Source organism: Siniperca chuatsi, linkage group LG7 (genome assembly GCF_020085105.1).
Source record: "Siniperca chuatsi isolate FFG_IHB_CAS linkage group LG7, ASM2008510v1, whole genome shotgun sequence".
Lineage (NCBI taxonomy): Eukaryota > Metazoa > Chordata > Actinopteri > Centrarchiformes > Sinipercidae > Siniperca > Siniperca chuatsi.
In genome coordinates, this window is record NC_058048.1 from 15,199,228 (window position 1) to 15,271,316 (window position 72,089).

The 72,089-nt window shown below is 39.4% G+C and overlaps 4 protein-coding genes and 1 long non-coding RNA gene across 8 annotated transcripts; 3 read left to right on the forward strand and 2 right to left on the reverse strand.

Moving 5' to 3' along the window:
• The first annotated feature begins 7,777 nt into the window (after window positions 1–7,777).
• LOC122879480 lies at window positions 7,778–23,829 on the forward strand. Its single transcript, XR_006378716.1, has 3 exons — window positions 7,778–7,991; window positions 8,546–11,032; window positions 22,453–23,829. It is a non-coding gene; the product is annotated as an uncharacterized LOC122879480 (long non-coding RNA).
• On the forward strand, window positions 18,402–22,201 carry LOC122879479. Its single transcript, XM_044203622.1, has 2 exons — window positions 18,402–18,741; window positions 18,958–22,201. Exons 1-2 carry the CDS (start codon window positions 18,532–18,534, stop codon window positions 19,618–19,620), a joined length of 873 nt encoding a protein of 290 aa, XP_044059557.1. The 5' UTR covers window positions 18,402–18,531; the 3' UTR covers window positions 19,621–22,201.
• A 10,553-nt stretch (window positions 23,830–34,382) lies between the features above and the next one.
• On the reverse strand, window positions 34,383–36,903 carry bloc1s3 (biogenesis of lysosomal organelles complex-1, subunit 3). Of its 2 annotated transcripts, none has more exons than XM_044203624.1 (5): window positions 36,813–36,903; window positions 36,511–36,626; window positions 36,145–36,331; window positions 35,505–35,605; window positions 34,383–35,012 (listed from the first exon to the last, which is right to left on the reverse strand). In XM_044203624.1, exons 2-5 carry the CDS (start codon window positions 36,622–36,624, stop codon window positions 34,827–34,829), a joined length of 588 nt encoding a protein of 195 aa, XP_044059559.1. In that variant the 5' UTR covers window positions 36,625–36,626; window positions 36,813–36,903; the 3' UTR covers window positions 34,383–34,826. The 2 variants fall into 2 exon arrangements, with proteins under 2 accessions (XP_044059559.1, XP_044059558.1); XM_044203623.1 differs by having other exon boundaries at window positions 36,718–36,871.
• A 78-nt stretch (window positions 36,904–36,981) lies between these two features.
• On the forward strand, window positions 36,982–41,608 carry trappc6bl (trafficking protein particle complex subunit 6B, like). Its single transcript, XM_044203625.1, has 7 exons — window positions 36,982–37,279; window positions 37,628–37,725; window positions 37,941–38,008; window positions 38,109–38,226; window positions 38,609–38,692; window positions 38,843–38,936; window positions 39,166–41,608. The coding sequence occupies exons 2-7, from the start codon at window positions 37,630–37,632 to the stop codon at window positions 39,195–39,197; spliced, it is 492 nt and encodes a 163-aa protein (XP_044059560.1). The 5' UTR covers window positions 36,982–37,279; window positions 37,628–37,629; the 3' UTR covers window positions 39,198–41,608.
• A 9,014-nt stretch (window positions 41,609–50,622) lies between these two features.
• On the reverse strand, window positions 50,623–67,802 carry zgc:114130 (uncharacterized protein LOC570332 homolog). Of its 3 annotated transcripts, none has more exons than XM_044203626.1 (2): window positions 67,360–67,802; window positions 50,623–52,955 (listed from the first exon to the last, which is right to left on the reverse strand). In XM_044203626.1, the coding sequence occupies exons 1-2, from the start codon at window positions 67,429–67,431 to the stop codon at window positions 51,717–51,719; spliced, it is 1,311 nt and encodes a 436-aa protein (XP_044059561.1). In that variant the 5' UTR covers window positions 67,432–67,802; the 3' UTR covers window positions 50,623–51,716. The 3 variants fall into 3 exon arrangements, with proteins under 3 accessions (XP_044059561.1, XP_044059563.1, XP_044059562.1); XM_044203628.1 differs by lacking the exon at window positions 67,360–67,802 and adding an exon at window positions 54,686–54,884; XM_044203627.1 differs by lacking the exon at window positions 67,360–67,802 and adding an exon at window positions 54,686–54,881 and having other exon boundaries at window positions 50,623–52,958.
• Between the last annotated feature and the right edge of the window lie 4,287 nt (window positions 67,803–72,089).

Genomic DNA, 72,089 nt, shown 5'->3' on the forward strand with positions numbered 1-72,089 from the left:
AGTTATACTGTAGCTCTAAAGGAATCACAGTGCAGTGAAGTGGAAGGCAGTACACAGAATTTTCTTAATAATTTCTATAAAATTTGAAATGTTAAAAAACCCCACAAAACTGTTCTACAATCATTGTGGGGGTTTTCAGTTTTGGCTAATTACTTTAGGGAAATGTTCTTCCATTCCCTTCCTGTAAACCCCCCTAATTTTTTCTCCATCTTGCATTTTTGTGTAATGTTTCCCCATGGAAATCGGTTAAATCATCATAAAAATACACAGGCCAAACGGTATTTAATCAACAAAACACATTTGTGGTAGAAAAGAATCAGTGGATGGTTTTGACAGAACAATGTACTGTAATACATGTAAGAATAGATTAGCATACAAGAAAAAAAGTTGATTTAACCCCTCATCTTGCACTGACCTCTGTTGGTGGAAAGTTTCATGTCTATTGAATGTGAGAAAACACCCGGTAGTGTTGTCATTTTGCACCATAGTGTAAAACTTCGTAATGGTTTTAATGTGAAAATTACTTCACATAATAAAGATTTGTTTTCCCAACTGTTTGTATCTACATTATTTGAAGACTGAATTTACACCATTTCTACATTGCCTTTTTGGAGAGGCAATTTTGACGACGCCCATGTAACAATGCTCACTAACTATGCTGCAAAATATCAATATCACACTGCATTAGTGTCAAATCAGACAACACACACATATTAAAGAGTTGCTCTTTTTTCAGATGTAACACAGGAAGAAGAGCAAAACATAACTGTGTAAATATGTGATGTGCTGTCATTGAGTATTGCTAATAGATCATACATTTTAAGTAAAGACAGGAAAAAAACTGTAGTTAATAAATGCATATATCAGACTAGCTGTCTGTCAAACAAATGTGTCTGTTTTGTCCCATGCACTGTAATGCTTTACAGTTCATTACACACCAATAAATCTAATGTGCAACGCAATGAGGTTGGTATGAATGAATGACAATGAAAAAAAGCGTGTGTGTGAACATCACATGTGTGTCTGTGGGTGTACAGTATGTGTCTATCCTGTCTTTTGTAGAGGGAGGCAGTCATGTGTCAAGTTTTATCACCAATGGAAGATGTTAAGACCCTTCATATGCATGGTGACTGGTGAGACAATGTTTCCATCAGTTTGCACAATTTACTCTATAATTAATATGATTGTATTTGATTTCTTTCAATAGCAACACCTTTCAATACATCCATTGTCTAATAAACTAACTCAGGCATGCATGTCAGAGCCACATTCAAGTATTAAACACCAACAAACTGAACTGTTAGCAGACCTTGGTACAGTTCAGTTCAATTCAATTCAAATCAAGAGGCTTTATTTAAACTAAATGAAGAGAGAATGAACTACAAAGTGTGAACTACAGAGAAAATCAAGGTGTGTGAGGGCAGGAGGGCCACCAACATCCAAACCCGTTTGTATGGCAGCAGGTGTGGCCATCATGGGCTCCAAAAAAGAATGTGTAAAAAGTCATAGAGGCACTCAAATGCATCTTATATTCAAGTTAAGCAATGGGAAATAAAATAATATTAAATCATGTTTATCACACTATCCTGTATGGAGACTTGAGAGTTGTCTGGTCGAATTTTACAACAGCCAGGAGTTGAAATTGATCTTTTTCTGCTTTTTCTTAATTACTAGCTTTCAATCAACAAGCTCATGCCACAAATTGATTGTACCATTTGCATGTTTTAGTCACTTACTCTATTTATCAGCCAAATTCTTACAATCAAAGTGTGATTTAGGCAAGCTGGCCACAGCTGTTCACAAAGTTCTATACTGTGTTGACTAAAGCCTCAGGGGAGACCATAGACTACAGTCTATGGGGGAGACAGAATTTATATTATTTAACCAAGCAAGTTGAGTGAAAACACGTTCCAACACCAGCTATGGCCTGGGGAAGGAGTTTTAGATGCAAAGAGAATTACATCCATACATGCACTTACACCTGAGCAGCTTCACTCGAACAGAAGATCAGGCCTCAAGGTAGCAGGCTGAGGATACAGTGACCTACACAAACATGTTTCCTTAATTGTTTGGTAAAAACACCAAATATGATTCTTTTTAAAAATCAAAATGTGGAATAGTTTGTCAGACTTTTGCAGCTTTTTCTTTGCAACAGCACAAATTTCAACAGGGATGTAAGAGGAGTAATATGATATAAAGTCCAAATTTAAGCTATTTTTGGTCAACCACACCACACCAGACTCAGTGAAATATATTGATTGCATACCATGTGCACCCACTACAACAGATCTGTGACTAAACTACCCTGCAAAAAACACTTAATCACAGAACATCCTGCAGTCCCAAACATCAACACAAGGGAGAGCCATAACCCTTTGCAGTTTATTATAGCTGCATGTTTACACATTGTAGTGTTCTGCTGATTACCCAGATTTTTGGTGAAAAAAAAACACATGTGCATCTGTTTATATACGTTAACAGTGATGCAAATGTACACGTGAATTATTTTTTTTTTGCATTATTATTTTTTTTGCTGTTGTGATGATGATCCTTCTGTGATACACACAGATCTCCTGCAAATTAGCTCCAAAGAGAGAGAGAGAGGGAGGGAGCAGTAAATGATAGTACAAGAGTGACGATTATCTTTGCCAGCAGACAGTCTAACTGCGACATTAATTATATCTAATGGATCTATCTATGTCTGATTAAGACGATGAATATCCTTGAACTGGATCAGAGTCAAAAGGAACGAATAGGATGTTGTGTTGATCTGCAGTAAAACACAGTTAGTGGAATTAGAATTATAATTGTTTTCTCTGTTTAATATTATGTATCCTTTGTATAATCTATTTACCTAATAAAAGCTGTTTTTACACCTATATTTAATTATTTCTTATATGTTATTATAATACGTTTTAGCTATTTCTATAAGTTCCTTACATCCCAAAAGATCCTAAAGCAAAACAGAATGAAAGTAAGAGGAAGGGGGGGGGGGGCTGAATTAAGTAGCCTGCGGTTTCACAAGGGTTTTGTGAAGATGCACACACAAAATGCAAGCACGCACATGCCATGCATGCACACACACATACACACACTCCCCCTGGTGTCTTGTCTTGTGTTCCTAATTTAGCTCCCTCTCTCACACTGTCTCTATATTTTTGTCTTAATCATTCTCTCCATCTTTTGTCTTCTTGTGTTACTCTGTTCTGCTGTTTAAAGTAGTACTTTTTATAAAAGTAGGTATTGGGTTTGTGAAATGAGGAAGGGGAGACAGAAGAAGGAAAATACGGAAGACAGATGAAGGAAAAGAGAGCAGCTAAGGTCTGATCAGGGTAATGACGCAGCAAGCTTTGGAATGAGCAAAAAGATGTTTGTTCCTGCTGCTCTCCTGCCTCTGTGTTTGATATGCATGTGTCAGTATTTTCCTCATGATCTGTCTGCTCTGTCTATCAGTCTGTCTTTGCCTCTCTTTCCAAGTAAAACATACAATGCACATCACATAATATAGACCCTAGAGTTGCCACATCTCTAAAGTATTTAGTAGGATTAACCACTGCGTCAATTCTGCTCTTCTGTAGCTTATCTAATATGTGCATATGTTTGTGCATGAGATTTCTTGTCACTGCCTGACATGTGGGAACATTTAAGCCAATAAACATGGCCAACATCATAAAATCTGGTCACAAACAATAACATCCTCGTGACATCACTGCATAATGTCATCTGTAGATATTAAAACCACTGCAAAAACATCTCTACTTACATAAAAGTGTATTATTTGTTGTTTTTTGTTTGTTTATTTGTGTATCGTTTAATTAGTGGGGAAAATGCACAATACATGTATTGTAAAAGCTCATCTGTAGTCCCTGGGCGAAGGCAACTATTACTTTTAAGCGTCATTAAATTACTCTTTTTGGCATTTAATCTGATGTCAAAGTCGATATTAGATGTTTCTGCACCCTCGATTATGTTCAGTAACATCATTGTTTTATTTGTTGTATGTCCAAAGCAAACATTTTTTTAAATTCTCACTTTCTGTATTGTCTGCTCATGGCAACTACAGTATGTAAATGAATGAGGTTATGGCAAATAAATTGCGGTTAAGGTTAGGCAACTAAAACACTTGGTTAGGTAAAGATTGTGGTTAAAGAGTAACTTAACACTAGACTGAAAATCAGTCTTTCACTGCACAACAGATGGGTGTGGTTGGGTGTTGCACCAGTAACACAACAGTGATGTAATGAAGTCCTGAAGTACACCTGTACAGTAAAGACAAGATTTTCAGGTGGTGTTGAGTTACTCTTAAGGTTGATGAAACAGCGAATGTTAAATGCAGGTCTGTGAAGGGACGCAAACTCCGGTCTTCTGCCTGAAAGTCAGACGTACTACACTCCCATCCACCACTCCACACTCTAACTATCTGCTTCGCTACATAAAGGGCAAACTTCTTCCTGCACTGACACTGAACGTTGGCACTGGATGTAAATCGTGAGCTGTGGAATTGGTCAATAGGAATGTAATTCCAAGGAATGGGCTGCATGTTGAGAGCTTAAAGTGGCTATAATCAGTATTTCCATAATAACAATGTATCAAATAACAATGTGAAAACAATGTGACAATGTGAAAGGGGTCGGTCGTAGTGATGAACCCACAGAGAATTATCGCCTGTATCTGAAAAGTTTTGGTTTGCTCTCCTCGTGCCATTTTTGGCTGCAGAAGGCAGCTGTTTTCAGAGAAAAAGATCTAAAACCCCACTGTACACTACCTGCTCAGCAGCAAACAGCAGACAGACACAGTTAGAGATGAGCTGTTGTGGAGCATTTATTAGCTAAAGATCCAGATATTTCAACTGTTTGCTAACAAGTTTGCCATATCATCTTCAAAGGTGATATGTCAATGTTGTGTTGACAAATTGTTTACACTGACCCCAAGTGACCAAAAACATCTGTTATTGTACATTTAACAAGTGTTGAAGAACAGTTACTCATTTAAGAGAATATGTTGGCCAGAAATTCAGATGCTCTTCCACCATTGGTTGGCTGAATTGATGTTCACTGCAAGCTTGGATACAAATAAAGACTCTTAGAAAGACAAACGCAATCTCCAGCATTCAGCCCCTAAATGGATGAATGCTGCAACAAAGACTAGAGAGACAGACATATCACTGTAAGGGATGTGAGACGGAGATTGAGTGGGCATTGCCATGACAGTGTATTTATCTGTTATGACAAATCTTCTTGACAGTCAACTTCATACAGAGTCAACAGAGGACTATAAAAAGGTGTTATCAGTGCTACAGTGCGACTGCCTCTCTCACTCAGTGAAATGGTCAACAACGCATGACGTACATGTTCCTGACAGAACTGTACAAATGTTAAAACTGTTCACTCAATATATAAGAAAGTCATAAGCCTATTCACCTGCACACATTCTCAAGTGAAAGTTCATGTTTTGCTTTGAAAATGATCTGCCCACCTATGGCTTTAAACCAGTGGTTATTAGTCCTGATTATTAGTCCAGCATTGTATGTGGCTTTTCAACGCTGTAACATGACTGATAAAATAGGATAATGTCCAACATTTGTCACCATAGACCAGAGTGGAAGTCGATACCCTTGCAAAACGGTAACAGCAGATAGCGGAAGGGGAGGAGGATTCCGACTAAAATAGTCGGCCAATGGCAAGCTTATACCCACAGCCTACTTCCTGTGAATCAGACTAGTTTAAGATTTACGGGTCAAAACAGGGGTTTAATCTTGGACTGATGGTGTCACGAGACAAACCAGTATCACGACAGTTTGTGAAATAGTCAAGAAATGTAATCTAAAGATGGACATGGACACGAATTTTCCTTTTTTTTGTGACACTCAGCATGACTTTCAGACTAATAAGGACGAACGTAGTATGAAGAGCGACAAAGTCTGTGTAGGGAGGAGACTGGGGTAGATGGATGGGTCAAACACAGGACTTTCACAGGATTTTAACACGAGAGACCGGGGCTTGTTTCCCGTGTGGAACCAATAGTCATGTTGATTGTTTTAAGGAAGTATTTATTCTAACCCAAACCATGATCTTTTCCTAAACCTAATCATGTAGTGTTGGTGCTTAAAGCTAACCAAACTGTGACCATCACCTGAAATGTTTCTCAGCAAGCTTTATTTTGAAAGTCTAACTGGACTGCAACCTTGGGTCTCTGACTGGTCTCTATTGATATGCCAGTTTTTGGTTATATGGGCTTCCAGACTGTAGACTGAAAAAAAGGAAGACAAAAAAAATAAAGAAACAAGGACTAGAAAACCAAAAAGATCTCATCACACCTTCAGTGCTGTGCTTGGCCTCCTCAATAAGGAGACAAGATTTGTCTGCATGCTCCTCTACTGTAAATCTGTGTAGCTTAATTAACATTACTGTTAGCATTAACAGGCTAATGACATGTGGGAATCAAAAGGTTAAAGAAAAATGCAAAATAAATTTTAAACAATACTTTTTTTTTCTTTTCATTACATTTAAATGTATCCAGAAGTCAGAAGCAACTGGAGTGGACTGTTAAGGTTAATCCTGTGGCCTGGATGAGTCTTTATAGGCATTAAAATGTAAGCATTGCTGAAACATAATTTCTAGCATAACCAATGATGATCTTTAATCATTTCACCCAAATAAATGTCTCCTCCCACACACTCTCACACTCATACACATTTGTGCAGACACGCACCCTTCCCATCTGGCTGGCAGCACAGATGGTGGCGCTGGGTGATGCTAGAGGCCAAACGGACAGCTCTAACCAGATACACACACACGCACACACATACACACGCGCGCACAAAGGACGATGTGATAGACATACACGTCATTGTTTACACATGTATGCACAAATGTTCAATATGTGGCAATCCGGACGTACAATACATGCACACAGACAAACACACACTCTCCCCAAACACGCACTCTCAAAGACACTCTCCATCTCTGTCAGTTCTTCTCTCTCTCTCCTTCGTTCCCTGGTTACACAAACTTAATGGAGCTGATGTTTCATTTATTTGTTCAATGACTCAGTCGCTGTTTGTCAAACTTAATTTCCATTTCAAATGAGAACATTCTTTATCCAGCATGTGCACTATGTGTGTGTTTGCGTATGTTTGTGCATGGTTGCAGTCACATGAACATGCACTACATATATTCTCTGTTCAATATTTCACGGATTTGCAGTCGCACACCGCAGAAAAAACGCTTTCATTATCGATGCCTTCAGTGTGCTGTGTTTTAGTGTGTGTGTGTGGCTGCAATGTGAACGTCAGGTACGCATGCACAACAAAATACCTCGCTGTATGCTCATTTTTCAGTAGGATGTATTTTTGTTTTTGTCAGCCAGATGGAGAGAGAGGCAGACAGAGTGTGTGTGTGTGTGTGTGTGTGTGTGTGTGTGTGTTTTCCACATGTGCATACATATGAGAAAATATGAATGTATTGTGTGTTTATTATTCATGTGGTAGGGTTATGAATGGTTTTCACATGTCCTGAGAGCTTTCCACTCCCAGAGCCTGTCCACTCTGTTCTCGAAGCTTCTCTTAGTAAGAGAAGGGCAAAAAAAAGCGAGCGAAGGACAGTGAAAGAGAGAGGGAGGTGGAGAGGTGGTGATGGAATATGGGGGGAAGCAGAGACAGAGGGTGGGGTGGGGTGGGGTGGGGTGGGTGGTGGAAGAGAAAGAAGAAGGAGGAGAGGAGATGGAGGGAGAGAGTGGGAGACAGAGGCAGAGGCAGAGAAGGACAAATATAGAGAGAACGGGAGCAGAGGGGTGGAGATGGAGGAAGGGAAATGAGGGAAACAATGTGGGAGAGAGAAAGGAGGAGGAGGAGGGAGGGAAGAGGGTTGCTGCATTTTAGTGATAGCACAGACTGAGGCTGCAGGAGCAGACAGAGGGATGGAGAGAATCGATGAGAGAGGTTGAAATTAAGAGAGAGAGGAGGAGCAGTACACAACAGGATTCCCATACAGGTAAAATATCAAATAGCTATAAACTCATTATAAAATATGCATTGGATATATTTTTAATACTAACAGTTTTGACTAATTAGAGATTGGGAGAGGCCTTTTCTTCCATGACAGCAGCATCAAAGATTTCCTGGATGTCATAGAAGAGCAGTCAGCCTGTCAAACCACTCATCGATCCACAAATCCATACATATTGTCCATCTTTCTCTCGCTATATCCCCCATCTAAACCCCCATCCATCCATGTGCCTCTATATCCGCCCATCCCTCCATCCATCCATTCTTTCATTCCTGTCCCTTATCCAGTAAGCTCCTCCTCTCACTTCACTACATATCCATCTTACAATCATCTCTCCACCCCCACCCCCCTCCCCTCTATCCCTCCATATCCCCTCTTCCACAGATCCTGAGGGCATCTCTTTTTTTTAAATTCATCTTCACATATTCTTCTTCTCCAATCCTTCTCTGTCCCTCTCAGAGAGTCTCTCTGCTGTACGTGTGTGATTTCAGGGAACATTTACCACTGCTCTAGCATTTATTTTTATTTTTTTTACCCAGGCTGTGACAAACGTGTACTTGAAGAAGCAGTAAAAGGGGATAGAGAGAGGAAAAAAGGAGCAAACTTGCATCACTGACCACAGCAAGAGAAGAGACACTTCTCCTGTCAGAAGAGGAGAGAAGAAACCACCTGTAATCAAGCTAAGAGACTATTAGCAGCTGCAAGAATACAGAGAAAAACAGGGAAACATTTAAGGTGTAGATTCCTGCCTCTGTTTGGGAAAGTGCGTCTCTCTTTCCTTTTTGTCTCTCTGCTTGATTGTCTATCCACAGGCTATTCCTCCATCTGTCTCAGCAGGATACCGAGGCGTCATTTTGGTGCCTGGGACTAAGAGGAATGCTGAACGGATGTGTTAGCTAGAGAGAGAGGAGACAAAAAAAAAAAAACAACCAGTGGAACATTTGCAAGCTTCTTGAATGAAAAGGGAGGAGAGAGCAGTATGACTCAGAGCACAGCAGCAAGAATACTGTGTATTCTGCATGCAAGAGGAGAGGTAGAGGGAGATAGAGGAACAATGAGAGAGATATAGGGGAAAAATAGAGAGGACTTGAGCAGAATTGAGCAGTCATCAGACAGAGGAAGGACAGGTTGAGGACAGAAGCAGCCACACTGGCAGGCGGTGAGTGAGATATAGGCCAAGTGAATCAGCTTGCTAGAGGGAGAGGAAGGCGAGAAAATTGAGTTTAGAAAGTGGAGGGTTTGGTATGACTGAAGAGGATTGAGGGAAGGTTGAATGAAGGTTTGCTGCAGGGTGGACAGTGGACAGAAAACAGCGAAAGACAGAAGGACGGTTTTAATGAAAAACTACCTTAGCAGCTAAGGGGAGAAAGTCCTGAGTGACTGTGTCTTGCCACAGGGTGGGAATATGACAGAGGTTTGCATATGGTAGAATAAGCTTAAGAAGGTTGACCATAGAAAAGACAGAAAATGGTACAAAGGTTAAAAAGGAGCAGAACAGACCAAAAAAACAAACAAACATAGAGGTAAGGTAAATAAATCAGGCCAGATCAGAGCAAAACGTAACATCTAAGCAGAGAGCAAGAGCTAAAAAGGACAGTAAGCAAGCTGAACAGACAACACTGCAGACCAGAGAACATGTCATCCAACGCACAACGACAGGGACATGGAAACTTTAACTGTGACAGCAACACAGCAAGAGGTTCTTGTTAAATATTGATGCTGACAGGCCACTCTGGAAAGAGCTCGCTCCTTGCACCACAGAGGGGGAAACAGAAGGAAGCAACACAGCTGATTTTTCATTCTAAGGGATTTTTACACAGAAATAGATAAGCTGTTTAGTGAGTAAGATGACAGCCGAGTGCGGTTAAGTTAAAATGTTGCTACAAATTAAGACAAGACATACAAATTAGCCGAGACCCTGCTTTTGGCCAGCGTGTGCAATTTCTTGGGGAGAGTGGAATGACGACAGAGTGAAGAACGGGACCTTTATCTTGAAATGGAACAGCAAGGAAGAAGGGACTTAACATTTGAGAGATCACTAAGACCACATCAGGACTAGAACAATTTCTTCTTTTCTACGAGAACAAGAACCAGCTATGGCTGATGAATACAGATTTGTATTTTGGATTGACATGCTGCTTTATATTTTGGATTGACATGCTGCTTTGACAGGCACTCTGGGGTATATCACTGCCAGATGAGAAAAGCCAAACACTGCTGAAGCATTTATAAATACCTCCTATTTTTATTTTGTCCTGGACTGATTGGAACTGTTCCAACTATCTCTGAAAATATCCTCCTTACAGAGATTTGGCCAGTGGAGAATTGCTGTTACAGCTTGAGTAAATAGAAGTGTAGAAATGCTTTGATGTGCATCATCATGAAAGGATACTTTGAGTGGAAGCAGGATGTATACTTCGTTTTTGTCTCCATGACTAAATAAGCCACGATGGGTGATTCTCCAATTTGATGTCATCAAGAAATTAAAATAGAGACTTCCTTCAGTCTGACCTGAATCACAGATTCCTCCAAACATCACGACAATAACGCTGGTCGACACAACGCCACAGTCTCCGTTCAGCTGTGGATAGACCAGCTGCACGTTTATGTGTGTATGTGGCTGCGTGGGGGTGTAAGGACTGTCGAGGAGCTCGGCTGTGTTTGTGCGTTTGCTTGTGTGAGTATGGGTGTAGAGGGGTGTGTGTGAAGTGCGCGTCGAGCTTTGAACCCAGCTGTGTCTGAGTGTATTTTCAAAGCATCGCCCGAAGCTGTGTGTGTGTGAGAGCGTGTGTTTCTGTGTGTGTGTGTGTGTGTGTGTGTGTGTGTGTGTCGCCTGGATTCTCCCCACCAGCGACAGAGCTGGACCTGAACAGCAGTGGTGAGAGGGGGGACAGGGAGGGGGAGGAGGAGCAGAAGAGGGAGGTGAAAGAAACCAGCAGGACGGAGGAGAAGAACAAATTGGCAAGATGCTCAGATAAAGAGAGGAAAGAAAGGAGCTTTTGGCTGCCCCCCTGGTGCAATGTGTGGTGAGTACACATTTCTACATTACGGTACACTTTCATGGTTTGTGTCTGTGCATGTACACTGTACAGTATATCCACCAAGGAGCATCATTTTCCCTCAGGAGGTTGGCCAAGGTCAAAGGTGAAAAGTCAATTAGAGGACTCAGAGTTCACTAGTATTAACATCATGTTATTGGATGCAGGTCATGTGATCTGAGTCCACATGATATGTAGGTCCAGTGGGTCACATTATGTTTTCATCCACTGATTCACACAATTTAATATAGGTCACATGACACGGTGCCCAGTGGGTCACATGACACCCTGCCTGGCACCTGAATGTACCAACCTCATAAACCAAGGCACATTTATCCATACAGGCTGCCTACAATCAGATGTTTCAGCAAAATATACACTCATTTGTCATATTAATATGTTACAGCCCTGCATGCAGCAATCAATATATATATATATATATATATATATATATATATAAAAAGTCTCTCTCAGTACACTTGTTTCCATATTCAGGCACAAAATTCTTTGTAGTCATGTACCAACATCAACTGGTGGTCATTAAATCATAATATGCATACTAACAGCTAAATCAAAAGATTTAATGACGAGAGAACACACCTCTACTGATAATGTAACCGTTGTACATAATTAAGATTCCATGAGATGTGAAGTCTGAAGCTGAAATCAGAGAACCCCGTCCTGTTAATGCACTCATTATTGCCTCTGGATGATAGGGAGGAAAGCTTTTACTTCTTGGGAATTTGTTGTCAGGCAAAATGTGCTTGTGGTTGTGTGAGAAATGTATTTGATATTATAGCAGTGAGTGCATGCTGCAGGGCAGTGTCGTTATTTTCTTGTTGCTTTGCAAGAATTTTACAGCTGAGAACCTCTCAAAGCATCAAAGACAGATCTAGTTTATTGAGCACATACCTAAAAAATAAACATTATTCTGATTATCTCATTGAAAGTGTGTATTTCTAGAATTAGCAAGCTATGGCTAAGCAAACAGAACCAAACACACAGACTTTGGTCTTTCTCCCACACTTTCTCCTTCACACTGACGCACTCCCTCTCTGCTCTTGCTGTCATGAATACTGTACATACTGTATATGGAGTTACTCTGTTTTACATTCACTCTCATTCCCTCCTCACACACAAACACACATACACTATACACACTATAAAAACGCACGTGCACAAATGTGGAGGAAGCGGGGTTGCGGCTGAGGAGAAGTGACAGTCACTTCATGGCCGCTAGCCTCGTGTTCTAGCAGCGCCAGCTGAGCTCGTAACGAGGCAGTGGAAGTGTCATACGGGTCTGGTTCCCACCCCATCACTCTGTGCATCAGCTGAGAGAGAGTGTGTGTGTGTGAGAGACAAAGACAGCTTGAGACAGAAACTTTGTGAATGCATGTAAAGCGTGTATGTTTTTACATGTAGGCTTTATAACATGACAGTAAACCGCTGCTTTATTGCTAACCATGTGAAGATCTTTTGGCAACAAACAGCTGGTCTTTACAGCCAACCCAATCGCCAGAGTGAAATGTTGCCAATTTACATTTCTGCAAACCAGGGGTACGTTGCATCTGTACGTTTCAAACACTGTGGTTAAGGTCTGATTAGGTTTAGGCAGACCGTGATTTGGGTTAATACTACAAATGTCCCAACGACTCGCTAAAAATAGTCGGTTTTGTTGGTTGAAACGGGAAGCAAACTGTGGTCTCTGCTATGTCACTTTCCAGAAACCTTGATATGATACGTTTTATACAAACGTTGATATGATATTATATATATTAAAATGTAGAGATTCAACATATCCGTGGTTTGCAGAAATGTACAATGCCTACATTTTATTCTGGCGACTGGGCTGTTACAGCTTAGTCCCACACAAGCTCTCCTTATGAGCTTATGTATGTGTGTGTGTCATTGCTCTGCAAAGATTGAACAGTGTCTGTATTGTAGCAAACACCAAAGCTAGATCACTGATTGAGACTTTCTGTGGAGTTGATGACACTACCAATCAATGACTCCAATCAATACCTGCTGTTCCTCCTTTCCCTGATCTCTACTGGAGGTACAGATGATAGACACAGTAGGTTACAATGCACCAATATAAACTCAATTTGTTTATATTGTATTTGACATTATTAGTATTTTGTCTTGCTTGCCAATAATCAAATACATGATTGGGATTTAAAAGGGCAGATTGCCTCATCATAAGATTGTCAAGAGTATACAATGAGATAAAGTAAAAATCTGACCAGATGTTACACACAGTGCTTTTGACATTAGGCTCTCAAATCATTAGAATCAGAGATCCTGTACAATCCTTTCAATGAAAACAACAAGACAAAGAGGCCAAAACAGGGTTGATGTTCTGATAGTCACGGAGGCTGTCCACATGGCGAACTATCCTTGGTCAAGACACTGAACCCCAGATTGCTCCCGATGGTCAAACCAGCACGTTGCATGTGTGAGATATGTGAATGAGAAGCAAATTGTAAAGGGCTTTGGATAACTGTGCTATAAATGCAGCCATTTATCAAGAGTGTTTTTTTTTCCTCTTTGCATCTCAAATCAAACAATACATGGGTGAAGGATGGGTAGCATAGCACTGCAAAGGAAACAGTGAAATGTATACTTTTGTATTAAATATCAAAGCTATTTATTTATAACAACAAAAATTCCAAAACATATTCAGTTTTGTTGTTTCCAACTAAGATTCATCTAGCTGGTGATCAGGGAAGAAGTGGGAAAGCTGGATAGTTTACGTGTTAATAACACAACCTGACAACATCGTATAGTTGTAAATGGCATTTATGCTTGTGACCGGCTACAGACCAGATGTTTTTGCAATGATACAGCAACGATAAAGATAAGTACTTTTTGAAATATCCATTTACATCATTTTAAGGCCACCTTGTAGATTGTTTTTTTTAAGTTTTTTATACCCTATAACTGTATCAACATGGATACACAAGTGACAGTGAGTCAATTTAGTGGACATGAGAAACATTGCAGTTTATCACGTTACTACAAGGACATGTTGGGAAGAGGATGAGCAATAAAACATTCATTCAAACGTTCTATTTTTGCTGGCTCGATGATGGCTAACAGCTGCCAGCCGAGTGGCACAGGTGATGTGCTGGTGGCTGTGGAAAACGAAATGAAATGCACAGACTATGATTGCAGGGTAGATAAAGCTTGATCCAAGAGTTGATCCAATGTGACTCAATCATCCAGATGTAACAATGAAATTTAAATTTAACACCGTGTTTGAGGGGGCTGATTCTATATTAAATCATTCCACAATAATGCAGAGATAACAGTCATTGGGACATGTTGCTGAGCTAAAAGCATTAACATCCAGTGATAATGTATAGCCACCTAAGATGATGAAGAAGACAAAACTCTTTATGCATTATCAGTTGCTCATTAACAGCAGTGGAGTCAGCGCCAGTCAGTAAAAACTTTGAGGACATTCAGTACTGGATCTACTCTACCCACACTGCAGCAGTCGGTGAATTATGTTCACACAAGTGTATATGTAGAGTTTATACTGTATATTCACTCTTGTTCAAAAATAAAAGGAACTCTGAGAGAGCGCAAAAGTGTGAGGATGTAGCAAAACACGTGAGATGAGAGCATGTGTGTGATAAATGTAAATATGGTATAATTATCTATTGCAAAATGAATGAAGGTATGCAGATTAGAAGTACAAATTAGAGTACACATGAGATGAAATACGTCTATGTGTGAATGTGTGTTTGTGTGTGTGTGTGTTATTACAGAATAGTCTACCTCTTGCTAATGTTTCAAACAAAGGGCAGAATGAGACCATTTGAGCATCTCGCAGGGAAAGGTTGCTGCTATTTGAGACTTCACGAAATACCCAAACGCACACACACATACTGAAGGTTGCTGTCATCTCAAATAACCTTTCCACTCATAACTAAAAGATGCTACTAATACTGCTTACCACTCTATCTATCTATCTATCTATCTATCTATCTATCTATCTATCTATCTATCTATCTATCTATCTATCTATCTATCTATCTATCTATCTATCTATCTATCTATCTATACTTAGCCAGCCAGATAGCTATGTCTTTCTGTTCCGTCTTTCTGTCTCTTTTCTCTCCATTCCTCTCCTCCCCCCATCTTTGTGTCTTCTTCCCTCACACTCACTACGGTCATTTTAAGCATTTTTAAGGAGAATTTAAAAGAAAGAGTGTTTTAGACAAACACACAGTTGGCTATTAGGACCATACGCAAAAATATGGAGGCTTGTGGAAACACCTATCCATCTGAACCAGTACATAAAATGTCTAATGATGGCTACAGGCAAAAATATTTTTATCAGTCCTTCCACAAATTTGCATTCCTGCCATTTAACCAATCCCCACATCATCTGTAAAAGATTGTAATTTTGTCCAATCTTTGCAATACTGCTAGGAAACAAATCAGTTCCCTCATGTAAGAGTGCAATTTAAATTCCTAGTGATGAGCCCATGTCAGATACAATAAAACCTCATCGTCAACAGACTTTCTTCCCCCTGAGGTAGGCTTATCAGGCAGTGCTTACTCCCAGGGGTTGCACTGCATGCCTAAAAATTAAACATTTTGTTTATGAAGCTTGTTGAGAGCATTACACAGGCAGTGCTTTCTCTGAGGCTGTGTAATGCTCTCAACAAGCTTCATAAACAAAATGTTTAATTTTTAGGCATGCAGTGCAACCCCTGGGAGTACAATAAATATCATTAAACCTCCTGGTCATGTCTGCACAGATTAGTGGTTACAAACACAACTGCTCACATATACCTACACCAAAATGAAACTTTCTAAAACAAAACCTTTAAAGATGTTAATTTACTTAATTAGTGACTTCTTCTTTAAAATATGCATCTCAAACATCTCACTAATTTCCATTATAGATATTTCCTTGGTTCTCATTGTTAATCACGATGTAACCTCTCAGACAGACTCCCACAGTAATGCACCATTGCACCATGGACCATCCGTAGGGAATTTATATCACACCCTACATAAATTAATTTGACAGTGAAATAAGCAGAGCAGCTATCTGCACCAGTTATGATGAATATTATGCATGAGTTTCATGGGGCAGACTTGCATTGCTCATTCAGCGGGGGAAGTCGTTGGTGAATTCCCCAGTGCTACTCTGCACTTGTACTGCACAGCACAGTCCTCACTGTTTGGTTCAAAACAAGTTTAGAATAATGTTTGGCATGTGCAGCTTTTCCAACGGACAGCCTCCAATTTTGATCGTTTTACAATGACTTTAATTATACGTTTTCCTACAACAATGCCTTCTTTGCATGAAAAAAGATGAACATATTAGGGAGGTCAGAATTAGGAGCACAGAGCTTTATTTTTTCAGGTAGTTATTGATAGTCAGAGTCTGATTTCTGAATAAAAGCTTCCTGATACTGCAGGGAGAACTTTAACTAATCCCTCAGATTGAAATAGGCAAACATGAGATTTACTTTAAAAGCAAATGCCACTAAAATGCTTGCACCTGCGACAATAGCCAATTCATGGTGTAGCAATTCTGTTACTGGATGGAGTGACCAACTTGGGAAATTAAGGACTAATACAAATCAATCATGTTTCAACAAAAATATTCCTTTAATTTTGAAAACTAGGGAAAAGGGAAATGGAACAAAACATAAATCCTTCCCAGTCCGGAGTAATTTAGTCTCTGTGCCCTAGGTTTCTGCCTTCCTCAGATCAGCTACATCTGGTTCTCCCCATGACTGAAGCATGTGGCAGGAGAGGTACTGATGATCTATTATGATCCCCAGCTGGCATCTGTTCCTACAGAGCTTGCTCTGGCTCTATCTCCTGGTGTTTGTGGACAGACGGTGTGGTAAAACACCACAATGGGAAAAACCTTCATAGTGACAAATAATAAACGATATTTTAGTATTTTACGTTAGATGATAGAAATTATCACAAGACAATCACATCTGATTCCTCCTCCTCTTTTGTTACAGTAATGTGGTGGAATGGTAGAGGGTTGAATGGCTGAAATAGAATGGATGTATTCAAATATGAATTTGAATGACTAAATGCTTGAGCTGCTGCGGTTCATTAAGATTGTGTGTTCTTGAATGGAGGGAAGGAGGAAGGGAAAGAAAGAGTAGAAGAGAAAGAAAGTATGTTTGTGGATTATCTTGGAAATACTCTATATTGGGAGTAACATAGTCTAATGTCAATTAGGAGTAGAAATTCTCTGACCGTTAATTGCACACGTTGTATAATGCATAGTTTTATAGTAATGGTACTCCAATGCTACAAAATATCAAAGTACTAAACCATAATACAACATTTGCAAATCAAATGTAAGAAAATATAGCATATTATTGTGTATCAAAACTGTTAGTGCTATAAGCATCACACACATTAATGGTACATTTGGGGCAGCTGCCCAAACTTGTAGTAAAAGACAACACATGGCACACTGAATTTAGGCTGAAATTTGTGGTTTTGAGTGAAATGTCTTGATAATTATTGGATGGATTGTCATGAAATTTGGTTCAGACATTCATGGCACACTGCTTACAGTTTTTCTCAGTCGCTTTGGTACATATCTCAGATCAGAATTGAAATTCTCAAAACTACCTGTTCAATTCTCACATCATTGTGTCACTTGTGCACATCAAAAAAGCAGTTTCTCATTTCTTTGAACAAGTTGCAAACGCTTCGATACATCCATGCAAATGATTATGTACAATTCTCTGTTGTTTCCTACATTATCAGTTGCTTATGTCATGTTGATCAAAATGTATTATATTGGGTCTCTGTTGAATAGTCTCACCCCCCACAACATTTAGGCACAAGCTCATAGCATAAGTCTTTACATGCAAAATGGTTGAACAAGTTATCATAATATGTCAAGCATATTTCTATACTTTCTATATTTCCATTAGACTTTTTTCTAAATCTGTCCTGAATTGGTAAATTGCTTCCAGGTGAATCTTGACTTTCTCTAACGAAGGTGCTTCTCATGAAGCATCAACTAGCAGGTATATATATAGCCGGAGCAACAGAATGTTACAATGTTGGACAATGGAAGGACAAGGAATTGGACGGGGTCAACAGCCAGAGAGAAGACGAAGAAGAGGAGTGAGGCTGCGTGGTGGAGGAGTTGGAAGGCAAAACCGAGGAAGAGGCAGAAGAGGCAGAGGACATATGCGCGCGTTCTGATGAGATTAGAGCCACACTCGTAGACCACGTTCTCAATCATGGGCTTACAATGGCCGAGGCTGGTCGAAGGGTGCAGCCAAATGTTGGAAGAAAAACTGTGTCCTCGATTATTCAGACTTTTCGTCGACAGAATAGGTATGTAATCTAAAAATAGGCATTGTACACTGTACTTTCATTACTAATTTTTTTTCCCACATAGGACTGCAAGACAAATTCACAGGGGTGGCAGAGGGCCCCTTTTCACACGTGAACAGGAGGAGGCCATTTGCACCATGGTAATAGAAAACAATGCAATAAGACTAAGGGAGATACAAAGTGCCATTATAGAGGACAACAACCTCTTTCAAAACATCCAAACAGTCAGCATCTCAACCATTGATAGGGTGCTGAAAAGACACCAAATGAATATGAAGCAGCTCTACACTGTTCCGTTTGAAAGAAATGGTGAAAGAGTGAAGGAGCTGCGTTACCAACATGTACAGGTAAAACATGTATGAGCATGCAGCAACTGTACTTCAGAGTAAACAGTACAACATTGTATAGTGATATACAGTACAGTAAGTGTGAACTTGACACATTGCATCTTGTTTTCTACAGCCATAGCAAATATATGCTGTATACATTTGATGTAACTGTATCTTGACCAAAATGAAAATGCATGTAATTCATAAAACTCATTTTGTGTCTTCTGGATATAGCGTATAATGGAACTGGAAGCAAGTGAACCACCGCACAGCTTCCTCTACATGGATGAAGCTGGCTTCAACCTAACAAAACGTAGAAGGCGTGGTCGAAATATCATTGGCCACAGAGCTACAGTTGATGTGCCAGGCCAACGGGGCGGAAACATAACCATGGGTTGTGCAATCTCTGAGAATGATGTGCTAACGCATATTCCCATTATTGGGCCCTACAATACAGAGCGTCTTGTCACCTTTTTAGACACTCTCTACAGGGATCTCATCCCTGAACAAGAGAGGGGTCAGATTGGAGATGACCTGCCAAAGTATGTGATCGTTTGGGACAATGTCAGTTTCCATCGTTCCAACATCATCAGGCAATGGTTTGCTGCCCATGACAGGATGCTGATGGAGTTCCTCCCACCCTACTCTCCATTCCTTAACCCCATTGAGGAATTTTTCTCAGCATGGAGATGGAAAGTATACGATCGTCAGCCACATACACAAATGACCCTTCTGGCTGCCATGGATGCAGCATGTGACGACATCACAGCAGATGCCTGCAGAGGCTGGATAAGACACTCAAAAAGATTCTTTCCACGCTGCATTGCAAGAGAAGATGTTCGTTGTGATGTGGATGAGAATTTGTGGCCCAACAGACAGGATCGTCAAGAGGTGTAGGAAGATTGTAATTCCTTAATGTAATTTCTACAGCACCGCATGTACAGTTTTTCCTATGTTCACATTTCTTCTTTAGGTTTTTTTTTTGTGTGCTATTCAGTGCTGTCTTTTCATTTCTGTATCTCAATGACATGTTCTGTCAATAAAATACAGTACAAACAGTAAGAGTGTAAATTTGAATCTTTTCCATTCTCTTGCAATTACACTCACACATACACTAAGATGTAATTTACAATTGACAATAATTGTCATCAAAACTTTAGCCATAGTTTCCATCAGAACATCCCTCCAGAGTAAACTGTTATATTGACAACATGACTAAACAATTTGACTGTCTTATCTGTACACAATGACACAAGGACTTGTCATTCTGATGGCACTGACATGTTCATTGACACAGATATTTACTTTTGAGAGATGAACTAAGGATTTTGAGTAAGAGAGTGGCTTTTGCAGGTTATCCATGGTGTTTTGCTATTTGTACAAATTGTTTTGAGAAATACACTTACTGTTTTGCAAATTTTGAGTTTGATTCGAGAAATGTACCAAAGCGACTGAGAAAAACTGTAAAAAGCCCATAGTCTGACATCTGACATAACCTTGGGAAAGTGTTTCTATGTGACATCCTGCTGCATTGCACATACAGTATTTGGTGGCAGCTTATTTTCTGGACTGCATTGTGTTTTTGCTCTACTTACAGTACATGTATGTCACAGAGCTCAGCCTGTGTAAACACAGCTTGTATAGACTGATCTACAGTTTTGTCTTTAAAGGACTGTAGCTTTAGCTACTGGGGGGTTCAGTTTCATGTGATGGTTTAAGTGGATAAAATTGGAGATACTCTAACAAGTGGCCAGCTGTTTTCTCCCACAGCTCCAGGGAGTGGAAGTATACCCACAGATTAATTTGCTGTGACCAATCTCTAATGCTGTATTAAATCATACTGATTTGAAATCATAGTACTCCTTCATAACAACAACACCACCTGTTATAGTCACCACTTGGACAGGTAAATAAAGGCGAAAACGTCTGGATGTTCTCAAATCAGATCTGTGTTAGTGTAACAGCAAATGATCTCTAATGTGTATTCTCTTTTATCTACTGTACATTCATTTACTCTTTGCTACACTTTGTTTTCCCCATTTTGTGTTATTTGTCTCTATTTGTTGTTTTTTCTCTCTTCTCTCTGTGTGTTTTACGGCCCTGAGTTTTGAGGTGTGTCATGCATTCCCTCTAAATGGGTTGGAAATAATCATGTTACACTGTTGAATGGCTAAGATGCATCAAAAGACAGTTCTATGTCCCTGTCCTTACTCTACATACACAAGCACACGCTCACACACACACACACCCGGGCTGCCAGAACAGCTGCTGGATGTTGAAATGTTTACCCAGCGCACCAACAAAAGGAAAATATGAAACAACAAGTGGAAAGTAGAGTAAAGCAAAAATAAAAAAAGAAGAGGCAGGAGAAGAGAAACTTTTCAGAATTCATCTTTTTTGTGTTTACGTCTACAGTATGTGCACAGCAGAGTTATCCAAAGTCTTTGATTTCAGTAAGTTGTGATCAGGGAGAGGTTGAGATTGTCCATAACAACATTATAAAACTATGTATTTTCAATGATCTATCTGTGCTTTTATTGTAGGGATGGGAATTATTGACACAATTAGCTGAGGTAACTGACCAGTGGACCTAATTGTGGAAAGTTCAGTGTAGTGGAAATCTCATATCCTTAAGCCCAGGATCCATTCTCATTTTAGCACACACACACACAGATATACATACACACACTTGCACTGTCCTCATCCTAATCTCCCTTTCTCTCTGTGCTCCCAAACTGTCTCAGAGGACTGCAGATAATTACCTCATCAGCATCCGACCTCATTCATTTTTAACAGACACCACTGATCCCACATCAGCACTAATGCTTAGTGACAGAGGAGAGGAAACAAAAAGATGAACAGAAAGAAGGGGAACTAAGGACTATAAGGAATTTTAACACCAGCTTTCATTTTGTGAAATATTGTGCCAAATTACTTCATTAAGTGTACTGATGTTCATATGATATCAATTGATCAAAAAAAAGATTTTATCAGAGTTATAATTAGAAGAAAAGGAAGGAGAAAAGAAGGGGAAATTGAGGAGGAGAATAACAAAGTATTACATAAGAGGATGGTGGGAGAAATATTAGAGGAGGAGAAGAGGTGACTGAAGAAGGAAGGTGAATGTGAAGAAAGTCTGCACACGGTACATGAGCAATTCCTTGATAACACAGGGTGTTGGCATTGTGTTGAATGTTGTCTTGTTGAGTTGGACTTGTCTTGCAGTCAATGGGATGCGAAAGAGGTGAGAAAAGATGAAGGATGAGAAGGAACAGGTAGTGAAAAGAGGTGAGCGGTAGGAGAAGTAGGTTGGAGGAAAAGAGTGAAGAAAACAAGATGTATGCAAAGAAGGGGGGAAAAGAGGACAAAAAGTTTTACAAGAATGAGGAAAACAGAAAAAGAAATGTTTTGGAATAAGTCAAAATCATATTTCTTTCTCCACTGACTTTTTACAGTTCTTACATACATAATACATGCAGGAAAACGTTTGTAACTAAAAAGATGTGTGTGTGTGTGTGTGTGTGTGTGTGTGTGTGTGTGTGTGTGTGTGTGTGTGTGTGTGTGTGTGTGTGTGCATGTTTTGGGAAAGAAAGGGACAATTTTCAGCTACTCTGTCAGAAATAATTAACCTGTTTTTTTCTCTTCTCCCTTCTATTTCCGTTTGACTCTCTCCTCTCTTTAATTTCAACTCCCCTTCACCTCTGCCCCCACCACTGTCTCCATATACAGGCGTCGCGCCCTGTGGGGGTGGGGTTCTGTGATGGTAACCATGGTCCCCGGCAGCCGCTATGTCTGCAGCGCTCACGCAAGAGAGGAAGACTCCACGAATGACCGCGAGGAGCGAATTTTAGCCGTGCTCGGCATCATCGGGACCATCCTCAATCTTTTAGTGGTCATATTTGTCTACATCTACACCTCTGTCACCTAAGGTTTCCTGCAAGACTTGAACAAGGGACGTTGGCGCTGTCCCCAACTTTTCTCCACACTGCCGCCCTCCTCTTTAAGTATTCATACACTTAGAGGTTTGATTATTCAGAGTGAGCAGTATGATGTGAGGATCATTGGCAGTGTGTCCGGCTGGATAGTTGCCATATTTATCTGCACCTGCATCACTGCTTATCCCTCAAGACAGCTTTGCTTTGTTAACTAAAAACTGCTGCCAATCATTGAGAAGGAGCTACAGGTGGACTTCCCTATACTTTTAAACTGTATCTTCCCATTTTTCAAGACATTTTCACATAATCACATTTCAAGTGACTGCTGACAGCGTGATTCATATTGATCCTTGACTGGGGCATAGCATTTCTGTGACTGCTTAGACAGCAGGAGTTGAGCTCTTAAGTGTCTTTGATCTGATGGTGGTCATATTAGACTGCGCTGCATCTTCCACTTTGTCACATGACATGTAAAAGTGTGTGGTTTCTGTCTTTCAACAATCAAGCTCCTTTGTGAGGTTTAAGGTATTATCACTGGCACACTAGTGGTACACTACTAAAACTATTAACAAGGACTAAAATTGCCAAGTGAATTGTCAATGAAGGAACCATTAGGCCTATCTACTCCTGAACACCCTTTAATCTACTTGAATAGAACATTGATACAGATATACAGAAAATCACTCACACACATTACTAAATATCAGCTTCTGTAGTTAGTAGACTCACAGAAAAAGGTTTACATGGACCTAACGTGTCCGTACCTGAGCACACCAGAGGAGAGATTCCTGGCTGTGCTAGGAGTCATCGGCATCATGCTCAACCTCCTGCTGCTTGTCTTTGTCTACATATACACCTCCACCTGATATATGTACCTGAACACAGTATCAGTTATGAGATCATTTGCCACACCTTAACAGCACCTATACCTAAAACAACCAGGTGTGCCAGTGATCGTATTGTGTTCTTCAACCACACCTGTATATATTGTACCAAGGCACTGGTTCATAGCTAATTTGTGGATTATATGATATTCTAGGCAGGTTTCTGTGCCTAATAATAGAGTGATACTCTAATAATAGTGGGAACATGGTGAACAGAAGGTGATGAGAGAATTTAGAGGCAGTTATATGTGTTCACTGACTAATTTATAATAAAAATACAAAATGTACCTTTTTTTTAAATAAATCTGTGTCCTACAGTTAGTGTTTTTGTAGATACAGTGCTCTTTCACATATGTGCATGGTGAGATGTTTACTTAAGCTTATATTAGTATAATCTTTATTAAGCTTTGACCAAAAGACCTGATGTAAAGATTGCTATTTTTACAGTAATTATGTTTGTTCTACATGCTTACTGATGTTGAAAACACCCAGGCATGGAAGGATTAGATGGTGTTGATGTTTCAGTCTGTGCAGCAGCTCTGCACACCATCAAAGACCCCTCTGTGGAAGGTCAGTACAACAGAACAATGGTCTATTTTCTGGTGTCATGTTTCTGTGACTGGATCTGTAAGCCAGGCACGGAGCAGCATCAGAGCAGACCAAGCGTGGAACTGAGACAATGTCACACAAATCAAGACAGCGTTCTTCCGCAGCGCAACACAAAGGAATGCAACAGTAATAAAAGAATCAGGTTGAACCAGTGTGGATTGCATGAAAAAAGAGGACATAAAACCTCTGTACAAGGCCTCACCATCTGTCTCGAAACTCATGAAGGCACGAAAAACTCCCTGGGATTGGGTTACAACATTTCCACTGGAGCTGCATGTCACTATGGACATGATTTTAGGTTTAAGCACTGTGCCTCTAATGGAGGAGCAAACCTAAATGCAGTTGACAAGCGAGCAGAGCGGACTGGCCTGAATCTACACTTCATCCTCATCATTCTCTTCTCCACCAACAAGCTAACGCCAGAGAAGACATAGTACTGAGAGGACCCACATGAGTCTCTGCTGTCATTTCACATAGCACAATACTTTTATATATATATATATATATATATATATATATATATATATATATATATATATATATATATATATATATATATATATATATATATATATATATATATGCGCACACACGCATACACCTGTGAGCCGAAACAGACTTCCTTTCATGTACCATCAGTCAGATGTTCAGGGGGGAAGACACAACGCAGGGGACCCCAGAAACTCTGACTGCTCACTTAACCTACCACAATTTTACATGTTGGCTTGTGAGAATACGTATTGAGATTTTGCATATAAGATTCCTTGTTACATTGTGTATGTATGCTCTTAGTTTTAGTATCATTGAGTGTTTTGTTTGGATAAGTTTGCAAGCAAATCCGAAAGTCACAATCACTACATTGGAAAATGTCTGGGATGAAACTCAACAAATATCTATAGTTCTGGTGGTCATAGTCTATTTTTATAAAGTGTAGAAGGTTCAGATAAGTATTTCCATGGCCATTTCTACAGAACGCTGGGTAAACAAGTGACCGCAATTTGCCTGCAGGAATGATTTTACTAAGAATTATTAGCTGCTTTGTTGAGTTCAAAAACAGCAAAGCGGACGAATCAAAAGGGTACATATATGTAAATTACCTGTAATGCGTACTTAACACGCTTTAGGACTCTTTCTCACCTTCTGACTGGCGCAACACACTCACAAAGATTTGTACTTCCTTACTTGAGGACCCTTATTGACAAATTGCATTAGCCCATATCCCTAACCTTAAACACAGTGTGCTTAATATCAAAACTTTATGTAACCTTAACTTGGACATCTTAAAGGAAAACTAAGGCTTATCACAACTTAGGTTTTATTTTTGTAGCTTAGGCCATCAATTCTATCCATTATGTGAACATTGTACTCAACAAAGTAAATGCTGAGATCTGGGGACACGGCAGTATTAATAAAAATATATCCAACAAAGCGAAATACACTGGGTTAATTAAAAATAAAAAGTAAAGGCAAACTGTCAACATTAATACCCAAACTGTTTGTTGTAAATATCCATCACCTGCCATATTTGCTGTAGTTATGCATACTCAAGGTTTTCCTGTGCAATGAGGGACTATTAGCAACATTAGCGGTGCACACACTATTTTACCTTCAAATAGTGGTAACTAATCTGGCAAACACAATGGCTTGTTAACGACCTGTATGATCATCTGACTGCTACTGCTTCCTCCTCCTACTTTTAGCGTTGCATTGCGATCTCAGCAATTAGTTCAGAGTAGTTCAGCTACGAAAATAAAATCCAGATCATAATAAACCATTATTTTTCTTTAATCCTAAAACCAACACCTCAAACAGCCACAGAAGTGAGAACCAGCCAAAATATCCCCAAAACATTCTCATTATCTAAAACTCAATTTGGTCCTCACAAAGATATACAAGTCCACACACACACTACCTACTAGCATCTCCTTTCATGAGAATTTTACACAATCTTTCAGCACACATCAGGAGATTTGACTGTCAGCATGCTGAGACCGATGTGACTAGCACATTTACTTCTTGTCACATCTTATAACAGTACAGTGGAGTTTGTCGAGCTCAATCCGTTTTTAAGTGTGCACCAAAGCCACAGCTGTGCAGAAACACATTTGAATATACTTTGAAATGCCTGAAAGTACTGGAGATATTATTGGTTCACGTTGTGCTGCCTGCACAAAGGTCACTTGATGTTGGCAAACAATCTAAATGAACAAGCATTCAGTGTTTAGCTCAGGTTCACTTAGATACTAAAGGATTTAAGGTACCACTTTTTAATAAAGCCCCCTTTATAAAGTGTTTATAAGCTGTAACTAATGGCTATATTTATGATTTACAAATACTTTACTAATGCTTTATAGATCAGTTAGACACCATTAAAAAGAACAACTTTTGGCTGGTGTTTATCCACTTTTATAAAGGATATTTAAGTTGTAACTAATGTCTTTATTAATGGTTAATAAACCATTTACCATCATTTACTAATGCTATATGGCTTATTAGAAAAGTAGAAACCCATGAGCATTTATATGTGTATTATCACCAAATAGAAAGAATAAGCAGAAGATAAAGTTCATAAATAAGGTTTCTAATTGATATATATATATATATATATATATATATATATATATATATATATATATATATATATATATATATATATATATTGATATACTCCTATAAAGCATTAGTAAATTATTTATTAACCATTGCTAAAGCAACTGGTTACTACTTATAAACCCTTTTTAAAGGGTGCCTTACTTGAAAGTGGTACCAATTTTACTATTGTGGCTTTTCAAAGGCCAGTGGTAAAACTAATATTTTTAGACTGAAACAACTGAAAGTCATTTCTTTTATACCAATATTTAATCTTTTTAACTTGACAATTTTCATGCCAAAAAAATTGTTAATATATATTAAAAACTCTGTAACAATGGTTAGGTAGTATATTAAGCCTAACTCCATGGCTACAGACCTTGGTATACATGTTATTGTGTATTCTGCATGCAGTTCAAGTTTTCGGTTGAGACCAGTTTTAACATGACAGACTCACTGCCAAGCAGGCCAATGTGAGGAGAGAGCCTAGAGGGCGAGTTCTGTCCATCTGCTGTCCCAACAGACATTCAGCCACCTCCTCAATGTACACACACACACACACACACACAGAGAGCATGGCATTTTTAAGAATGCAACTCAATTGTCTCAAAATACAGAGTTTTAGACTGTTTAAGATTTATTTGATGCCTTTTTATGGTATTTTTTAAAAATCATTTTACAAGGTAGATATGGTGTGCACACACATTATGTCATGGAAATAGTCTTCAATGCCAGAGGAAAAACAGGTGCATCAGAGTATACCTGGGACTCCTAACCACTGCCCCAGGCATGGATTGTTAACACAAAACACTGAAAACAAGAAAACAATGTTCCAAGACAGGCAAATGTTCAGTCTGAGTCTGAGCCAGCCAGCGACTGTTATGTTTAGCCAAAGACGGAGTCTCTTCATGATGCGTCAGATGAATTGATTTTTAGCCTGAGAGGGCACACTGGACACAGACTATCTGAGACTAGACAAGAGAAAATAATGTGGACAAGATCCCTGAGATATTTACATTTTTTATTTCAGAGCAACAAAGCTGAAGAATATTGAGTTAGAAAAACACTGATGTGCATGGGAAGGCTGAGTTGTTACTGCCCAGTTCTGTACAAATTTAGGCATAAAAGATTCCAGTTTTACAGTATTTTCTGCATTAGCTGCAGCATGGAGGGAAAGGTTGAGAAAAGGTCCTTCTTTGTTTGTTTCACATTCCACTTTACTTTTTACTGCAAATGATTTCCTGAGCAGGCAAGACCAATGATTCAGGCAACTGCCAGATGTAAGAAGGCCTGAGAAAGGATCCTTTATCCTTTTGCGTGACATGCTGATTTACAGACTAACATTCCAGGACAGTAGCTGCCACAGTACCAATCAAACAAACTGTAGATTTGAAATGGGAGATGTTCTGAATGACTACCCCACCGATAATGTTTGCTTCCATCAGCAAGTGATGAAGTTATTTTGTCAAAGGAAATAAACTGCATCCTCTGGAATTGTGCAAGAACATTATGTCAGTTTCTGATGAAGCTGAAAAAGAAACGGTTTGTTACAATCCTTGAGAGTTACCATTGAACAAGTGCTGTGAGATCTGGTGTACTTTCACGTAATGTTTATATATATAATGTATAGTTATTGTAATGCCAATAAAAAATGAAAAACACCACTTTCAAAGAATTTCACTGTTTTTTATGTAGATGGCAAAATCTTACTCCTATATATACAGCCCACTACAGAATAAAACTACAGAATAAATGTTTTGCAAATGGAAGGTGGGTCTCTGACACTGGGAATTTTCAAGAAAATTGAGCTAAAAGATCGGAAAAAACTGCAACACTTTTCAAATGCTCGGGGATAGAAATCAACAAAGTATGACATTTACATCTCTCATGCCTGTTTTGAGTCCTACTTCCTCCCAGATCTGTTGTAGTTAGTTGTAATCCTGACCACCCAGGGATGTGTTCTGGACAACAGGATTACAATTCAAACAAAATCTGACTTGGAAAAGCATCTGAAGCTTCTCTTATGTCCACATGTCAAAATAAGTGTAAATGTAAAACATGAGTCTGATTTGTCCACTAGCTGGTTTGTTTTGCATATTGTTTTTGTCCACTTAATTTTAAATTACCAGCAAATATGGGGTTTGCATCATAATTTAGATGCACATACCTTTATCTGCACGTTAGTATCTACTCTTACACGTTTATCATGGATTACATATAATGTGTAGATTTATAGATGACAAGATGATCAAGCTGAGTGGCCATTCTAAGCTTCGGTTTTCATATTTAGGGAGGATCTCTGAAATGAGTTGGAATAACTAAGTTAAGGCTATAATCGAGTCTAGTTGTGTATTCGCACTTTCACTTTTTATCAGCCAGATTCCTCTTGTTTATCCTTCTGGCTTGTCAGTGGGATGCGTCCTAATTCTGTGTTGTCTTGAACGCACTAGCAGTATGAAAACAAGGTTATCACCCACAGAGCAGAGCAGGACTCTTTTTAAGTAGTATAGTTGCTTTGGCAGACCTGTGCTGATGTGTGCAGCCTTGTTCAGCCAGCCAGATAAACTAACAGTGTGTCCTCAGGCGCCCCATGAGAGAGCCACTGACCTGGCTAATGTGGCTGCCCTCTGCACACACACATACATACACACAAACAGAGTAATACACACCAGCCTATAGTCTCCTGCATAGAGCTGACTACAGCTCAAATGTATAATCTAGAATGATTTAATAATCTAGTGTGTCTTTCCTCTCATCCTGTTCTCCCTTACTCTCTGCACTCTCTGTACCACAAACATTTATGATCTTTCCTCAGTGCCTTGGTCCATTGTTTGCTGCATTCCTATTTTAGTCGTTAGTTAGTTTGCCAGCTCAAGCATGAACCCCATCCCTAGCTGGCTCTGAGCCTCAAGCCACTGTCATTGGAACAAGGAAAGATGTTTTATGTAAACAGTAATATAATGTCCTACTTGCCTGTTGAGTGTGACAATTCCCTCAGAAGTTCATCCAGCCTTGAAGGAAAATACCCACTGAGTCACATAGTTTTATGCTCATGTTTATCGTTCCTAAGCTACTTCAGATGCAGCCAGGTCTCTGTTTAATGCACAAGCTACAGTGTGTCCAGAAAGATCTAAGTCATTTACATTACATTTCACTTTCCAACTGAATCACATTCCCACTGAGAGACATCAGAAAACTAGTCTCAACAACATGTCAGTTTAGTTTACCAGCATTACCTCAACCACTAACATTATAAGGACACAGTAAACAGGAAACAAAGTAACATTATTGTTGACTGATTTGTTGATCTTTAATATCATACTTTTCAAGGAAGACATAAAGACTCATAAAGACAATATCTTGTTGTTGATATTTAGCTATATTTTCAGCAGTAATGTGCCTATACACATGTATAGACTGTAGAACTGTAGAATAATGTATCATATATTATATAATATGTGTGTGTAAATGTAAGTTTCTGAGTATTTGACAGTAAAAACAGTAATTGATAGTTAAAATGCAATTTTTGCATTGCAAGATTTGCAATTAGATTTGTAAAATTCAGCTCTAAAACTACTATTAAAAAACAGAGATCCAGTCACAAACATGAACATTATATTGCTTATATGTTTGTCTTTGCAAGAAAAAAATGATGGGTTGGCTACTTTGCATTGACATGAAATCAATACAAATACAGTATGTTCATATTGCTATTTATCGATCAGTATGTTTTCCCTCAGCCATTGACAAATACACAAGAACCATTATTTTCCGTGAGGAAATAGAAAACCATATTATACGCCTGCATGTTTCCATTTTCTAATGTTATTTTTGCATAATTTCTTTATAATAAGCAGTGATAGGAAAGATGTGACAATCATCATCATCAGAATGGTGTTGTGTTTCTTCGTCATTAATAACATGTGATGATGTTTCAGTCCTAATGGTGTTTTCAGTCTTTGCCCTCATTCCAAATTACTTATCAATCATGCAGCCCTCAAAGCCTGAAGCTCAGTCAGCACAGCTGGGACTGAAAAGCTGGTTCCTCAAATGAAGGTTGCAGATTCTCACGTCTCTGGGGTCTCATTAAACTCATCTCTACTTTTCTTATGTCGATCAGTAAGAGAAGAAGGGCAAAGACCAGGGTGATCCCTGAACACACACATACAGTTATTATTCCAATGATTTTGAACATTTTAGTCAAGGTTTGAAAACATTACAGAAAGAGGGAGGATAAGCTTTGATGACGATGAAGATTTGTGGTGCTGTTGAACTGTATTGTGTTATATTGGCAGGTGTTTCTATTATTTTGTCCACTCCATTTATATCAATGAGGGTAGGCTAAATAACACCTCTCTGCATAATAAAAATTGCATTCTCCAAAATGATCATACAGTTGAATCAACACCTCTCTAAAACACTTTCAAGAAAAACTGAACACTAAAACCTTCATGACGGGAGGATTTATTGCAGGACTGTTGTATTAGACTGCATTAGTTTCGGCTAGGTGTACCTAATAAACTGGCAACTCAACGTACTTTTCTTATTTGGGGTCTTAGCTACTGTGTGACCAGGACCACCCTCACAGATTTGTCATCATTATCATTTGGTAGATGCCCTTTACAACACGTGGAAAGGAGATGAATCTAACTTGTGCACTCGCAAATGTTGACCAAGAGTATGAACTTATACTTTAACCTTAATTAACAATTGCAATTGTGATTGAACATTTTTTTCTTAAACCTAAAGCTGATGTTTTCTAAATGTTTTACAGGCTAATTAAGTCAAATGATCATTTACATGGACTACACTAGCAGTATGGCCTGACACCTCACCCCTCAGCTTCGCCTGTAATGACGCCTCAATGGATTTTCTACTAATCAAGGTTCTCCTATGGCAAACACTCTTCTGCTCTTCTGTCTGCTTTAAGTATGAAGGACATGAATCTGCACTGCACTGTGTGTGTGTGTATGTCTGTTCTTTTTTAGCTTATTCCCTAAAGGAAACTGGCTAATGGTTTTAAGTACAATCAAATGTATCTACTGGAAGTTTCTTTATCTCCATAAAGGTCTTTCAAACTGTCTCCACACACACGCACACCTTCAGATACAAATCGTATCCATCACAGGTAAAGACACAGCAATAATCAGAATAAACTCACACACACACACAAGTAAGAGGGCACTAGTGATGTCACCACACAGTATTTGAGGCCTCTTCAGTCCCTCTGTAACATTACCCACTGGACACACACATACAAATACACACACACAAAGGCAGCTGCAAACCAGCTATATATGACCTGACACAGAAACAGTGTCTTGGCAGCTGAGCAGCTTCTTGGCCTTGTGTGACAGTCTTCGCCATTAGTGCCATATGGAAACAAAACAGCATCCCTCTATTCTCTCATTTATTACAGACCTCTGGAGCCCCGGGAAAAGAGGATAAAGAAGACGTTAACTCCAAGTGCTACCAGTGGTGCACAAAGCCCTGCCCGTCATCATCCCTTTTAATATTTAGAGATATTTGTTTTGGGACTGGACAGGATTTTGGTTGAAGCAGTTTTTACTGCGCTCCGAGTGAATTTGAGGGGTGAGAAATGGAGCCCCCCACACCGACGGAACCGAGGAATGACCGAGGAAAGAGAAACAGCAGAGAGGTAAATTTCAGACAAAAAAACTTCTTAAGCTCATCAGACGAAACATCACTCTTTTCTTTAATTTCCTACCAAAATAGATGGTGGTTGGTATACTTTTCATCACTATATTGTCACTATACCGCTATATTAGACAGAAAGGAATAGAATACAATATCATGTGTCTATAAATGAACTTATTCTGTTTAGAATAAGACTAGAATTATTAGACTAGTGGAGGAAAGTAACTAAGTACATTTACTCAAATACTGCACCTAAGTACAATTTTAAGGCACTTGTACTTTACTTGAGTATTTTCATTTTCTACTACTTTATACTTCACTACAATTCAGATGCAAATATTGTACTTTTTACTCCACAACATTTAAATGATAGCTGTAGTTACTATGCAGATTCAGATTATTAATATAAAATATAATCAACAAATAAATTATGATGCATTATTACAGGTTAAGATAATGACCCCTCGGGGTTGAAATTCACAAGCCAGTATATAATGTAATCAAAATTAGCCCCACCTTTACCAGCTGCAACATCAATGCATCAATAATTATAATTCAATATTTATTTTTCTGAAATGGGCCATTTTGCATAATGAGTACTTTTACTTTTGGTAATTAGTATATTTAGTACATATTATATATATATATTTAGTATATTTTGATGCTAATACTTTTGTACTTTTACTTAAATATAAGTTTGAATGCATGACTTTGCAGAATATTTCTACACTGTGGTATTGCTACTTTTACTTAAGTAAAAGATCTGAGTACTTCTTCCACCGCTACATATATTACACATAATTATCTGGGACATAAAAAAAATGTGCAGATATGTACTTGACTGCAAATGACGGGATATAATAACGCACCAGAAGAGAACAGAAAAGTTTTGTGTTGTCTTTTATGAGTGTTGTCATGTCTGCATCAATGGCACCATCAGGTGGCTGAAACATGTCAGGACACTAAAAGATAATCTAATAATTCCTGAGTGTTGAGTGCATGTAAATTATGCACACTGGCCACACACTGTGCATCTCTCTCTGTCTCTTTCAGGTGGCCGATACTGTCAGCGAGCTACGTGAATCGGCCAGCTGCAAGGTGGACCCCGACTACATGTTGGGCATTGTGGGTATTGTGGGCACAATTCTCAACCTGCTGGTAGTGGTGTTAGTGTATATCTACACACCTATCTGACATGCCTACACATACATACATACATACATACACACACGCATACAGACTGTATGGATAGATTTATAGAGAAGCTGTTGACTGTTGGATGGGATGAACAGATGTCTAATTGATAGATGGGTGGAAGGACAACCAGAAGGAAGGGACACGGCGCTTTGAACATAATATTACATAATCACATAACAACAAAACAAACAAGACAGGCGTATCGTATCAGTAGCAATCTCTGATATCATTAGTGTTGAGGATAAGTTACTGGTATTCAGTCTGATACGACTGACTTTTGGAGTTGTGTGACTGTGATTAGGTCACCTCAAAGCTAAAGTCCCTTTCTATGAGTCTGTATGTTTTGTTGATTTTCTGTGAGTTAACAACTTTGAACATGATGTATTTTTGCAAATTGTGTCTGCAATATTACTGTTTGTTTTATTTACAGATTCTGTAAGTTTACACTGCAAAATCATTTATTGGAAGTTGTGAAATCTATACAATCACAGACAATTTTTTTTCCATACTGTATGCATTTTTTTTCCATACTGTATGCAGTTGTTTTTTTTTATTACTGTTTTTTAAAATAAATCTATATTTATAACCAATACATTTCAAGTTTATAACCAATACATTTCAAAATTGTTTAATTATCTCCACCTTTACTTTAATTGAAAGCCATGTCAATTAACCATTAGGGCAGCAGCCATGGTCACTTGCTTCTAAGACTTACATCTTTGGAGACACAGTGTTTTCTGACACCAGCGGAAACATGTTACAACATTCAGGCTGCCAACAAAAGCAATTTATATTGTTGAGTTACATTTATTTTACAATTTTAACAGACAGGAAAAAAGAAACAAAAGTTTGAATTATAGCATGAGAAACAAGTCTGCCTGCTTGACCTATCACAGAGGACCAGAAAACAGCAAAGAGAGACAAGGATATGCCTTATAAAAATCAGTGTACAGTGGTTTAAGGGATTATGTTGAATTACATTAATATTTACAAAGAACTGCAGGAAAAAATGGATATTGTCAATATATTGCTATATAAAGTGTATCTCAAAAAATGAGATGTATTTGTTCATAAGCAAAGGCATTGTTTGTAAACACTGAAGTAAGGCCAACATGCTATTTTTTCCAGGGTGAATCCCACTCTCTTTCATATTCATTGAAAATATACCCATAAAGATGTTAAAACATCATTATGATTTGAATATAATAAAACTATATATTGGTTTGTTTCTTTAAGGTACAGGAGCAGTATAATTATTTGGATTATTGATGTTAATATCAGGCAGTATTTGACAGCTGGTGATGATGTCAATCTTCTCGGACACAGCCTTCAGGTCCTCCAGGATTAATCTGATGCTGTGGGAGGCATTGATGATGGCGCTCTGCGAATTATTCAGCTGAGCTGTTGCACTGTGCACCTTCACACAAAAACAACCAGAGTCAAAACAACTGCAGCCACAAAGCTACTGAAATGAAAGATGCTTATCACAGGATTGTTGTTAATGTCAAGGAAATGACTTTCAATTCACAACACTCAGAAACCTGCTGATTTACAAGTGACAAAGGTATTGCCACATTACATGTAACGCTTCATGACTGGCATGTGATTTCTATCCATTCTAACTTCCTCTGACATTGTATCATATGTTTACTTTGTCATAGCCATCCTAGAAGCTAAAAGTTTGCATTACAGTATCTTTTTCTGTACTATGCAGCATTATTCTGATTACTTCTCTTGTATAGAGCAATATGTTTGGTGCTCACACATTCGTATTCAGTTCAGCAACACTGGAGAAAAGGTGCAGTGGCCGCTGTAGTAATGGTGTGGTATAAAGGGCATTTTGGGAGACCTTTGTATGTCTAATTTATATATTTGATAATAGTGTCCTGAGTCAAACACATCTGCATACCTCTCTGCTGGCACTGCCATAAACCTGCCGTACTGTCTGTACCACGTCAGAATATAGCCGGCTGTTAGACTCCTGCAGCTTCTGTTGTAAAAGGGTGTCACCTGGAAACAGAATTACATACTGAAATAACTGGGAACTGGTTTTACTCCATTTCATTGTTCACTTATCAGTTGGATCGAAGCCGTACATAATTAAATATTGATGAAATGTAAAAAAACAAATGCCTGAGAATAAACCAAAAATGATCATTCATCAATGCAACTACAACTACCACACCACAATATATGATCTTAAGTAGGGCTACCTATATTTTTGATCACTTGCTATATTTTAAGATGATAAGTACAGTTTGACCATGAAGGCTCATTTTTGACCTTTGTGACAAGATACTCTAAACTCAAAGTTCCACTTACTAGCTTTTGCAGACCGTTCAACCACATCTCAAATGCATCAGTTTCCATTCGTACATGCTTTAATTAATACAGCCAGATGATTCACTCGCTGATGAAGATCATGAGATGCAATTGAAAGCTAATTTTAAAAAGCTAGTAAATGGACCTTAGAGATGCGAGTACTCTGTCACTCAATAAGCATGATCAGTGAACTATTTATTATTCTAATTATGAGCAGCATTCCTCACCATGTGGCCTGTGTGGGGGGCTTGGCTTGTCTTCCACTATCGACTGTATATCAGGATGGTCTTTAACTACAATAAGAGGAGGCAGGTCTCTCCTGAGTATCTGGGCGCTCTCCAGGCTCAGTGAAGAGGCTTGGTCCGCCTGCTCCTCCTCACCCTCACTGTCTGTTTCAGACGCCTCCCCAGGAACCTGACAGCATCCAAGATCACAGACAAAGCACATTGTAGAGTCATGACAGGAGGGGTGGAGACATTGGTTGATGCTTATGAACACACACTTTTCTCTCTCTATCACTCTCAAACACACACACACACACACACACATACATGCACATACATGCACATACACATACACACATGCAAGACAACCTTGGCTCCGACTGTGGCAGTTTGGGGAGCAGGCATGGAGGTGATGTAGACCTCATCGTCAGAGTCAGTCTCAGAGGCCTCGCCCTGCACCACTATCCGGTACCTGCTGGACATGACTACACACACACACAAGCACACACAACGAAACCTCGTTAGCTACATTAAAACAAAGTAGAGATTGTTAATGTAGCTACTGATTTGCCTTACTTTGCTCTCAGTAGTTAACTCCGCAAGAATCTATAATATAATGTTAAAAGCTCAACGTTAAAATATACAGTCTAAAAATTCCCAAACTGTCAAACCTTCTCTTTGACGGCAAAAACACAGATCACATGAGCAGTAAGGAAGTGGCTTGTTTTGCAAGACCCAATCCGATCTGAGCTATGATATCACGTGGCAAGTGACGTTTCATAACGCGATTGGAAGACATGCCAGCTCCATATAATTTTGATTCCATTTGTTTGTAGTTAGAACCGACGTGCGCCGACATTTAACGTACGTTTTTAATGGGTTTCAGGCAGGCTCTATGGTTTGAGGTTTATCGGCGCCCATCTCTTGAGAACAATATGTTTTATTACTGGATGTATGATTTCTTTGCATGCTTATGGTTGTTGTGGAGCATGTAATCCGCCGCTACCAGGTGATTTTCACGTTATTTTTCGGCTAACTCCGCCTACTTGAACCAGAGGAGTACCCTGGCATTAATATCGAGTGCAACCCCAGGAAGCAGGCTTGTGTTTACTCCGTGTAGCCTACAGTTATTTGACAGGTACAGTAGATTTAACTATTCAGTCTGATGAACTTATTTAGATTAACTGTAAGCGATGTGATTCATACATACATGCATTGCTTTGTCCTTATTTTCTCTCATATGCCGAGAAAAAACGCTATCATGGCCTGGTCAATGTTGCTAGCAAACATCAGTAGCTAGCTATCTGGTGCTAACTATTAAGCTAACGCTAAGTTGATGTAGTTAAAGGGTTTTCACTATACAGTCTATAGTTTTCACATTTAATGTTACTGTTGATGTTTTCTTTTGAAGCACAGTTAACTAGGTAACAGTTGAAACAGTTTAGCGTTATGTTGGGCTGTGTAATGACTTTTGTGTGTTTGTCAGGAATGGCAGACGAGGCTCTGTTTGACTTTCTCCATATGGAGATCGTGTCACATGTTTACAAGGAGCAGCAATCCAGTAAAGGGGAGATGGACAATAAGGTGTGTTCAATACAGGATCAATCAACTGACACATAATGTACAGAAGAACCTTATGCATGAGTTACACTGCGGTCTTGATGCACCTCGCAAAACACTATCACCATCTAGTGTTAATCATGATAGCACTATGCTAACACACATACAGTACAACATACCTATACAAAGCTAGTTCTTGTCCAACCAGCAAATCAACCGCTTGAACTTCTTCTCTTCAGGACAGAGCTGCCTGTGTTTCTGTCCTCGAAAGCATGGGCTTCAGGGTGGGACAAGGACTCATTGAGAGGTAGACGAGCACTCACATACTGTATGTGCAACAGTAAATGCTGTGTGACATGCATCCTTCGCTTATGTTAAGTGTCCATGTCGATGTTTTCTCTGTCTAGGTTGACCCGGGACTCTCCCAGCTTCAAGGATGAGCTGGATGTAATGAAGTTCATCTGTAAAGACTTCTGGACAAAGGTGTTCAGGAGGCAGGTTGACAACCTCAGAACAAACCATCAGGTAAAATAAAAGTGTAGCGTAACAATATGTGGAATGCAATGAAAAATCGAAGGCACACCACGCTTTTGGTTGTGTGTGAATTTTGGCCTCACAAGATCAGTTTCAGATCTTTCTACCAACAGGAATTTGGGTCTCTTTTGTGAAAATGTGACTTTGTTTGTGATAGATTCCTGTTTATCACAGATCATTATGGCAAGGAAGAGCTTGGAGTATCTTGAGCTTCAATAAAACTCAGTTAAGGTCATAGATGAATTAAATCCACTTTAAATTATAGGACACCTTGGTGGTAAATGAAGAAATGATGAAGTATGCAAAATCATATTCAGTGTTAAAATTTGTTATTTTTGGTTGTTACTGTACATGCTTTTATTCTCTGCCATAGGGTACTTATGTTCTGCAGGACAACAAGTTTTCTCTGTTGACTCAGCTCTCCAGTGGAAAACAGTACCTGGATCAGGCTCCTAAGGTTAGTATACACAAAGAGATACTCGTACTGCTGTCACCTGGCTAGCAACTCAAAGTGGGACCTTAAGGCTTTGTTTTTTGGTATACAGCCAAAGAAAATCAATCTCACTGTAGCTAAGGCTAATTTGTATGTGTGCGTGTTTTCCTTCAGTACCTCGCTTTTTCGTGTGGCGTGGTGAGAGGAGCTCTGTCTAACCTAGGTCTGGACAGCGTGGTGACAGCTGAGGTCTCTGTGATGCCATCCTGTAAGTACTATGAGAATACCAATGATTCTCTATATTGTGGGAAAGAGTGAGGTGACATAACATGTAGTAGCCAAACTGTTGTTACTCATGTGAGGTGTCAGAGTGGTTGTGTGGTTAGTTAGACCAGGACATGTTGGTCAGATTCATGAGGTATAGTAACCTCAGTACTATTAACCTAATGTTAAGGTCCAAACAAATGGTTTACCTCTCCTTCATTTTGTCTTGCCAGGTAAGTTCCAGGTGGTGATCCAGAAGTTGTGACCTGATCCTCTCTGCTACCCTGGTGCTGATGAACAGGGCCCTGTGGGGTTCTATTAATCCTAAAGATAGGATAGTAGTTCCTGTCCTCCCACTGAGCAGTCCAACCACAAAGGGAATCAAAAACCACCCTGATTTCCACAACTGGGTCAAACAGGTCTAGCCAGGTTCTGCTGACAGCAAGGTACCCCTGACAGGACAAAAGTGGTTAGCCAGGGCTTACCTTTTACCTGTGGTACTCTGATACAGAACAAAATCTGTTTTATTCCTTTTGCATCTTAATTTTGATAGAGATTATTTCTCATTTGAGTGAAATCATGTATGATGTTCTCATCTTTAGTTTTCACAAAATAAGTGGAGCCTGGACTTGCCTGACCCCACTTGGCAGAGCTTTGAAAAGAAATATTGAGTGTCAGTGGCTGTGAATAATGTGAATGTATAGTAAATCCCAAGGTAATCTAATATTCTTTGTAATGTGTTGCAATGTTGAGTCCCCAAATAGAGAGGACTGAGTGCTTATTAAGAAATAATTGAAAAAGACACAAATTGGCAGAATCTAGGCTAAGACATCATTTTGGATGATATTTCAGGACTATCAACTGCCGTACCATCTCTTTTAGCATCCATCCAAATAATAGCAAGTGAGCCTTTGAAAATCATTACACCTGGCACGTCAAATTAATTATTCAGAAGTTGTTTCTCTGTACAGAGAAGCTGTAACCAGCTCCTGGTGCTTTGCTCTGCCTTGAAGCAGATTGCCTTTAGGAGCTGGGAGTTTCATGTATGGTGATGGTCATTTAAATATAAGTTCATTTTAAGGCAAAATGCAAATCTAGAATACAGAAGTTCATGTTTAATTATGTTATGTTATTAGGTGTGATAAGAGTTTCTAGGCCTAGCTTTTCTACAAAATTGAAATTTGAATGACATCTAATTTGTGATCACTCTGTTCCTTTGTAGTAATATCACATTTCAGAGTTGACTACTCAAACTGGGTTTACAGGTTATTATTTTTTGTACCAAAATGTACTTTTTTTTTTTTTTTTTAGATTTTCCTAGCATACGTTAAGCTGCGAAGTGATAGAATCATGTTGTAAAGCTTTGAAATAATTTCACAGGGATTTCTGGGTTACATTTGTTAATGGCACCTTGCTTTGTATAAAAATATCCTCAAAAATGAGTCCTAAAACAACTGTGAGGCCATAAGTATGTGCTGTTTATTTTATTTATTTTATTTTCTCAACTTAATATTTTCTCTAAATGTAATAATAATGTTGTGATAGGCACACCACAAAAACAAGGCCTGTTGAACAATAAAATACTTTACAGTGATACCGAGATAAAGAAATTCACCTCTCTGGTAGATGCTGTTGCTTCTTTGTGACACTAGAGGGACACATTAAGCTGTCAATACTTTACCAATTTACCATTTTGGCAAGTTATGTCCAGTGTTGCCTTGTCTATTCTACCTTGTTCTCTCAAATCTCTAGTCTAAACCTTTTTGATGAACTCCCAGTGTTTATCTGGGAGAAGGAGAACCCATAGTTGAACAAACTTGCCTGTGCAATGCCATGAAAAACACCCCTTGTGTATTTATTCTCACGATGTTTTGTGCGAACATTTTACACATTTTAAATATGTTGTCAGTCATCACAATTTCTTCCATTAATTCTTCAAATATTTGTTATTGATACAATTCATCTATATTAACACAAGATGTGTACACCCTTTGCACATTCTATTTTATTCTAAAAATAATCAAATATTTTTTCATATTGACTTCAAAAAAGAATTAAGATCATGTTGTAACACGACAAATTATGCCAAGAATTCAAGACTTGTCCACACCTTTTCATGGCACATTGAAGAGAACTGTTTAGTTATAATGTTCTCATATAAATGGATGTGTTACTTTACCTTTTCTCTTTTTTATTATTCATCTGCATTTCACTGTGCACTAGCAACAGCAGGTCCATTTCCCATCATCCCTGCTTAAGTTATTAATATTTTTTCATGTTGTTGATCCATATCAATATCACCATGTGAGCTTGCTATTAAGAATTTTTAGAATGTGAGTATACTGCACATCTGAGATATTCAGTATCAAAATTGTGTCCCAGCAGGCTAAAGTGTAACTTCAGTTTTCAAGAAAACCATTGTCAATCTGAGTTCTAAATTAGTGTTTGCAACAAGCTTACCCAGGTTCAGTCAAATCCATCATCAGATTTGGTACAATATTTTACACTTTAGATATCAACCCTCTGAATTTTCATTATAGTTACATTTTGGTATGGCACCACAGTGACTTTTATTTTTTGTCTCTGCTGTAATAAAGTACCCCTGACGGTGTTCCAGTATTCCACTGCCATCAGTGTAATAGTTTTACACAATAAAGGTCATTACATGTAACGGTATCTATTTAATGTGCTCCTAATGTGTCTCTCGCTCAGTCTTGGGCCTGAATAACTGCTGTGTGGACGCTGCCTTCCATATTTGTTCTTACTGTCATTACTGCATATATTAGACATAACATGAAAGTTGTATTTTACCGTACAAGGAGAAACCCTAGCCTCAGTATTTAATTGAATATTTGACATAATGACATAATGGCTACTATCATGAATGACAACATCAGAGTGAAATTTGTAACAGAGCAGTCAATAGTGTAGGGCAAAATCATGCTCACTGGCCCAATGATGTGGACAACCTCTCATGCACATATATGGACAATGAAGTTTAGGCAATTGTGCAGTAAATCTAGACAAAACACTGCAGATATATACAGGCAGATACCCTGTATCATTTTATAATTTGATTTTCAAGTTTTTCACTCCTGCAAAAATATTTTGGTAGAGCATCAGTTAATAAAGTATGCACTGACTGGGTTATTTCAAATTCAAAGGAGCATTATTGGCATGGGAAACAGACATTTAATTTGCCAAAGCAAGTGTGAAATAAAAACAACAAAAAATGTACATAAATAGAAGAATTGTGACTTTGCAGTTAGAAATATACAGTGTATATATACTGATAATTACAAAATAACTTAAAATAAAATAGCGGAAAAAATGTAGACTGTACAGTTAAAAAAATGCAAATACAAGTAAGTGAGAACTATATAAATACTGCAATTTTTTTCTTTTAAATGAATGTAAGTGTGTGTGTGTGTACTTGTACTTGCTACATAGTGAGGACTGAAACATTTTTTACCTACAGAGTGAGGACATTTTTGGAAAGTGGGGACATTTTGGCCAGTCCTCACAACTTCAAAGGGCTGTTTGAAGGTTAAGACTTGGCTCTAAGGGTTAGGTTAGAATTAGGGTATCGTTAGGGTTAAGGTTAGGCATTTAGTTGTGATGGTTAAGGTTAGGGTACAGTGCATCCAGAAAGTATTCACAGCGCTTCACTTTTTCCACATTTTGGACTTTAATCCAAAATGGATTAAAGTCCAAAATGGATTAAAGTCATTATTTTCCTCAAAATTCTACAAACAATACCCCATAATGACAACGTGAAAGAAGTTCGTTTGAAATCTTTGCAAATTTATTAAAAATAAAAAACGAAAAAAATCACATGTACATTCCACTGATCATACTTGAGATGTTTCTACAACTTGATTGGAGTCCACCTGTGGTAAATTCAGTTGATTGGACATGATTTGGAAAGGCACACACCTGTTTATATAAGGTCCCACAGTTAACAGTGCATGTCAGAGCACAAACCAAGCCATGAAGTCCAAGGAATTGTCTGTAGACCTCCGAGACAGGATTGTATCGAGGCACAGATCAGGGGAAGGTTACAATTTCTGCAGTATTGAAGGTCCCAATGAGCACAGTGGCCTCCATCATCCGTAAATAGAAGAAGTTTGGAATCACCAGGACTCTTCCTAGAGCTGGCTGCCCGGCCAAACTGAGCGATCGGGGGAGAAAGGCCTTAGTCAGGGAGGTGACCAAGAACCCGATGGTCACTCTGACGAAGCTCCAGCATTTCTCTGTGGAGAGAGAACCTTCAAGAAGAACAACCATCTCTGCAGCACCAATCAGGCCTGTATGGTAGAGGGGCCAGACGAAAGCCACTCCTCAGTAAAAGGCACATGACAGCCCGCCTGGAGTTTGCCAAAAGGCAACTGAAGGACTCTCAGACCATGAGAAACAAAATTCTGGTCTGATGAAACAAAGATTGAACTCTTTGGCCTGAATGGGAAGCATCTTGTCTGGAGGAAACCAGGCACCGCTCATCACCTGGCCAATACCATCTCTACAGTGAAGCATGGTGGTGGCAGCATCATGCTGTGGGGATGTTTTTCAGGAACAGGGAGGCTAGTCAGGATCGAGGGAAAGATGAATGCAGCAATGTACAGAGACATCCTTGATGAAAACCTGCTCCAGAGCGCTCTGGACTTCAGACAGGGGTGAAGGTTCATCTTCCAACAGGACAATGACCCTAAGCACACAGCCAAGATAACAAAGGAGTGGCTACTGGACAACTCTGTGAATGTCCTTAAGTGGCCCAGCCAGAGCCCAGACTTCAACCTGATTGAACATCTCTGGAGAGATCTGAAAATGGCTGTGCACAGACACTCCCCATCCAACCTGATGGAGCTTGAGAGGTCATGCAAAGAGGAATGTGAGAAACTACCCTAAAATAGGTGTGCCAAGCTTGTAGCATCATACTCAAAAAGACTTTAGGCTGTAATTGGTGCCGAAGGTGCTTCAACAAAGTATTGAGCAAAGGCTGTGAATACTTATGTAAATGTGATTTTTTTTTTTTCCCGTTTTTTATTTTTAATACATTTGCAAAGATTTCAAACGAACTTCTTTCACCTTGTCATTATGGGATATTGTTTGTAGAATTTTGAGGAAAATAATGACTTTAATCCATTTTGGAATAAGGCTGTAACATAACAATGTGGGAAAAGTGAAGCGCTGTGAATACTTTCTGGATGCACTGTAAGGGGCCAGGGAATGCATTATGTTAATGACGGTCCTCACAAAGTTGTGTGTGTGTGTGTGTGTGTGTGAGAATGCATGCTTGAGCTGAAATCAGAGATTACAGAGCTGACACGACATCTGTTTAGAAGCTCTTTCTTTTCCACTAACATTGAAACAGTAGCCACTGAACTATATTTGTTCACAAACCCCTCCATGAAGCATAAATGGTTGCCATAAAATAGTGGGAGGAGAGAGCGAGAATGTATTGGATTGCATCTTAAAGAGGCACTCCACCAATTTTACACATGATGAATGTACTCATCAGTTTCAATCGGCCTACAAAAACCGTTGTAAAATGACTTCTGTGGCTCTCGAGGGAGCATTTTAAAGGTGATGTCATAAGGGTTATTTTGGCCTGGGTTTAGAGAGGAAAAACCCAGCATTACGAACTGGCGCCATGGAGTTAGGAGGGTGGAAGGGTCTAATATAAAAGTTGCCGTAGGTTGCATAAAGGGAAGTGTAGGATTCAGTGTTTTTGGAGCTTCCATATAGGGACTAAAAGTCAGGATACCTCGGCTTCTGTTGCATCATTTTTGATCATTCTTTTTAAAAATCTGTCTATTGCAAGTCCCCCAACTTCATGGAAGTGCAATACTAAATTGCTGGAATACCTTAATATATTCTATTTTGGGTTAGCACTCAAACTGGGTTATGTCTTTACTTCAGTATGAAGGCCCTCAAGACAAGAGTACTTGGATGAGCTTAAGAGTTCAAGAAAAGTTAAATAAGATGCCTGGTTATAAGTAGACTGCCACTCTACCCCTGCTGATCTGCATAGTGCATCATAGATAACAGCAAGATAATGTGGTTTTTGGAACTTCTATACAACTGTAAGAATGTTGTGAAAAAAGAAAACAGTCAAGAAAATTGAGTGAGGCATCTGCATAAATGTGCAGCACCTGACTATAGTCCACTCTTGCCCATTTGTTGCAATCCATTAAACACTTTGCCCAAATCCTCCTTGGAAAGAAGAGGAAAAAAATCAGAAGGATGGATTAGAGAGAAAGAGTAGGAGGGGGCAGAATTGTAGAAAGTCACTGGAGGAGGAGAGGGAGAGATTGAGAGTGGGCAAGAGGAAAATGAGGAGGGAGGGTAATGAAAAGTAGAAAAGAAAAGTTTATTAGAGGCACGGGAGAGTCGGGGGCAGAGAGGAAGCAGTGTAGGAAAAGATGAAGAAGGTGTGATAGTGAGGAGAGGAACGGGTGAGGATGTGAGAAGTTTCTTGTACCTTTTACCTAAATGTCTCAGAAACAGTATGAAGTGAAGGAATCTGGAGACTGAGGGAAATTGAGGGATGATGGTGAGAGTTCAGCAACAGCTGTTTAGTGCTGTTCTACACGGCTTCGCTCCACTCCCTCCTGCTCCACCCTGCATCACAATGTAACCAATACACTCACAAAGAGGAACGTTGAATGGAGGCGGGGGGGGATCTTCAGGGACAAGAAGAAAGAAATGAGGTGTTGGGGGTGTGCAAGTAAAACCTGCACTCAGTCTCTCAAATTGATGACTTGTTAAAATTCAGTAACACTGTCCACATAGACTGGCTGAAGTCTGAGAAGTTGACAGAGACTATTGATCTGGCTTAGGTTTCCTAAAAGCAGCTCACTTCACTTTAGTTTGTAAGCAGAAACAAACTGAAATCATCAAATAATATTTAAAATAATTGTTGAATCCTGACAATTTGGTAGTAGCCGATAAAATTAAAATCAAATACTGAATTGGGGTCAAAAACAATGCATGTTAAGAAGTAAACTGATCAATCTGTACAGCTGTATAACATCCACATGTCCAAATAAAGCAGATATGACTGCTAGTATGTGTTAGGACGCTATCATTGAAGTGCACTGTAGCCAAATAATTATTTCATTTTTAACATGTTTATTCTAATAGTTAACTATCAGTAGCATTGTAATCATTAAGCTAATTCAGCTAGCAATAACATTTGTAGTTAGCTGATTTGTAAACAGTGGAGCTAAGTCAACCACTAACTTGCTTCTGATGTGCTAGCTAGCGCTACTACTAAAAAAAAATGGTCGTGTTATGTTTACTTAGTCAACAAGAGGTAATGATTAATTTCAAAAGTTTTGACCAAGTTTTGACATTTGACCAATACTGATGACTTTTTCATATTTTTCTTCTTAATTTTATCTACTTGGATGTTTTATTCCAAAATGAATTGTAGTATACAATATAAAACGAAGATCAAACTAAAGAGTTAAGTCTCACTGCCTCAAAAGGTCGGTCTTATTTTCCACAGAGCATCCTAACAAATCTAGAGATGACCAAGTTGCTGTATTTAACAACATGTATGATCTCACAGGATCGCCCACTTTCATCCTGTCAGATTGTCCTATTACTTCTTTATCTCACAACTTCTTTTTCACAGCTTCTATTCTGCCCCCACTATTACCTTTTTTCCTCCCTGCCTACTCCTTCAACTTCCTCCACTCATGCATAGTACGAGTGCGATTCTGTGTCTCACACACACAAACATTGTCTCTCTGGGCCATATGTTGACCTGTGGTGGACCTGAATACAGCCATCTGCCTGCCTTTCCTATGTCCCACAGGGCAAGAGTGTGGGAGAATGTCTATCAGACACAATACAGCACACACACACAGAAACCATACGCGCACACACATGCCTTTAGCCCCTTCGCGGCCACTAATCACTCCCAGACAACCAGCCCATCTCATGTTAACAGTGACAAGATAATAGCTCTTGTGTGTGCGTGTGCATGAAAGAGATTCCTGGAGGGTCAAACATGAGTATGCATTTTTAGCCCCCTTGTTTTTTGTTGGATATTGTGAGAAATGGAAAAAAATATATAAATTCTTACCATCATCATTACTTTTTTTTTAAAGTAAAGCCCACAGTTTGGTTTTAAATACCAGGCTGTTTTTCCTGTTTTCATTTTTACATCTATGACGAGTATATTACCCTGAATGTGGCACCTGATATCTGGAGAAATAAATATAGTTTGATTTAATAATTGTGTGTTTTAACCTGCTAATGAAGATCCTGCCTCTACAAACTCATGTTGCTCACCATGGTTACAGTAGTTTAAACTAATACTCCGCTGCTACGCTGAGTGTACAAAGTGGAGAGGTGAGGGGATGTAATTGAAGGCACTGGAGGCAGTGAGAGTGAAGGGAAATGGGTGGTAGCCCAGGATTGGTCAGATTAAACCGCAAACAAAAGACTTCTTATCTCCACATGAAATCTCAATGGCATGACTACACATTCACTCACACAGACCAGTGTCTTGCTGTCCTACCAGCAGACTGATTGCGGCAGGAATGACTGAACAATACTTGCTTACATCAGTTTTTTGCAAACATAAAATGCGTATGAAGACATGAAACATTCTCTTATCTTTTTGCTATAGTGTCTTTTTTTAGACCTCATTTTAGTCACTAAAGGCAATTTCAGAACACACAGTTTGCATTTTCTTAATAATTTATACGCTCCTTTAATTCAGTGGAATCAGAAAAAAAAAAAACTGCTGAGTGCCTTCAAATTTTACTCACTTATGAATCAATCAGCCACATTGGTCTGTAAGCGCATTCTTCCAGCTGAGGCTGCAACAGAGTAACTATGATTCATTTCCTGCTCCCTAGTGCAATTTCACCTAGAAATTAGGTGAAGAGAAGTTTCTAGTCTCTGAATATCCATACTTGCCATTTTGAATAACCTGAATGATATACTCTAATCAAAAAGTCACACTAAATGAGTTCTTGAAAGCTTTGTATACTGTATTTTCCACTGGATAAAACATAATTTTTTGTGATTTCTTCCCAGTGTAGCTGTCCAGTGAAAACCAACATGTGGTGATTTTTGTTTTTTGGTGAAGTTTTCAAATAAACCGTTCCTTTATGGATTGGATAGGGATAATTATTCTATGTCTTAGCTTAATAAAAAATAAAAACCCACTATAAAAATCTATTGAATTATATACAGTGGTGTAAAAAAAGTGTTTGCCCCCTTCCTGATTTGTTATTTTTTTGCATGTTTGTCACACTTAAATGTTTCAGATCATCAAACAAATTTAAACATTAGTCAAAGATAACACAAAAAGCAGCTTTTAAATGAAGGTTGTTATTATTATGGGAAAACAAAATCCAAACCTACATGGCCCTGTGTGAAAAAGTGATTGCCCCCTAAACCTAATAACTGGTTGGGCCACCCTTAGCAGCAACAACTGCAATCAAGCATTTGCAATAACTGCCAATGACTCTTTTACAGCTCTTTGGAGGAATTTTGGCCCACTCATCTTTGCAGAATTGTTGTAATTCAGCCACACTGGAGGGTTTTTGAGCATGAACTGCCTTTTTAAGGTCATGCCACAGCATCTCAATAGGATTCAGGTCAGGACTTTGACTAGGCCACTCCAAAGTCTTCATTTTGTTGTTCTTCAGCCATTCAGAGACCCCACAACATCCAAAGAACTGCAGGCCTCACTTGCCTCAGTTAAGGTCAGTGTTCACGACTCCACCATAAGAAAGAGACTGGGTAAAAATGGCCTGCATGGCAGAGTTCCAAGACAAAAACCACTGCTGAGCAAAAAGAACATTAAGGCTAGTCTCATTTTTGCCAGAAAACATCTTGATGATCCCCAAGACTTTTGAGAAAATACTCTGTGGACTGACAAGACAAAAGTTGAACTTTTTGGAAGGTGTGTGTCCCATTACATCTGGCGTAAAAGTAACACCGCATTTCAGAAAAAGAACATCATACCAGCAGTAAAATATGGTGGTAGTAGTGTGATGGTCTGGGGTTGTTGCTGCTTCAGGACCTGGAAGACTTGCTGTGATAAAGGGAACCATGAATTCTGCTGTCTACCAAAAACTCCTGAAGGAGAATGTCCGGCCATCTGTTGGTGACCTCAAGCTGAAGCGAACTTGGGTTCTGCAGCAGGACAATGATCCAAAACACACCAGCAAATCCACCTCTGAATGGCTGAAGAACAAAATGAAGACTTTGGAGTGGCCTAGTCAAAGTCCTGACCTGAATCCTATTGAGATGCTGTGGCATGACCTTAAAAAGGCAGTACATGCTCGAAAACCCTCCAATGTGGCTGAATTACAACAATTCAGCAAAGATGAGTGGGCCAAAATTCCTCCACAGTGCTGTAAAAGACTCATTGCAAATTATCGCTTGATTGCAGTTGTTGCTGCTAAGGGTGGCCCAACCAGTTATTAGGTTTAGGGGGCAATCACTATTTCACACAGGGTCATGTAGGTTTGGATTTTGTTTTCCCTCAATAACAACCTTCATTTAAAAACTGCATTTTGTGTTTACTTGTGTTATCTTTGACTAATGTTTTAATTTGTTTGCCCCCTTCCAGTTTCAGATCATCAAACACTTGTTCACACCACTGTATATAAAAAAAGGATGGCTTAAAACAAGGCTGTTTTTTCTTATTTTATGAAAAGCTGACATTTTGGAGGCATGGTTTACATTGGACAGCAATTATTGTCGTCACCCAGTTTCGGTGTTGCTGTCCAGAAAAACCACCCCTGTCTTATCACTCAGTCTACACCCCTAGTCTGAGATATCAACCTCAGAGTGAAGTGAATTCATAGTTATCTTCACTTATGACATTGTGCGTTAATACAGTTAACCTCAACATTAAGAAGGACCACTGGGGGAATGTGATCTACAATGAAAACCATAAATGACAGTTCACTGGTTTCCTGCTTGCTTCCTTCCTTCCTTCCTGCACCTTGCATCTAAAACGTCACAAATGTGTGAACATTGTTGCAAATATGCTACAGCCAGCATGATACATACAACTAGGCAGAAAGTTCAAGGAAACATACGAGCGTGGTAACCTTTTCATTGTTGCATCAGCACCTCAATACAAGGTTTCCGAGCAGATGTGTCAAACACGCCTGTATAAATTTTACCTGTAGAGGATTAAGTGAAACCCCTGAGGTGTTTAAAGCAAAACAAACTCAGTTTTTTTTTAAAAAAAAAAAAAAAAAATACTTTATTTCCAGTACAAAAAAGCAAAAAAAAAAAAAGCCCAAATATATTAAACTTGATACAAGCATTAACAACTCAAAGTCTTCTATAAATACGTTAAAATAAATTAAAGAAATTAATTTACTAAAGATGATCACCTTTAACACTAAACAGGCCTCAAACATGTTGATGAAAAGGCAATTTTAAATAGACCAGTGACAGCACAGTGTCTGTTCTTCTAACCAACTACATCATAAAACACACAAAACAGCCAAGTAAAATTTCTATAACACTAAGCATACATATCCTAACCCTACAAAATGCTATGTCTAGCTCAGTAAGGCAACAGACCTGGCTGCACAGTTCACATACGTGAGACCAGGACGCTACACATTCACAACAGTACAAAGCTGTAACAGGAAGAATTAATACTGAATGAGAAGGAGATATGAAATGTGGTGGGGTGAGAGTAACACAAACATGAATATTCATCAAAAATGTAACACTGGTGCTGCCTGTGGACAAGGGAGGAAATAAATCCCACTCCTGGGAATGTTTGTGTTTAGTTTAAGATAATCTAAAATACAGATTAGCACACAAAGTTTTTGGTGCCAGAGGTAAAACAGGACTTTCATGAAACATTCACATGACTTGATTTTAAGTAGTAATCTTACCAACAGAGAGACCTGAACTCACACTAGCTTATTTGACTAATATATAAAAAAAAAAAAAAGACTCACACCCCTCCACACATCTCTCCTAACAAACCAGCAAATATTGTTTCAAACACTGTAACATCACCTGTTAAATAATACCACAGGCACTTAAGTTGTTTAAAAACTTAACATTCAGGTACGAGGCCAGTGATCTCAACATGACCTTAGACTGTACAGAGGAAAAAAACAGTTTCACCAGCTTATAAACACAATACTGTGTACAGTTAATGGAAAAACAACCATTCCTAAACATAGGTCACAGTGTATGTTTGTACCACCATAATCAAAATGTCTTTGGCTTTGTCACATTCTAAGATCACTCAGAAGATGTTGGTAAACTGTAATATAAATGGTGTGGTTGGACTCAACAACAGGTGGCACTGAGGCCAATCACACTGATCACAAATTCCTTTGCTGCAATTTGCCATCTCTGCATACTATTTTGATAAAGCATCAAACGCTTCCAACACTATTTAACTTCTACCTTGATATGTACTGTTTTGGTGGAAACACACATTTTACTTTCAGCATCACTGTGGCTTCTCTTACGCATAAATGACATTTTAACCACGCAAATCTATCAAATCTCTGTGAGCAATCTGTCTCAGTCACAAAGTCTCTGTTTCCTTTGACGCCACACAGGTGCAAAGAATGTTTGAGGTGTAAGTCCAGTGGCTGTGTGTGTGTGTGTTTGTGTGTGTGAGGGGGTGTGTGCATTTATAGGGGTCAGGTGTGTGAGCATTTGTGTGTACTGCATATATTGTGTCTCGACCATCCATATCCAGGGGTTGCATGTCTGTGTCTGAATGTATGCAAATGTGTATGTTTGTGTTCCAGCACACTGCAGCCTAAAGGCAGAACCCAGTGGCATCCTCAGGAACAGATAGCTGACTGAATACCGCCAGACGTCTGCCGTTGGCTTCGTTAATGCCACCGCAGGACTCAGAGCCACTGAGCGAGCTTGCAGAGCTGCTTCCATCCTGGTCCTGGTCTGACAGAGAGGTGTAGGACAGGGATCGGGCACCCAGTGGCCCTGAAAAGACCCCAGAAGCACTGGGACTCTGCCTCAGGGAAAGGGAGGCAGTCGGAGACAGCCCACATGGAGAACAGCCTGAGTCTGGGGAGGGCAGGAATGGAGAACGGGGATCTGCCGCAGTGGCCTGGCCCATGGGGGTCTGGTACTGGTGGGCAGGGGAGGCCTCGAACGCAGAGTCCATCTCCAGGAAGGCATGAGAAAGGAGGTCAGTAATGTCAGCGCAGGAAGGAGGAGAGGCCGATGGAGCACGTGTGAAAGAAGCAGCGGCAGGTGGAGGGTGAGCAGTAAGGGCTGGCTGGGGAGCAGAGGGAAACCCAGCAAAGCTGAAGCTCTGTCTGACAAGAGGAGGTCTTTGCGAGCGGGAGGAAGAAGGTGGCTGCTGGGGAATGCTTGAGGACGAAGAAGACGAGGAGGAGGAACGAGAGAAGGAGTGATTCTTTTCTTCCTCGTTGTTGTGGACAAAGTGGCAGCGGATACCGTACGGGCAGAAGCCGATGGTGTGAAATGTACGACACGGCTCAGTTTTGTATTTTGGATGTCTGCTAAGATCCCGCAGCTCATCTGGCCCATGGGCAAACTGGCACTTCCCGCCATACTTGCACAAGCCGCTCTCAGTAAAAGATCGACACAGTTCAGTCTTATACCGTGAAGAGGAGGTGGAAACAGATGAGGTGGAGGAGGAGGAGCTAGTGTTCAGTGCAGTGGGGCTGATGTCACTTTGGAAATGCTTTATGTCAGTCCCGGGCCAGCCTAGACTTGCTGCTGTGGTGCTGCTGGTCTCTACCATGCTGATGGAGCGCTGGGCAAGGAAGCCTGACTTTCCCCATTGGGTGGAATTGGCAAGCTGGGAGGGCAGAGGGCTTTCTGACTGCTGCCCCCATTGGCTGGAGGTCAGAAATACGCTGTCTGAAGGATCAGTGGGGAGGCAGGAGAGAGACGATAGGGAAAACAATGTGTTGCTACGTGGCTGATCGATGTAACCTGGTGTTCTCATTGCCAGACTGAGGGATGATAGCGGCCTGCTCTGCTCCCTCAAGTCGAGATTCAGTAACTGCTGTAAAAAGAACAGACATTAGCAGATACATTTCTATATATTGACATCTTTTGACATTTTACTTGGAAACTACTGAAAAATTAAAGAACAGTTGTGCTATTTATTAACAGTTACAAGGATGCAATTGTTTTCAGTTTCCACACTGAACACTACGGAAATTACATGCAAACGCAAAATACTGTTTTTTTTCCCAGGCAGCCATAGCAGGCAAGATTTTCTTATCCAACATGTTTACATGTTATTTTTAATTAACCTTTATAGATCTTTTTTATATTAAGTTTCTTGATTTTCCAACCTTCAGAGTTATTGGAAAAATGCATTTTTTGTCTGGCAGACTGAATAAATCCATGTATGAACCGTGTTGATGGGTGATGGGTACTAAATACTAGCATACAAGTATACATCAAAACAAACTTTAGTCAGATATTTTACTTTTTTTGTGAACTTCCGTCAACCCTTACAGATTTGTGTTTCTTGTCATGTAATATGGACACTACAAAGTTAGCTATATGGTACTTCAGTCAACAATATTTCTAATGTGACCCATCCTCTTTTATATTTTGATCAGTCCATCTTAACTTTGTCTAATACAAATTCCATCTCAGGGCCTAACACGCACATTTTGTCTTATGTAAACAGCTACAAGACAGAAAATGGACATGAAAATTCAGACAAATGTAGGAATGCAGTCTAATGCAATATTCAAGGCAGAGTAGTATCCTTTAAGACTTGTTTCAGTATAGTAAACCGTTATTGTACAGTATTTGTAGCTTAGTTAAAACCCACACGTGCCTACCTAAATGGCCGATTATAGGGCTGTTATTCATAGATTGGCCACAACAATATGCTAAATTGAAAATAATTACACTGCTGCTATTTGAGAATGTGCAATTTGAGCTGCGAGACACAGTAGCGGTTCTTTTCAAACGCGCTAGATGGTAACAGTTGACTCCGTATTTCTCACATAAACAATATCAAAATCCAGCAACAATCTGTCCTACCTTTTTAAATCCACACTAACAAGAACTTAACGTTTTAACCTGGCATCCTACACATACTTGCATCTTCTTTTGTGATGAAAATGAGCAAGGACAAGCTACAGTATGTTGCTATGCAGCACGTAGTACAGTTTAAAAAAAAATAAATTAATTAGTACTACACAACGTGCATTTACTTACTAGTATACAGCGAATTAAACACCTCTCCATGCGATCAACGCAGCTCGACAAGTATAACAGACGACTTTTAAGTTAGTTGTTCCAAGCGTAAAAGTTAAATATGGTTATTTACGGGGATGTTTTTATTCGACTTGTAGGCGTTGTCTACCGTTAATAAAACTACCGAGATTACTTGTTGTAACCTTTCTGTGACAAGTGGTGGCGAAAATCTAGCTAAACCACCTTAACTAGCTAACTTTAGACAAACTAAATGACCAAGTTAGTGGACAGTTTAATGGGCCCGCGTTGCGATGAATCGTAACACCAAATTCAACACCGCCCCCACTTTGTAAAAAGTTAGCTTCAGGTCCAGGCTAACTTTGAGATCAAATAAAACAGATAAAGCCACTAGATAACAATAAACTGTTAAAACATCACAGCGACGGTATCCGCTAAACAAGACTTGAAAAGGTGATGAGAGCAAACAGCGCAAAGTTAGCAGCGTAGCTAGCTAGCTAACGTAACGACCTAGCCAACTTTCGCTCAACTTTATTTGCGCGTTTCATTTACCTTGCACATCATCTCTTCCAGGTCAGAAAACTGACTGAGGGGGTAAGACGGCATTTCGCTGAGTTACCAAAAGCTTCGTCCGATCCCGTCTGCCCCCGCAGTCATAGACGTGGGCAACTCACTAGCGTGAGTTGGTCAGAAGTTTCTAGGTGTGTATGTGGTGCTAAACAAGCCCAAGACCCAGACCACGTGTGGATTTAAAACCTAACACTGCTGTTAGCCACTCCCACGCCTCTGTGAGTCAGCCGAAAGGTGTTTTCAGACCCAGCACTCCCAAAACTGGATGAGGGTACCCAGCTCAAAGACAATTAGTTTTATCTAACCATTTTTTTAATTCCTTAAACATACAGAAGACCATGTTTTCATCGTAGGAGTCATGTCTTTTGGACAGTGTAGCTATAAAGTTAGCTTAAGTGACATCTAACATGCATTTTTTGCTTTTGGTGGATATCCATCCATCCATCCATTTTCTACCGCTTGGTCCCGTTAGGGGTCGCGGGTGACTGGCGCCTATCCCAGTGACTTTGGGCCTTAGGCAGGGTACACCCTGGACAGTGGCCAACTCGTCGCAGGGCCTTTTGGTGGATATATAACTTTAAAATAGCTGTTCGCATACACAGGCCAACAATGGTCTATGTCATACATATCGGTATGCAGGTATATAATATTAGTTTTTTTTTGTTTGCTGAAAAATAATAACCATAAAACCTATTTATATGAAGTTATTCTGTACTTTTTGTCACACAGTAGTCTCAGCTAATGTCTGTACTTTGCTGAGAAGTGCAGGCCTTGTCACTGATATCACCAGAAGTCTTGTCTATAGCTGCAATTATATCATCATTGCAATCAGAATAATTAGACCTAATGCAATTTGCACGTAATCTTGATACCTGATTATATGTCATAAAACTCCTTGGGTTAAAGCATAAATATGCTTGTTTTTATTTTAAGCTAGATATTGACTATGTAAAGTCCGATGGCTTTTATCAGAAGGGGCGGAGGAGGTGCCACCGGTAGTAGCTAAAACAAACTAAAGAAAGCTTATAAAACAATAGGGAGCCACAAGAAATAGACAGAAAGCAGACAAGCAACCACAAGAAAGGGCCACCACAAGGACAAAAAAAGGGAACACAGGCAGAACACAGGAGGACTGAACACATGGGTAGAAAAGACAGTATGAAGACAGCCTAGCCATATGAGACAGACATGGAGGAGTGAAGTCTTTGATTTCAAAGCTAAATGTGTGAAAAGGTAGGTGTGTGTGTGTGTGTGTGGGAAGCAATGAGAATGTCTGACAGCCCCACTCACACATACACACAAACACAGCTTTGTTCCTCTGTTTGCAAGGACTGAAAATGTCAAAGCAAAGTAAGGTTTTATTTCCCTAAACTCAAACCTTAGACTAATCACAATCCAACCTATAACCCTAAACCCTAGCCCGGAAAAAAAACTGTCAAAGTGGGCACTGACAATAAATGCCTCATTCTCCTACCATCACTGGTAAGACATTTGGTCCTCGCAAAGATAGGATTTCAAGAGTACACACACACACACACCCACATACACACACACACACACACACACACACACACACACATACACACAGGTCTGCCAGGAGTGAAGTTGTCACACCTCTGGGATTGTAAAGGGGATTGACGGCATGCCCAGTAGCCTGACGAGTTGGCAAACAGTTGGCTGCAACTACAGGGAAAGAAACAGCTTTCAGTTTGTTCTGTACAGTTCATTGCTTCTAGTGGCCGGATTTTTGTAGCTTTGAAGAGCAACTGCAGATGTAATCATTGCACGTTTCTTGAATTAGTTTGACGGATGGGTAAAACATTTTAATGACCTCCCAACCTATTGAAATGCATTAAAGTTCATTAAGAAAGTTAGCTGTTTTCTTCCTCTCTCTTGTTCCTATTCATTAAATATAACTGATAAGTAAGTTAGTTGTCTGAAAAAGTGTACAACTCTCACAAGAGAAGAACGAAATGTCAGAAACTGGTCAAAAAGGTGTACATAAATAAACATAAGTTTTTGAAACGCTGAGCCCCCACTCCGAGAAAAAGTCTGAAAGTTCTTAAAACCAACTCATAGCTCTGAGTTGCTTTAGAAAGATGAGTTTCAGCTGAGAACAAAGCCTGCCCAAAAGCTTTGTCCAACCAAGTGGTCACCATTAAGTGTGTGTGTTTGTGTGTGTATACATGCTTGTGTGTGTTAGACAGAGGGTCTCAACTCCCCCATCCCCCCAGTATTGAGATGATGTAATGGTTTAGGTCCACTCTATACAGCATGAAGGTTGTCTCAGCCAGCTGTGTTTTGACTTGTGATGCGTATATGAAGCTGAATTGGTGTCTTCCCTCACATATCTGCGGTTAAAGGGGACTGAGAGGAATCTTAGTGTTCAGCGGTCTAGGACTTGTGCCATGTAAACATGACATCCCAGGTTCAAATCTTGCAGCGGAGCTTCATTGCATGCCATCCCTCTTTTACTGCCCCTGTTACTGCTGTTACAATCAAAATTGCCACAAATATCTTCCCTAAAGAAAATAGGCATTCATTTCTTGTGTCTGCCTCTGAAACCAGCTCCTCAATTTTCTAATGTAAAGTTCAGATGCAGTATCATCCACATATATCACACTGTCTCGAGATCCAATTAAGAAGGACTGCAGTTCTCATCTGGCATCAGAATGCATCCTATATGCATTTCGACTGACCTTTTGTTATTCGTCACTCACATTCCATTTCATCATTAGGAAGCTGACTGCATCTGATCAGAAAAAATGACACAGTAGAGCATTGCAGTGGCTACTTCTTTGTATTACAAATGTTAAAAAAACAAAACAGTTAAATTTTATTCGGCAGGTAAATTAACAGTTTTGGGGGGTTTTGTTGTAGATTATGCACACTAAAATGTTGGCCTTGTGCTTTTTCAATGCATTTGCTCTCCAACTGCACTATGTGGATGAATTTCTTCAGTATTTTTGAGGCATTTTTGCCTTCAAAGGTGGATGTTAGAGAGATGGCAAGAAACGAGGGCAGAGAGGGATGGAATGACATGCAACAAAGGTCCCTAGGCCGGAAATTGAGCTGTGAATGCTATCTTCATTACCAGGACATCATGACGCCCCACATATGTAAACAAATTTCCAGTTGCCCGGTTCTGTTCATATGACCCAAGGTGCATTTAATGCCAAGTGTGAACAAGGCCTAATTGTATTGCAACTGGCCTTTGGGTGCTAACCCAGACATTAGACACTGCCCTAATTAGTTCATCGTCTTAAGAGGTTGGCTTTGCGTGTTTGTTTTTGACCCTGAGATGAAGACCACCACTGTGAACAACAAGCCATTAGCAAGATGTCAACAACACGAGTGCCTCGAGGTAAGCAGGGCCTTCTGTTAATTTGGTTAAGTAAACAAGTGTTATCTATAAACAAGCTATTTGGTTTGTGAGTAGAGTTTACTTCTATGAACAAATCCCTTTTGGGTGAGTTGGGGATTACGGGGGTTCTGAAGGAAAGGGGGAGGGAAGAAGGGAGGAGAAAGGAGGAGAGAGATTTGAAAGAGAGTTCTTGCTACTTGTTGAGTCCAGCTGGGCTAGAGGGCCTTTGGAGCACAATGAGCTCAATGAGCTGCAGAACCAACTAACAAACTAATGGCCCGCCCTCTGAGACTCTACCCCCGTGCACAAACACACACACACACACACACACACACACACACACACACACACACGTTGGAAATAACAGAGGGTGATGAATGGGTGGGATAGAAGGGCTTGTTGGAGGAAGGAGATGGGGGTGAGGAGAGGGACGAAGGGGCAGGATTGGGGGCTATTTAGAAGAAACGGGAAATGAGGGAGAGGAAGGCATTGAAAGATTGGAGGGAGGAATCATTCATTAAGACTGGTTCTGCAACAAGATTCATCTGCAGATTTGGGATTAATCAACCAGATGTATACAGATGTGTCACAGGATGCCTTTCCTTGCTTTGTCCCATAATCTTGCTCAACGTCGTGCTGCATTGAAATAATTAGCCAAGTCATTAGGAAAGCATTTGCTGATTGAACATCTGTTTGATATTAGGAGAGATTCACAGAGGTGACCTTGAGACTGGCTGTAGGGTGTCACTGATATTTTTCAAGAAATGGGATGAAACATGAAGGAATACATGTTTTATTTTTGAAATATTTGACAGAACTCTTGATGAAGAAACACTGCACTGTGTTTCCATTAACAGGAAGAATGGGAAGGATGCCTGAGAGCTAGTTTGGGGATATAAGAAAAGAATAGAGGGGTGAGTAGGCAGGATTGGAGAGCTAGCTAATCCATAATTACAACATTGTCAACGTGTGTGTAAATAAAGTCAATTTACAGAGTGAAACAATTGTATCGTATCACCATTTGTTGTGTGTGTGTTACAGAGAGCAGGACACACACACACACACACACACACACACACACTTGCACACTCAGCCTATTGAAACTCTCATGATTAAGTGAAGTCATTCCTCTACAGCCCCACACAGGCTTCTTCAGATAAGAGGCTACTATTACCAGTGACATATTAAAGAGAGGGAAGGAGGGGTCTAACATCTGCTCCTCTTTTCCTCCCCTTTCTTCACCCCCCCTCACCACCACCACCACCACCTTCCTTCTTGCACAATGTATCCCCTGCCCCATTCACTTGTGTGTGTGTGTGTGTGTGTTTGTGTGTTTGTTTGTGCTTAAAGAGAGCCTTTGGGATTCACAGAGAGAGTCTGGGATTTAGCAAGAGAGTTTGCCTGACAGTGACCTTTTCATCCAATCTTAGCATCTACTATGTTCCAAAAACGTATATTAACTGTTTGTCATTGATAGGAACAAATACAGCAGCTTCCTGAAATTATTTTTGTTTTTTTGTTTGTTTTTTATAGCTGATATTTTCTTTACAAGAATACTTGCCAGTGCTTACCGACACAGAAAAGATAACATAGACTATTAGGTAAAAGTGTGAAGTGAAGTAAAAAAAAAAAAAAAAAAAATATATATATATATATATATATAACCACAGTGACTGCACTGGAATGTTCATTTCTGCATAAATACATAACAACTATGACTCTCTTGTTGCACACACACACGCCCACACATCCAGAAACGGCGCACAGTAGGGTTCTAAGCACAGGGCAAAGGTCATAACCTAACCTTTGACATCACCCCTCCCTCTCCTCCTCTCCTGCGCCACTGGAATTCACTCCTGTGGATTCAATTAGAAAGCCAGAGTGAAGGAGGACGTAGAAGGTTTAAAAACAAGATAACAGTGACAAATGTCTGCGGAAGGTCTAGCATGGAAAAGGAGACAATGATTCAGGGTGGAGAGAGTGTAAGATAGAGATGGGGGAGAGTTAAGACATTAGTTTTTTTAACTCATTGGTTTTGGGGGGAAAGTGGCAAAAAAAGGAGTCAGCTGTGTCTGTGTGTACATCAGACATCTGGGGTCCCACAACAGACATACTGGGGTACACTATAGGGCCAAAAATATGTGGACCTCATATTATTTTGTACTTTTACTCTGGGGCAGTTTTTCATGGTTTGGTCCAGTCAACATACAGTGATATTTCATATCATACAGTATTTCACTGATATTCACATCTTGCACTGCACTGTAGCTGCACTGTAATTCTACAGCTTAATTAATTCTATTTTGGCTTATTCTTATCTTCTATTTCATTTTACTGTTTTAAAATCCTGTGGATGTGTGTCTTTTTTAAATTGCCTTTTAAATTGTTTCTTTTATAGCTTATGTAAAACACTTTGTATTGCATTGTTGTTGAAAGGTGCTATACAAAGATTTGCCTTGTCTAGCCTTACCTTGATATTTTAGACAATAGTGTGCTTTCAACTTTGTGGCAAGAGTTTGGGAAAGGCCCTTTTCTTTTTCAACATGACAATGTCCCCGAGCACAAAGCAAGGTGCATAAAGAAATGGTTTTCTGAGATTGGTGCAGAAGAATTTTACTGTTCTACAGAGTCCTGACCTCATACCCATTCAACATATTTGGGATGAATTGGAACATCGACCGCGTACCAGACTGTATCGCCCAACATTAGAGCCTTTCCAGTGTCCAGTTTCAGGTGAACGCTGTTATAGTAGCATATTAATGCCCATAGTTTGGTAATGAGATGCTCAACAATTAGATATGGGTGTAAAATGTTCAGATGTTCACAAACTTTGTGTGGGTGGCAACATTGTAGCGTAATTTAATAATCAAGCCAAAGAAAAGAGCATGGCCTACTGTACAGTTGGCCACATTCACCACAAATCAATACTCTTTTATATCTACAACCTCAGTAAAGTTCAATTGTGGGTCTAGTGACATGACATAAATTGTTACAGAATGCAGTTTCTTTAAAAGTGTGTGTTGAGCTCACACTGTTTGGGAGCAACATAGAGGCAGAGGTAGAAGAGGAACTGAACATTTCCATCCTGTATGATTACAATGGGATCTTGCTGGTATTTTCTGCATTCTACTGCCCTCTGCTGAATTAATGTGTGTTTACAAATCAGCACTGTAACCAGTGATTGTCCTCCACCCTGACACTGTGAGCTCAGATCGTAAAAAAGGGATTATAAGGGTTAGAACGCGAATTTATCACAGGACTGCTTTTGATGCATTAAAATCATAAGATGGCTACTGTGTTGTGATTTATTTTAGCTAAGAAAGAGTAATGAAAGAAATCAAGGAGAGAAGGAAGGAATAAAGGAAATAAGTAGATTTGTAATTTAAACACACTTGTGACAGATTGTTAAAAGGTATTAACAGTAACACTGACAACAACTTATCAAAGATCATGCATGATTTAACTGCAGCATTGAAAAGTTGCTGTTAAACATTTCACATTAGAATTGTGATTGTTGAGTCATGTATATGTAAAGGGATTATGTCATCATTGTGTATTAAAATGAATGTAACGAAAAAGACGTATGTAAAACACCTTACTACATTTTACAATTCTTCTGTATGTCAAATCCACCAGCGAGGGGCGCTGTTGTACCATTTCCATAGTTTAGTTAGTTTTGGTGGCCTTCACTGAGTGGATTAGATTCATTTGGCTAACTCAGTTTCTGTATAAAGAAATGACCAACACCACCTGCATCTGTTACCTTAGGCTGTATACGTGTATTTTTTTGTGTTTGTGCATACTATTATACACATGAAACAAGTGCATTTTTTGAGAGGATGAGGCCAAGGCAGGGGCCAGAGCTGCCGAGTGAACACAGAGACTGGTAGACAGGGGAACGTACACAACCCTATTCCCTGGAAGTGAGCCAAACAACAGTGTGTGTGTTAAGCAACAGTTCCTGGAGATCCTCGTGAACCCAAAATAAAACAAACAGCCAAATAGTTGTTCTAATAACACAGACATGGTTTATCACTTTGTGTTTCTGTCAGCCTCGTGTGACCAGAAGGAACAGCAAAGCCTTAAATATATTTCATTCAGGAAACAGGAAAAAAATGATATACACAGGAAATGTGATCTGAGATTTCCACTGGAAGATTATTTATCTCAAGCTCCAGTTTTGCTGTGTGTGATCAGATCTATGTAAAAGCTGGAATTCATGAGAAATTAATTTTGATGACAGGGAAAATGGAGTCTTGATGTTTTAAATCAATAGCAGAAACATGCTGAGCTAGACAGAGAGAGGGAAAGAGATAGGGGGAGGAAGAGAGGTGAGAGAAAAGCAAGAAAAACAGGGAAAGACGGTGTTATGATAGATAATTTAATTGTTCTGAGTATGTTTTAAAATTCAAGAAAACCAAACAAACAACAGAAGCGCATGTGTGAGTGTGTGTGTGTACTCACATGTGAAAGAGACAGAGGGAGAGAGAGAGAGAGAGAGAGAGAGAGAGAGAGAGAGAGAGAGAGAGAGAGGAGTGAGAGAGAGAGAGAGACTGAGTGAGTGGGCTGTGTGCATTTCAAATACTGTCCCTTGAAATAAATGTGAAAGAGAATAAAATGGAATTTAAAGAGTTGTTCTCATGACAGATTTTTGTAGAAAAACCCTGCCCAAAAAAGACTTTACTTAACTGACATGTCAAAAATAGTAGTAGTAGCAAAATCTTAGAGAGGGTTTTTTTTTTTCATACCTCATGCTTAGAGAGGAACAAGATCACTAACAGAAAAAGACAGAGTGATGTCAGGTGTTTGGATACAGAAGTCCAGCCAAATGTGGAGCGAGCGTCATAAGGAGCTGCCTTGCGTATTTATTTATTGAGGCTGTTTAAAGGGGAACACAGACAAAATGCCATTTGTCTGCTAATCTGCAGTGTCAGACATTTTAAAATTCCCCAAGACATCTTGCTCTTGGTTTATTGGTTTTGCGTCAGGGCTGCTAAAGACGAGAAAAACACAAACTTGACACTTGAAATTGACATCATCCAGTCTGTAATTTTTGTGACGACTGAAAGAGAACAGGAATGTTGAATGTTTGAGATTCAAAGTTCAAAGTATCTTTATTGTAGGGGGCGCTGCTCCGACCGACAGCAGGTTTCTCGTGTCAGAAAGCGTTTTTATATTTTATATGTTGTCTCGCCCTAAGTGGGTTAGATCCTGTGGGTTTTTGAATCCTAAATGTTCATGAGTCGTTTAGAGATAGAGATTTCATATTACTTGCTTTTGGTGATATTCTCGAACTTTGTCTGGTGTCACCAACATTCCCAAACAATCAAGTGGGCTTACACGCGTAACTTTCTCTTAAATCTACAATGGAATCGCCAGACCCTGGATCCTACACATTTCTCATGGATCTCTAACATAAATCAGGAGATAGTTAGTGATCATGTGATCGCAAGAAATGACTTTGGCTCATATCAGGAAAAGAGAGAAGAAAGGTGGCAAAACAATCAGATTCCCCTTCCTTCTATAATCCTGGCCAATGTAATTGTTATTTACATCCTAATGTGTAAGAAAGTGCATTGGCAGGGTCATAATGTGTGTATTTTGTGTTCATAGCTGCCATCTAACACATTATATGCTTCAAAACTGTTAGATTTAAGTATTTATATGGTGTTATGCCTGTGTGAAGCTTATGCCGTATGGTCGTCATGAGGCAAGGTGAATTAGCTTGTGTGGATGTTATCAGTGTGCTTATGTATGCTTAGTTGTATACACGTTTTTTTTTTTACTCCCAAAACATTACATCCTCTTTTAATGTCAGCTGTGAGAGGTTTAGCGTTCTTTTCATTTTACACTGGGAGAGCTTTTTGTGTACACTCTCTGTGACAAGATATCCTTTATACATAATGGTAATGGAGTGTGTGTGTATGTTTGTATGTATGAAAAATCCTCTAAAGACAAAACAGTTTATCCGTTGACCCAAGTGGAATAGGAGTAATGCTACAAAAGTAGCTGATGTGAGGATATGAGCGTCAGTGTGTACGTGTGTCTCCATACAACTGAATTAGAATGATTCCCGGTCTGTATATTCTCGCACTGTGCTCACCCGACTGTATCCAGGCAACAGCTCATAATATTGATCAGTGTGTTTGATCAAAGGGATATTGATGGATCTGGAGCCTTGTATCAAATGGCGCCTTCCACTTTCTTTTATTTATATATTGGTATCCAGGAAACCTGTACTGAAAACAATTCTTTGTGTGTGTACGTGTGTGTCCGTGCTAATATGTGTGCATCTAGATGTCGCTTTCTTCCACTTCCTTGTCTGTCCTCTCTGTTACTTAAGTGTGTGTGTGTGTGTGTGTTTGAATTTCGCGGTGTTAGCTTACGGCACATACTCAACCACCCCAAAACGCATTGCGTCTCTTCAGACTGTCCAATGGCTGTTCTAGCACCACACTGTAGTTTTTTTTTTGTTTTTTGTTTTTTACAATTTTCATATTCTATTTAATCACTAAATTCACTAAGGCGAGAAATCTACTGTATACAGTAGATTTCAAATATTGGCAGTTTTATGAAAATTGATGGCGAATTGAAAATGTGTTCCAATGTTTTCAGAGTTGAGAAGCTCCACAAGCGACTGCGGGGGGTAGCTAGCTAGCTAGCTTCGTATTTATTCTGTTTAGTTAGGCAGTATGCAGTACATACTGATTGAGTATGTAGTAGGCAGTATGTTAGTATGCAATTTCGAACACAGCCTGTGTGTGACTGTCAGTGAATCATGAGAACGACGCTGCCAATTGTTTCATGATGTTAGTGTCCTTATGAAAGTCCTTTTGTTGTCATTGAATGTGTTGACCAAATTTCCTGGTGCGTTATATCTTAGAGGAATATACAATATCTGTCATTTATTTCCAGTATTTCCATAATGCTTGCATTGTAGTCTTAAAGATCAGACACTTTATGTCATTGACAACTGAAATGCAGTCTTCCATTCGGAGTTTGCCTGCAGCCATTTCTGTGTGACAGCTTTCTTACTAGCTTCCCAAAGTACAGTATTTTTCCGAAATATTCATGATGTGCCATGTTGTCCCTGATAGTTCCTTTGTATATTTTAATTTATCACAAAATATTAGGTTGTGTTCTTCAAACAAAAACATAACTTGCCAAAGAAGTATCTAACATTTTGAAAGGTCTGAAGGTGATAACAGAAATTACCACACACACATTCACGTTCAGTTTTTGTTGTTTGGTAGCGTTTCTAGGTGATGTGATTCTCTGTCTCCTAAGGAGTGTTCTAGCAAAAGTAATGTAAACATTATGTCATGGTGAATGGTACGTGTGTGTGTGTGTGTGCGTGTGTGCGTGTGTGTAAAGCTGTGGTTAAAGTATACCCAGAGACCAGGCTACATTCTCCTGAGAACAAATGGGAGATGAGAGAACACAAACCTCTGGGAACAACCATCGTGAAAATCCCCAATCAGTTTTTTCCTATTGTTAAGTGCTCATTAACACTTTGTTGGGCTGCTAGCCAAACAGTCTGCCCAGCATCATCAGAATCTCTGCTTCCTCTTTTTATAGCCGTCAGTGCCTCTAAACCACCTCACACAACAAGTCACTTCCCAAAAGTTGAGCCTGTCTCTATGCACGCATAGATGTACCCGACAGTTTGTAACTTCCCAATATGAGCTCTCTCAGTTTGTTTTGTCACATGTGGTTGACTGCTGTACCAGCATGTTTTGTTTGTGTGTAACGGTAATTTCTTGATTTCTTGACCACCGTTTTCTTATGATGATAGAATGCTACTGTTTGAGAAATCCCAGTGGGAGACAGCGGGTGGATGGGAGGGGGATACATTAAGTGTGACGCTGTAATTGTAGTGTTTGCTGCATTACACAGGACGACATATTGAACAATTATAATACAAAATATTAATACAAAACTCCTAAAACAAAACTGTGAATGTGACAGAAGTTTGGTGTTGATTGAACTGAATCTCAACTCGAGGTGTACTTACCAGCTTTTTATGAGCTTTTAGCCACATTTCATGGTCTTCATCAGTAAATCAGTGGTCGTATACGGGGAAGATCCCTTCGATCTCCTCCATATACGACCAGCGACTGACATTCCACACTTAGGTCACCATGATGACACCTGAGCCAGTTCCATTTGCTGATGAAGACCATGTGATGTGGTTGAAAGCTCAGGAAACGCTGGTAAGAAGACCTTGAGCTGAGATTATTTTGTCAAAAATATTATGTTGTCAAATGTACATACTGTGTATTGCATAGGGGTATAGGTGTTCATGGTAATGTTTGCATTTATGCCTTGTTTTGTTCCTCTGCTGCCTTTGTCCTCTCCTCTCCTCTCCTCTCCTCTCCTCTTGTCCTCTCCCGTCCTCTCCTCTCTTCTCCTCCTCTCCTCTCCTCTCCTCTCCTCTCCTCCTCTCTCCTCTCTCCTCTCCTCTCCTCTCCTCTCCTCTCCTCTCCTCTCCTCTCCTCCTCTCCTCTCCTCTCATGCCCTCTCCCGTCCTCTCCTCTCCTGTGATGCTTATTTTCATAAGAAGGAATTCTGCTGGTCTCTGCACTGCTAGTGTCATTGTGGTATGTATTCCTGGGAGGGAAGCCAAAGCTAAACACACATACGCCATATCCATTCCTTTCCTTTCAATAACCAAACTCACCTCACACACACACACCTCGCTAACCACTTCTTTTTCTGCCCACCTGTATAAACATAGCAGTGTGTATATGTGTGTATGTGTGTGAGCACTTCCTCACAGAGAGGCCTATTGTCCTCCAGGCTAAGATGTGTGTGCTGTGTCATGAATTGGCTCGGCAGCCACAAGCCCACTGCTGATTTTAGCTTAAAACTAAAACACTGGACCTAAAATAACACGTTCACTGACAAGAAGCAGCTGAGCTATTATACTGTTCCCTCAGCATTGAGGCTTTGGTGTTCTAAGGATCAGGACTTAAATCACGATGTCTTGAAAGCTGTGACACAGAAAATATTGTCACGCAGTGAAAAATGAGAATATTGTCTGAGAAGAGATGATTATTGTGAATATCTGTTCAGCATGACTTAAAACGTGCAATAACTGATTCTTTGGCCACTTGAGGGCAGCAGAAACAGGATGTTAACAGTACATTGACATATTATCACCTTATGAAGTTGTTATGGCGAATGTGTTAGCAAACCGTTATTTTCACATCCAGCAGATATGGAGCAACATCAGCATTTATTTGGACATGTTTTTGACCACCTGATAAACTTAAGTCAAATATTCACTCACCTTCAAACTCTGGTTTGGTCTCCAACAACTCCTGAGAAAAATATCTGGCTCTTTAGCTGCTAAATGCTCCATTATGTCCAACTTTGTTTGAGTGTCGTTTGGTGCTGAGCAGGTAGCGTACAGTGGGTTTATCACAGTCCTTTTGAGAGAAAACAGCTGCCTGCTGTGTCTGGACACAACAGTGATGAGAACAGTGAGAGTGAACCAAAAAAAAAAAGTACAGTTGCGGACTGTAAAACCAAAATGACTAAAGTGCTCTGTAGAGCTGAGGCAAACAGAAGCAGAGTTGGTTATAATTCTCTGTGGGTTTGTCACTTTGAGCAACCCCTTTCATAATATACACAGTATTTTGATCCATTGTTGATGTAAAAAATATTGATTATAGGAGCTTAAAACTGAATTTTGAGGCATAAATGAGGCACCCATGATGTTCCACATACCACGACTCTGGTACAGAAAAGTACAGAGAGTACAGAAAATCTATTGCTTAAACTGCTTTGAAATGTTGCCTGAGAATCATAAGCTATTAAGACCGAAGGAGGAGACAAAACATGGGTTTTGATGACTCCACTGATTCTTAATGGGCTTATAGAGTGTAACTGTTACCAAAATTGGTTTCATATTGACAAAAGACACTACTGCAAATTCTACAATTATTATTGGTATTAGTATACTTTTAATAGTCCACACTCTACACTGTAAGTTCCTATTCATAAAATGATTGCTTTCAGGTGAAAAATACACTACACTAACTGTATTCAATCGTGCTAATTCAAATGCAGCTTTTTGATCACATATATGTGATATAAATTGAAGTACAATTTAAGTACAGTACAGTTTAAAACCAAACTAGGCCTCTCCCCAGCTAATGTAAAACTATTTACCCTTGAACACAGAAAGCTTTTTATTCTCATGTGCAGGTCACACATCTGATGTTAATAAAAAGTGCAAATTTATTTCCATACCATATTAAGAAAAGGACATAAAAACAGGAAGTGTGAAGTCTAAAAAGAGAAGCATGTACTGAGTGTGAGCATGAACAGGAAGCGTGCAGTGAACATGTATGAGCCAGCCTGTTGTGAAAGATCTACTTTAATAAAACAAACAGATGTGAAACTGTCTGAAGGGACTTTCTTCTTCTGCCCAACATCCTGATGCAAGTGATCAGACCATGGCTACAGTTTATACAAGTCTGACAATTCTGGCAATAAGACACAGAACTAACATCTAAATTTGATATATTATACTTACTCACATATGTGTCGTAATATGGGCCTCGAAATGGTTCTCAAACTGACGGTTGGTTCTCACCCCTGGGGTGGGGGGCTGAGGCATTGCAGGGGCGGCTTGCATGACTGGGGGGAAATGTGGAGTAGATCTAAAGTTGAATGAATCTTAATCATGTGGGAACAATAAACAAGCAAGAGTGCTTTCACTCCAGCATCTTTGTCAAGATTCAGGTTAGCAAAATGTATTCTGACAGTAAAACAATATGTAAAGTGCCCATGGGTGCTGTTTCTGCTTTTCAGATCAGTTCATACATACTCATCTAGATTCACTTCTTGTTTTGTAAAATAGGAAGGTCACTGCAATAAGATTATAATATATGTAATAACTATTTTGTGGATGATCATATGGTCACGTTGGCAGTCATGTCTTCTCACTTTTATGTGCAAGGTTTTGTTAACCGAAGTACTAATGTTGTAAGTTTTTTAGATTCCGTAAATGACAGAATGACATATGACTTAAATGCACAGCAAAGGGGTTTTTAAACATCTTTGAATTAAAATCAAAATAATATTTTAGTATTAAAATGTGATAAGCTCCCCTGAGGCCTTTCTGGGAGTATAGCAGGGGTTTTCAAGACACATGTGTAACTTAATGGTGTTCCTGTGAATCGGAAATAGAGCACTTTGTCATGAATTTCTCCAGGTCTACCGCCAGTGCCAAATCACACCAGCCAGTGAAAGTAAAAGTGGAGAGAGGAAGAGTGGAGTGAAAGGAAAAGAGAAGTGGTGAAGAGGGCTAGGAGGGGGGAGTTCAGGGAATTTTTCTGCCTTCTCCCTCGCAGAGTTTACCAACTCCTCTCCCTCTTCCTCCTCCTTCTCCTCCTCTGTCTCCTCCCCCTGTTCCCTGCGTTTGCGTCACACCACTTGGGTTGGCGCAGGGGTGAAGTCGAAGAAAAAGAGGGCAGGAGGAGGAGTGGACTAAGTTCTGTAGCTGAGGAATGTGGCAGAGAGAGAGAACATGACTATAAAAGGATAGCACTTCCACTCTGTTGATTCTGTTGCTGTGATGTCACTACTAAAATATGTCCTCCTTCCTTCCCTTTCAAGTCTGACTTACTGACGTTGCTATTTCTCCTTAATTTCTCTGGGTCTCTCCTTCCTGTTCTAGTTAAATAACTATGTAAGTTAGCAGTGAGAGGGATGTTTGTTAAGGTGCACGGATGGATAAACAGATTAATCTATATGTACAGCTTGGCATGGGCCATATATCATGTCTACAATGTTTAACATATCATCCTCTCATGAACTGTACTGTACTTTGTGCTTTGTTGCTAAAAAGTAATTTAAACATTAATATTGCATCCGGTCCATTTTAGTCTATAAGCTGTGCACTTAAAATTAGGAAAAGTAGATATGAAATAAATGGATTCTGTGTAAAATTACTTGTGTGACACAGATATTTGGGGAAAAATGTATTATCAGTCATTTATGCAGGAACTCCAAGCTGAGTGCAGCTGTAGATAAAAAATAATAAAAAGGTAAGGGTTAGCAAAGCTTAAGCTATGCTTATGGATAAAGCCTGTATCGTCTTTCCGGATTATAGTTAGACAATTGATTAGAAAATTAAGGAAAATATATATTTGAAAGTTACTTTCCCAAATCTTTACTTTCCTCGGTTATTCAGATGTAACTTTTATCCACGACTACACACACCAATGCTGGTTCCCATTTCTTCTTTTCGCGCCTTGCCCCTCTCCGTTCTGATTGCACGTGAATGTGAATCATAGTGACTCAAAAAAACTTCACTCTGTGGATGTTAGTCATCAGCGCCGCGCTAAGCAGTAGAGGGCAACAATGCAACATGAAAGTGGACGTGAACAAGTCGGAGAATAAAACATGACCCTTCAGACTTCTTCACTTGTCTTTAGAGATTGTTTCAGTCCTGTTATATTTCTGCCGGTTTCTGATCATGACTTTTAATAGTGCTGTAGAGTTAGTTTACCATTCTTTTTCGATGCCACTCCAAACTGCAAGAAACTCCCAAATGAAGAGGGGGTTTTGGGGAAGTATTGGGACAAAGCTCAAATTGCCTATTTAGGAGTATTTGAAGGTGCATTAACCTCTCAGGTTTTTATCTTTTCCAAGAAAAAAGGTAGTGCTTTCCATTGACCTAGTTAGTAAAGGAGAAGTTACATAATGTACCTAAAGTTACATAATGTACCTTCGTCAACCATTCTCCGAATGGTTGACGAAGGTTTGGAGTTGAAAGATTTCTCAACCATAATGCTTAATCTGCAGGTTATGACAGAAAGAGAGGGAGGGAGAGTTTTTTAGGAGCTGGAAAAAAATCAAGGCTGAAACTGGACTGTGCTTGAGTATACACACAGAAGCATGCACAAACACATACACACACATGAGCACATTTTGCTTTCAGGTATTAATGTGACTGTGTGTCATTTCTGGACAGATCTATCCATTCTTGGTTGTTGATTGCCTGAGGTTGAAAACTTTCAACAGAACTGGCCAGACCAGCAGCAAAGTTGAAAACAGGTGGCTGACAGAAACTCCTCATTTTAAGCTGGTGATAAGAACAAATCCACACTCTTCACCACCAGAAGTTTTACCTTTTATTATCTTATTTTTTGTCCTGCACTTTTAATCCCTCTTATCCCTCTCTCATGATTCAGTTTTTATCTCTTACCTGCTCACGGTCCATTCAAGCCAATTACAGTTTACAAAGATTAACTACTACTCATCTTCTACCTACTACTAAAACACATTTTTATCTGAAAGCATATCCTGATTTTACCTGAACTAGCTGTTTATTTTATTGTTTATTTTATTGCTTTTGTGTATTTTATGTATTTTATTTCTTTATATTTCGTCATTCACTGTGGTATTTTATTTCTCTTGTTGTGAAGCACTTTGTACTTAGTTTTATTATTATTATTATTACTCCTAACTTTGCTCTAATTTATCCCCCTAGAACAAACTCTCTGGTGTTGTTAGCTGTTTGCAGTTTTGACACGCATGAATGCCTGTTTTGTGTCTCTGAAACTGTTGCTTAAGTTTCTTTGGACAAGAGTATCTCTCAATCGCTTTCTCACCTTTAGACTACATAATATGTAGGTTTGAACTTTGTCTCTAAGGTGTGTGTGTCATTTAGTGTGTTGTGTGCACAGTGCTCAGCATCAGGTGACTTGGGTAAAGAGAGTTTTGACAGCAGCAGCTTTGTCGTTGATCATTAACAGTTCCACAGAAGGTGGTGGTAGGTGGAAGGTGGTGGTAATGCGTTAAGAAGGACCTATCGCAGTGGTTGGATCAGGGGGTTGAGGTCACATGAAACAAGAGTGAACAAAAGATACTTAAAATGCTTTCCACAAAATTAAGAGCCTAAACTGTGATTCTAAGAGTTAAACATACTTGTGTGAGCTACATCAAAGGCTTGTTTTAACTTTTTATTTCATTCAGCGTTCCACTGAGGGTGGAACGCACATATTT

Coding starts and splice junctions, on each gene's coding strand:
- LOC122879479 (XM_044203622.1), top strand. CDS start 18,532: ATGGTAATAGAAAACAATGCAATAAGACTAAGGGAGATACAAAGTGCC. Junction 18,742..18,957: donor TGCGTTACCAACATGTACAG/GTAAAACATGTA, acceptor TTCTGGATATAG/CGTATAATGGAACTGGAAGC.
- bloc1s3 (XM_044203624.1), bottom strand. CDS start 36,624: ATGTCCAGCAGGTACCGGATAGTGGTGCAGGGCGAGGCCTCTGAGACT. Junction 36,332..36,510: donor CTGCCACAGTCGGAGCCAAG/GTTGTCTTGCAT, acceptor GGATGCTGTCAG/GTTCCTGGGGAGGCGTCTGA. Junction 35,606..36,144: donor CCCCCCACACAGGCCACATG/GTGAGGAATGCT, acceptor TTCTGTTTCCAG/GTGACACCCTTTTACAACAG.
- trappc6bl (XM_044203625.1), top strand. CDS start 37,630: ATGGCAGACGAGGCTCTGTTTGACTTTCTCCATATGGAGATCGTGTCA. Junction 37,726..37,940: donor AAGGGGAGATGGACAATAAG/GTGTGTTCAATA, acceptor TCTTCTCTTCAG/GACAGAGCTGCCTGTGTTTC. Junction 38,937..39,165: donor GGTCTCTGTGATGCCATCCT/GTAAGTACTATG, acceptor TTGTCTTGCCAG/GTAAGTTCCAGGTGGTGATC.
- zgc:114130 (XM_044203626.1), bottom strand. CDS start 67,431: ATGGAGCATTTAGCAGCTAAAGAGCCAGATATTTTTCTCAGGAGTTGT. Junction 52,956..67,359: donor GACCAAACCAGAGTTTGAAG/GTGAGTGAATAT, acceptor TTTTTACAGCAG/TTACTGAATCTCGACTTGAG.